The 69,710-nt window shown below is 33.2% G+C and overlaps 8 protein-coding genes, 1 long non-coding RNA gene, 1 other non-coding gene and 1 pseudogene across 16 annotated transcripts; 7 read left to right on the plus strand and 4 right to left on the minus strand.

Moving 5' to 3' along the window:
- Positions 1-2,010: 2,010 nt before the first annotated feature.
- TRNAH-GUG (transfer RNA histidin (anticodon GUG)) lies at positions 2,011-2,082 on the plus strand. The gene has a single exon. It is a non-coding gene; the product is annotated as a tRNA-His (tRNA).
- A 519-nt stretch (positions 2,083-2,601) lies between these two features.
- On the minus strand, positions 2,602-7,806 carry LOC111422818 (dihydrolipoyllysine-residue succinyltransferase component of 2-oxoglutarate dehydrogenase complex, mitochondrial). Its single transcript, XM_023056060.2, has 5 exons — positions 7,431-7,806; positions 7,190-7,254; positions 6,996-7,118; positions 3,876-4,299; positions 2,602-3,784 (listed from the first exon to the last, which is right to left on the minus strand). The coding sequence occupies exons 1-5, from the start codon at positions 7,518-7,520 to the stop codon at positions 3,047-3,049; spliced, it is 1,440 nt and encodes a 479-aa protein (XP_022911828.1). The 5' UTR covers positions 7,521-7,806; the 3' UTR covers positions 2,602-3,046.
- Positions 7,807-8,331: 525 nt separating this feature from the next.
- Positions 8,332-9,932, plus strand: LOC111422847 (putative receptor-type tyrosine-protein phosphatase mosPTP-1). 2 transcript variants are annotated; one of them, XM_023056100.2, is made up of 2 exons: positions 8,332-8,487; positions 8,547-9,932. In XM_023056100.2, the coding sequence occupies exon 2, from the start codon at positions 8,819-8,821 to the stop codon at positions 9,869-9,871; it is 1,053 nt and encodes a 350-aa protein (XP_022911868.2). In that variant the 5' UTR covers positions 8,332-8,487; positions 8,547-8,818; the 3' UTR covers positions 9,872-9,932. The 2 variants fall into 2 exon arrangements, with proteins under 2 accessions (XP_022911868.2, XP_022911869.2); XM_023056101.2 differs by having other exon boundaries at positions 8,384-8,487; positions 8,569-9,932.
- A 3,552-nt stretch (positions 9,933-13,484) lies between these two features.
- LOC111422876 (C-1-tetrahydrofolate synthase, cytoplasmic-like) lies at positions 13,485-16,706 on the minus strand. Of its 2 annotated transcripts, none has more exons than XM_071197286.1 (6): positions 16,527-16,706; positions 16,192-16,447; positions 15,264-15,791; positions 13,896-15,196; positions 13,682-13,834; positions 13,485-13,629 (listed from the first exon to the last, which is right to left on the minus strand). In XM_071197286.1, the coding sequence occupies exons 2-6, from the start codon at positions 16,442-16,444 to the stop codon at positions 13,540-13,542; spliced, it is 2,325 nt and encodes a 774-aa protein (XP_071053387.1). In that variant the 5' UTR covers positions 16,445-16,447; positions 16,527-16,706; the 3' UTR covers positions 13,485-13,539. The 2 variants fall into 2 exon arrangements, with proteins under 2 accessions (XP_071053387.1, XP_071053388.1); XM_071197287.1 differs by lacking the exon at positions 16,527-16,706 and adding an exon at positions 15,870-15,967 and having other exon boundaries at positions 16,192-16,276.
- On the plus strand, positions 16,648-18,698 carry LOC139430383 (uncharacterized). Its single transcript, XR_011640867.1, has 3 exons — positions 16,648-17,164; positions 17,228-17,391; positions 17,451-18,698. It is a non-coding gene; the product is annotated as an uncharacterized lncRNA (long non-coding RNA).
- LOC111422780 (pug C-1-tetrahydrofolate synthase, cytoplasmic) lies at positions 18,638-23,042 on the minus strand. The gene is made up of 9 exons (XM_071197285.1): positions 22,871-23,042; positions 22,619-22,817; positions 22,429-22,565; positions 22,142-22,376; positions 21,837-21,948; positions 20,451-20,990; positions 19,076-20,376; positions 18,862-19,014; positions 18,638-18,810 (listed from the first exon to the last, which is right to left on the minus strand). The coding sequence occupies exons 1-9, from the start codon at positions 22,915-22,917 to the stop codon at positions 18,721-18,723; spliced, it is 2,814 nt and encodes a 937-aa protein (XP_071053386.1). The 5' UTR covers positions 22,918-23,042; the 3' UTR covers positions 18,638-18,720.
- Positions 23,043-24,500: 1,458 nt separating this feature from the next.
- LOC111422805 (reduction of Rh1) lies at positions 24,501-25,259 on the plus strand. Its single transcript, XM_023056044.2, has 3 exons — positions 24,501-24,582; positions 24,856-25,041; positions 25,103-25,259. The coding sequence occupies exons 2-3, from the start codon at positions 24,864-24,866 to the stop codon at positions 25,168-25,170; spliced, it is 246 nt and encodes an 81-aa protein (XP_022911812.1). The 5' UTR covers positions 24,501-24,582; positions 24,856-24,863; the 3' UTR covers positions 25,171-25,259.
- A 1,507-nt stretch (positions 25,260-26,766) lies between these two features.
- Positions 26,767-36,288, plus strand: LOC111422883 (Reduction in Cnn dots 6). The gene is made up of 6 exons (XM_023056143.2): positions 26,767-27,267; positions 34,548-34,691; positions 35,054-35,149; positions 35,206-35,468; positions 35,520-35,674; positions 35,726-36,288. The coding sequence occupies exons 1-6, from the start codon at positions 27,184-27,186 to the stop codon at positions 36,133-36,135; spliced, it is 1,152 nt and encodes a 383-aa protein (XP_022911911.1). The 5' UTR covers positions 26,767-27,183; the 3' UTR covers positions 36,136-36,288.
- Positions 36,233-46,035, minus strand: LOC111422882 (PAT complex subunit Asterix-like). Of its 4 annotated transcripts, none has more exons than XM_023056141.2 (4): positions 45,943-46,035; positions 45,519-45,645; positions 36,471-36,586; positions 36,233-36,411 (listed from the first exon to the last, which is right to left on the minus strand). In XM_023056141.2, exons 2-4 carry the CDS (start codon positions 45,634-45,636, stop codon positions 36,313-36,315), a joined length of 333 nt encoding a protein of 110 aa, XP_022911909.1. In that variant the 5' UTR covers positions 45,637-45,645; positions 45,943-46,035; the 3' UTR covers positions 36,233-36,312. The 4 variants fall into 4 exon arrangements, with proteins under 4 accessions (XP_022911909.1, XP_022911910.1, XP_022911907.2 ...); XM_023056142.2 differs by lacking the exon at positions 45,943-46,035 and adding an exon at positions 45,783-45,930; XM_023056139.2 differs by lacking the exons at positions 36,233-36,411; positions 36,471-36,586 and adding an exon at positions 42,724-44,542.
- A 208-nt stretch (positions 46,036-46,243) lies between these two features.
- Positions 46,244-47,788, plus strand: LOC111422884 (protein C3orf33 homolog). Of its 2 annotated transcripts, none has more exons than XM_023056144.2 (5): positions 46,244-46,334; positions 46,491-46,593; positions 46,674-46,733; positions 46,789-47,097; positions 47,369-47,788. In XM_023056144.2, exons 2-5 carry the CDS (start codon positions 46,516-46,518, stop codon positions 47,666-47,668), a joined length of 747 nt encoding a protein of 248 aa, XP_022911912.1. In that variant the 5' UTR covers positions 46,244-46,334; positions 46,491-46,515; the 3' UTR covers positions 47,669-47,788. The 2 variants fall into 2 exon arrangements, with proteins under 2 accessions (XP_022911912.1, XP_022911913.1); XM_023056145.2 differs by having other exon boundaries at positions 46,327-46,427.
- Positions 47,789-51,112: 3,324 nt separating this feature from the next.
- On the plus strand, positions 51,113-52,669 carry LOC111422845 (adenosine deaminase 2 pseudogene; annotated as a pseudogene).
- Positions 52,670-69,710: the final 17,041 nt, after the last annotated feature.

The following is a 69,710-nucleotide window of genomic DNA, read 5'->3' on the forward strand; positions in this document are numbered from 1 at the left end:
GCCATAGCAACGAAACAAAAAAAAATGTAAACAAACTTGTATTTGAAATATTTTTCTTTAAAACCAAATGATGAAGTTATTGGCTATATTCCAGACTTTTGACACACCTGTGTAATAAGCATAAAAATATAGTTATAGTAAACACCACGAGAGCTGGCAGTAAATCATCATTTTCTGCTCTTACAAATGCCATACGTAGTTCACAAACCGCTAGAGAGTAATGTGTGTTGGAAAGAGATAGCATTAGTTTAATATGTCTGCTGTACAGGATGGTTCAAATTCGATGTCCGAATAGGCTAACTCGGAAACTATAAGAGTTAGAAAAAAAGTAGCTTACATGTCATGATCTCGTTTTTCGAGAAACTGCTAATGCCGAAAACCTCATAGCGCTATTGTCTTTTGTTTTTCCGCTAGAGGCTAAAATTGAAAATATCGTAAAACCAGCAAGCGCAATTATCTTGGTTATTATTATAGCTGGAGTATTATAACTAAGACATTATATGGACACTTTTTTACAGAGAATTTGATGACGTAGTCAAAAAAATTTTTTCGGTTTTAGATTTTGAGATATTATCACAATGTTCGTTTTTTTAAATGGAAACAACCACTGATTATTCGCTTATTAAATTCGTTATTTTTTTCTGATTACAAAAATATAGGGTTTGACAGGTCTATTTCTTATTGTTTTAGAATAAAGCTAAAAATTAACTTTTCTTTTAGTGTCTTCCAAAAAATTAAATTTACAGTTTCCTGTAAATTACGGTATTATAATTAAAAATTAAAAAAACATATCTCTGATATTTGAAACAAATATATTTGTTAAACTATTTAATTTATATATGTAATTATACAAAAGTTGGAATAGATTGCATTATTTCACATTTTTTATTAATATTTAATATTATTCTTAAATGACTTAATAAATTATTGATAGATGGCGCCATATGTTCTTTTTTTAATTCAAATAAACATAGCAACATTTGTTTGTATTCAAAAATTTTCTGAAGTGTCACTTTAAAAATCCTGTTTTTTAAGATGGATTACGAAAAGTTTAACATGTTAGAATGTTACATATTAGAAAATAAAGTAAATTTTATATAAATTTTTACAGGAAACTGTAAATTTAATTTCGTCGACGACACTAGATGGAAATTTTATAAAAAAAAGTTTATTTTTAGTATTATTCCAAAACAATAAGAAATAGACCTTTCGAACCCTATATTTTTGTAATTAGAAAAAAATAAAGAATTTAATAAGCGAATAATCAGTGGTTGTTTCCATTTAAAAAAATGAAAATTGTCATGATATCTCAAAATCTAAAACCGAAAAAATTTTTTTGTCTACATCATCAAATTCTCTGTAAAAAAGTGTCCATATAATGTCTTAGTTATAATACTCCACCTAGAATAATAACGAAGATAATTGCACTTGCTGGTTTTACGATATTTTCAATTTTGGCCTCTAGGGGAAAAACAAAAGACGATAGCGCTATGAGGTTTTCGGCATTAGCAGTTTCTCAAAAAACGAGATCATGACATGGAAGCTACTTTTTTTCTAACTCTTATAGTTTCCGAGTTAGCCTATTCGGACATCGAATTTGAACCACCTGTACAATTCTAATGGCCACGTCGAAAAAGTACGTCTGTTCTTCTAAGGGATGTCACTTTATAATTATAACCTCAAATCAAAACGTCTTGTGAGCGTTGTCATGAATCTGTTAGTGTTTTCACAAGCCGAAAATGTTTTCTTTGAAAGGAAAATCATTAAATAATATCTTTGACATATAACCTCCATTACTAACATAACCTACATTTAAATGTATGTGGTGAAATAATCTAAGTCGTACGTCCATATCTTGATTCATACCATTTTTAAGCGATCTGTCACTGCCAGCTCTCGTGGTTTCTGCTATAAATTATAGATTAGTTCTGTCAGAATACGCTTTGTTAAAGTTAACCTCAAAAATTTCTTAAGAGTATCGTTTTTAAAACAAATAACATCGCCTCAGTAGCCGTGATCGTCTAGTGGTTAGGACCCTACGTTGTGGCCGTAGTAACCCAGGTTCGAATCCTGGTCACGGCAATGTGAAAACATTGTCACGGTGAGGAATTTTTTTTATGGTTAAAATATTGTCACTGAATCTTTTTATCCTTTCTTTATAGATCAATTTTATCTTAAATTTACTACTCGCTATGTTGGCAAAATGGAGAGCATAATAAATACATTCTAAAAGGTGAAGGTTAATAGGACGGAAATCCCCAATAAATGTTACATAAAATCAGCTTTCTCAAAAAACGCATTGTTGACTGGTTAGGAAATTATAATTTTATTTGCAAATTGTATAAATGACTGCTTTTAATATTTTTCACTACATATCTATTCATGTGGATTTTGTAACAAACTAAAGGATTTTTAATAATCAAGGATGTTCTATTATTGTCTTCATTATCAACAAAATTCTTTTGAAACTTGTTTAGAGATTTATTCTATAACGTTTTCGTTAAACAAATAAGCTTCAATAAATGAATGCAGTAAAATCAATAACAGTAGGAATTATATGGTGGAAAACAAAAATCAACATTTTGCAAAATAAAACTCTAATAACATTGTCATTTATGTATTATTATAACCAACAATACAATGAACGCTGACAATTTTGCCAACAAAAATGTACACGGGGGGTTTTCCCTCAAATAAATATTAGATATTACATTACACATAGGGCAAAAAAATTGGTTAAAAATTACAATTAAAATTTTTTGGTGATATAGATGAATTAATTTTGAAAATAAATGTAAATAGAATCTAAATTAAAGAAATAAAACTGGGATTTCACTAAATCGTGCACGGTTTCCTTTATTTTTTATTTATCTTTACGTTTCCTTGCTATTATGTGTTACAAATTATTTAAAAATCAACGAGGACCCTGTAATAAAATAATAAAAATCCTCGTTTATTTCTAAATTAATTATTACGACTCGTCCGAGTACAATAGGTATATTAAAAAAAAACATCCCAAGAATGCTTTTTTTTCTTTTTTAAGGATTTACAAACCGGTTAAGATGACGCGAGGGTCTTCAACTGCCGCTTTAATCTTTCTAAGGAACATAACAGCCTCACGACCATCTATTAACCTATGATCATAACTCAAAGCGATATACATCATTGGTCTAACCACTACTTGACCTTTCACAGCTATTGGACGATCGAATACACCATGCATTCCCAAAATAGCTGATTGAGGCATATTTATAATCGGAGTACTTATTAAAGAACCAAAAACACCGCCGTTACTAATCGTAAAAGTACCACCATCCATATCTTCAATTGCTAAAGTACCCTTTTTAGCTTTTTCACCAAGATTAGCAATTTCTTTTTCAATATCAGCATAGGACATTTTTTCGACATTTCTTAAAACAGGCACGACAAGACCTTTAGGCGTCGCAACAGCAACAGAAATATCAATGTAATCGCGATAAAGAACTTCATTCCCATCAATAACCGCATTTAAAACCGGTTGATCTTGAAGAGCGTAAGCGGCCGCTTTACAAAACACAGACATAAAACCTAATTTAACGCCGTGCCTTTTAACGAAAGCATCTTGATTTGTTTTACGATATTCCATGATGTAACTCATATCGATTTCGTTGAATGTTGTTAACATGGCAGTGGTATTTTGGGCATCTTTTAATCTTTGGGCTATCTTCAATCTCATTCTGTTCATCTTTACTCTTTGCTCACTACGTGTTCCAGAAATTAAAGATGTTGGATCTTGAGGTGGAAGCTAAAAGAATTAATTTTTAGAATTTTCAATAATTGCTTATAATTGTAATTAAATTTAATATAATGATCATCTAATAATAATAATTGTTTACCTTCACTGTGGCAGCTTCCAGTGTTTGTGCATGTCGAATTGCAGCAACAGGAATTGAACTAACTGGAGCTGCAGGTCGTGGTGGAGCTGCAGCTGCTCTTGGAGGAGGAGGTGGTGGTTTACTAGCAGCTGCGGATGGTGGTGGTGGAGGTGGTGGTGGAGGTGCAGTAGGTGGTGGGGCAGCTTTTGGTGATGGAGGTGCTACAGGAGCAGCTTTAGCAGCCGGAGCAGCACCACCAGCGGGAGCTGCACCAACTTTAATCTTAAAAAGTTTATCTCCAGGTTTTACAGTTGTTCCATCAGGGATCATAATCTCTTCAAGAACTCCATGAGAGGGGGCGGGAACCGGGATGGCGGTTTTATCGGTTTCGATTTCGCAAACAACATCATCTTCTCGGATTGGATCACCGACTTTTTTCATATACCTTAGGAAATTAATTTTAAATAAAAATAAGTCATATGATTTAAAGTTATAATTTTATGGAAAAATTCAAGAATCGATGTGAAATGACCAAGAAAACACGTTCAATATAAAAAAATGTGCGGAAAAGTGTAGAACATACCAAAAATAACATTAAAGTTTCGATGTGACGTCATGTTTTGTGACGTCACAAGCAAAATTAACCAAATTGTTTATTTTATAGCCACGCACAAAATCAATCTGATAAACTTAACAGTAAAGTTATTTTCACTAAACTAGGTATATTTTCGGATGAAATACTCTTGTTTTTCTTAAGGTTTTGATGCATAACGACCTGTTCTACAGTGACCCACATAAGTGATCAGACACTTATGTATTATACATGAAATAAATATTTATCTTCACAATTGATTTATTATCGCTTCTTTAGTGTATTTAGTATATTCTTAGAGACATTTCCTTGAATAATTTAGTAAAATTTTCAACAACATGATTGAGAAGTCTATTGATTATTGGAACAAGGTCATTTTTGTAGATGAAAGTAAGCTCAATATATTTGGAAGTGATGAACGGATAATGGTTAGGCGGAAATGTAATGGAGAGATGAAAAAAGAAAATCTAGCGCCAACCGTAAAACATGGTGGTGGTGGAGTCATGGTTTGGGGGTGTATGTCGGCGGCTGGGGTGGGTGATTTGGTTACAATAGAAGTCATAATGGGCCAATATGGCTATTTGAACATTTTAAAGAACCATTTAAAATCGTCCGCAAATAAAATGGGCCTTCTAAACAACTTCCAATTTTATCAAGATAACGATCCGAAACATAAGGTCCATAATGTAAGGCTATGGTTACTTTACAACTGCCCAAAAGTAATCGAAACACCTCCACAATCACCTGATCTAAACCCAATCGAACATCTTTGGGAAGAATTAAATCGCTGAATAAGGACGCGAACCATATCCTCCAAATCAGAGCTCATTAAAACGTTGAAAGAAGAATGGGCAAATATATTCTCCACAATTACCAAAAATTTGGTTAACTCGATTCCAAAAAGGTTGACAGCTGTTTTATCGGCCAAGGGAAATCCCACAAAATGTTAAAATTCGATTAAATAAACTATTATTATAATTATTATTATAAATAAAACCTTTTCGCTGTTTTATTATTAATAAGTATGTTTTCTACATATTTTCTATAATATCTATCATACTCTATTTGTCGTTTTTGTTGATTTATTTAATATCTGTTTATTTTTGTGCTATAGCTTAGTGTCCGATCATTTATGTGAGTCACTGTAGATAGACTGTGTGTCAATAGACTCTGTGTTAATACTAGAACTAACACTAGACCTAAAACTAGAAACATTCGGATTTAGACGCACGTCTCTCAAGACGGCTAAACCCGAATGAGTCTAGTTCTAGGTCTTGTATTAGTTCTAATGTTAGTTCTAGTTTTAAGCAATAAAAATATGCAACAGTGATATCTTATGCTAACTAGCGCTACCTACCACTGTCACTAGAACTAACATTAGACCTAGAACGAAAAACATTCAGGTTTAGCCGTCTTAAGCGACGCACAGCTAAACCCGAATGTTTCTGGTTCTAGATCTAGTGTTAGTTCTACTTTTCGTTCAATAAAAATATACCACAACCTAATGCTAAATAACATTTAAAACTAGAACAAACACCAGACCTAGAACTAGAAACATTCGGCTTTGGCCGCACGTCTCTCAAGACGGCTAAACCCCAATGATTCTAGTTCTAGTGTAATATTAGAACAAGTTATTTTCACTAAACTAGGTGAGATTACAACGTATATTTTCGGATGAAATACCCTTGATTTTCTAAGGATTTCGATGCATAACAACCTGTCATTAGATAGACTATGTGTCAATAGACTCTATTTACCATTTACCTACTCGCGTGGATCTTAATATTAACCTAACAAACCTACCCTCTGCTCCATGCCCAACCCGACATTTGGGAAATTCGCACTAGTTTAAATGTTAATTAACCTAACTCAAGGTCAAATTTCTACACAACATTCTAAAATAGATCATTAAATTAGGTGTATCCAAATATAACGCATTGTTTTAACAAACCCAACCCGGAATTTACAACCCACCCTCTGCTCCATGCCCAACCTGACACTTGGAAAATTCACACTAGTTTAAATATTAATTAAGATAACTCAGAGTCGAATTTCTACACAAAATTCTGAAATAAATCAGTAAATTAGGTGGATTTGAATGTAATGTGTAAAGAGGAGGGCATCAGGTATAGATTTTAGGTTATCTTTAGTTCATAGATGGTAAACGACGACATTTTAGTCGTTGTGCGTCGAAAATCTAGAGAAACAACCGTATTTCACCCGAAAATATGCGTTTTAACCAAATGTGCAGCGAAAATATATGCTTAAATACATGACGTCACAAATAGTGAGGTCACGTCGAAACTTTAAAGTGATTTTTCGGTAAGTTTTACACTTTTCCGCAATTTTTTTTATTTATAATGACTTACTTGAGTGATTTTCAGTCGATTAAAAAAAAATTGTCGATTTTTAAGCCACATGATGATTCTTGAATTATACTTAATTTTATTTATTGAATTAAATTTGATAAAAGTGTTATTAGAAAGTAATGACCTTGATAAAGATAAGTAGGTCAAAATAATTCAAAAGGAATTTGGAATAATACTCACTTAACATCACCTTCAGCTACGGATTCTGGAAAACCAGGGCAAGCAACAATTTTAACTTCATCCCTTAAAATAGAACTAGTTCTAAAGAATTTAACACCTTGGTCATAAATATTCCGATGTTGTCTATAACACCAAAAATAAGAATAATAAAAAATCACCGTATCATAGTAAGCAAATATTTATTTTACACCAACCTCGTAATTAACTTAGAACTATTTTTCGATATTCTTACTGCATGCTGAATAGATCTTGTCCCAATCTAAAAACAAATAATCAATTTAAAAGTGGCTTATTTTAAAATAAGAATTTATTCTTATTTCTTTCATCAAATTGCACGTGTTACATAATACAATAAAATTAATGGTAGATACTGCACATAATCGTGCCTATTTTAAACTCTAAAAAACGCGCGTTACGTTAACTGGTTACATTTACCTGTAAGGTTTTGGTGTTGATAGATTCGTTCAATGCCCTAATTACCGATCGGGACATATTTCTGGAAGCCATGGTTAGCATTCCAGCCATAATTTTACTATTTAGGAACTCGAACGGTCCCCGTACTCTTGTCAAAATGATCGAGACTTACCAACCATACCCTAGTGTCAGAAGCATTTGACACTTTTCCAGTGATTTTTCATAATCAGCGCCACACAGCGATAAGAAATTGTACTCATCACTTATCATTAATAAACTTTTTTTAAATCTGGTTTAATTTTATCGTATTTTAACGTAAACTAATTGCGCAAAACTATTTCGATATCCACACGGAATTTTACGCAATTACTTATCTAGGTTTAAAGTTGAATGTTTCGATTATCCACTTCAACTTATCAATACCACACCCATTTTTTTTAACAATTATATTTATCCATTATTATTTAAAATTAACTTATCAAATATTTATAATAATACAACAATAAATTATTTTAGCGTTAAAGTAATCAAATTTAGCTTAAATTTAATCAAACGAACCTTTACACGGTTCAAAGTTTTTTCTAACGTTTTGTTTAGACAAACTTGATTGGTTTTTTTAACAATTAAAATTATTTATAATTATGTAAAATCGTTAAAATTCATCTATAAACTTAAAATAAATACATGCAAATATTTGGAATGAATCAATCGAACATTTCATTCATTGACTTTTATTACTATTTCTACAAATTACCACCAGCATTCTAATATAAGCGCTGCTGTCCAAATATAAATTTGAATACAGTTTATTTTTCACGTTTTTTAATTTCTTCTTTTTAAATCAATTATTAATATTTTGTAAAAAAACTATAGATTCAACTCTATAAGTTATTAAATGTTTTACAATTTATAAACGAGCTGTATAACACATTTCACGAAATAAGTGAGGTTATGTACATTCTAATTGAACTGTCAGTCTAAAAACTTAATTTTAATGTATAATGGCTGGATCTGGAGCTTATAAAAGAATATTAACCGTTTTGGAACGTTTACCAGTAGATCCAAGCAAAAGTGGAAGGTATTTGCAAATTTTTTAATATTTAAGTACGCATTGTTATATAACATAACCTTACTTAGAGATTTGGGTCCTTATTTAAAGGAATACGTAAAGAAACAATACAAAGAAGGTAAATTTCAAGAGCACGTCCAATATTGGGATAGACAATACATAGCGTTAGAAAAGATAGTTGATAACGAAAATTTAAAAAAATATAAACGAGTTTTGAATTCGTCGGCGACAGGATTAACTGCAGAACAGTGTAATATAGCTTTATCAAATGAGTTTTTGGAGTTGTTGATTGAAGAGGATAAATCGTTTATAAATAAGGTGTTTAGTAAAGATAAGAAGAATGAATAAGATTAGAATTTTAAGAAAATGTAGTAGTTTTGTTTTAAATGTAGAAAATGTTCCACATAAGCCGGTTATGGCAGAAGCTGTGTTAAAATATTTAAAACCAACAGATGATCAAGTTATATTAGATATGACTTTTGGGGCAGGTGGACACAGTAAAAGAATTTTGGAAACTTCAAAAAACATAAAATTATTAACTTTAGATAGAGATCCAGTTGCTTATGATTACATGAAAAAGCTACAAGAAGAATATCCAAATAGAATTGTTCCACTCCTAGGAAAATTTTCTGATCTTCCACACCTTTTAAGTGAGCAAAAAATATTTCAAAACTCAATTGATGGTATTTTATGTGATTTTGGGTGTTCTTCCATGCAATTTGATGAATCAGATAGAGGTTTTTCGTTATCAAAAGATGGCCCATTAGATATGCGGATGGATAAAGATAGGTGTCCAGATACTTTAACAGCCGCCGAAGTCCTTGAAAGAGCTACAGAAGAAGACTTAGCAAAGATAATTAAAGTTTATGGTGAAGAAAAATACGCAAAAAGAATTGCTCGAGCTATTGTGGAGGCTCGATATTTATTTAGAAAATTACAAACCACCGGAGAACTAGCTGATTTAGTTGATTCAGTTTGCGAAGATGACAACAGAGTTGATAAATTACAAAGATATTCTCATTCGGCCACAAAAACTTTTCAAGCACTTCGGATTTTTGTTAATAATGAATTAAATGAAATTAATTACGGTTTAGTTTTAGCGGGGAAGTATTTAAAATTTGGAGGGAGAATTGTTACGATCACTTTTCATTCATTAGAAGATACAATTGTTAAACGACATTTATTAGGAAATGTTCTAAATAACACTGCTAATCCTTTACCTTTAAAATATAGCAGTCACAATATGAGTTTACCTAAAGAAAATATGGATCAACTTATGGAACCAAATTGGATTTGTTTAAATAAACATGTAGTTACACCTACTGAAGAGGAAATTGATGAAAATCCTAGGAGTCGATCCGCTAAATTAAGAGCTGCTGTTAAAGTCAAATAATTTGCTTTTTATATTTTTTTATAAACCTTTTTAACAATGAAAAAGAAAGTGGTTATTTAGATTTAACAAAATGTATTTTTATTATTAACCTAAAACATTGTATGATATCATCAACTTATACTGCTTGTAACTTATACAAGGTGTCTTGTACTTTATGGAACAAACCTAACCTTAACCTGTTCTATATAGTAGACGCCACGAGAGCTGGCAGTAAATCATCATTTTCCGCTCTTACAAATGCCATACGTAGTTCACAAACCGCTAGAGAGTAATGTGTGTTGGAAAGAGATAGCATTAGTTTAATATGTCTGCTGTACAATTCAAATGGCCACGTCGAAAAAGTACGTCTGTTCTTCTAAGGGATGTCACTCTATAATTATAACCTCAAATCGAAACGTCTTGTGAGCGTTGTCATGAATCTGTTAGTGTTTTCACAAGCCGAAAATGTTTTCTTTGAAAGGAAAATCCAAGGACAGTGGAATTTAACAGGACTGCTACATCCATTATATTTCTGTAGTCCACTACGGGTTGGTTGCCCGCACTCTACGTCACACTATTTGCCACGCCTGGTAACTGTCTGTGTTTTAGAGGTTATATGATAGACATTAATACGTCTAAAAACATAAAACTTCAAAAATAATATGAATACGTCTAGGATACAACCTCTAAAAATACACAGCAAAAGTATAGACCATAACAACAGCTGGGCGTGGAAAATGGTGTGACGTAGTTTGCGGGCAGGTTGTCACAACAATGAATGTAGCAGTCCTGTTAGATTCTACTGTCCTTGGGAAAATCATTAAATAATATCTTTGACAATGTTTGACATATAACCTCCATTACTAACATAACCTACATTTAAATGTATGTGGTGAAATAATCTAAGTCGTACGTCCATATCTTGATTCATACCATTTTTAAGCGACCTGTCACTGCCAGCTCTCGTGGTTTCTACTATACGTAACATTAATAGTTTGCGAAATAATTAGGGTTTAACCTAGTGTGTCATGGAAAACCAAGGTCTATAGAACATAAGGTTACCCAATACCGATTCTCCTCCTCTGAGAGGCAAGGTGGGTCAGTGACGTAGCTGGTTCTATGAACAACACAACACGATGCGAGGTTTAAATATTTTATATAGACTGTACCCAAGACTGTACTACAGTATAAGCACGTATAGGCTATCTTTTATTCTGACTGTATCGAACCAGTGACGTCAATTTGCGGGGTAATAATCGATACTACAGAGGCATAGGGAATGAGGTAACCTTATGTTCTATAAACCTTGATGGAAAACAAATGTTTAATGAGATATTGACAAACGTCTAAGATCCATTACTACCATCTTTTAGTTAAATTTCTCTTATAGATAAACCCATCTACTAGCCAATCAGAGCGCGTAAAATAGCCGTAACCGGGGTAATAATCCCTTAGATAGCTTAACCAGAAGATGGTAGTAACAAGCTTAAGGCTCGTTAAGGGATTATTACCCCGGTTACGGCTATTTTACGCGCTCTGATTGGCTACTAGATGGGTTTATCTATAAGAGAAATTTAACTAAAAGATGGTAGTAATGGACCTAAGTCTGATTTACGTTATGTTAATAGACAACCTAAGCCTTGACGTCACAGAGATAAACTAAGTGACATTTTAAATGACATTTTTATGGCGATTTATTTTAGCTACGAAATTGTTTGGAGTCGGTGTAAGCTTCGCCCACCTCTGTGACGTCAGACTTAGGCAGAAGAAATCCTTAATTTATTTTTTATGCACGGACATTCTGCAAGTTCTTAGTAGAACTTAGTAGTTCTTAGTAGAACTTGCAGAATGTTTAATGAAAGCTATCCACATTTACCGCCCATGACAAAAGATAAAGTTAGAAGAATAGAAGCAAATTTTTTGCATTTTGGAGGAATTAATCACGTGTTAAACCGACCAAAAAATGTAGTGTAGTAGATAATGAAGCAAAAGAGGTGAATACCTTGGCATATTTCGAGGTCAATCCCAACGCCTCAATTCGAGCTGCCAAAGAAGATCTGGGAATTATTAGGTGTTCAGTGCAGGGAGTCTTGAAGAAACATCAGTTCCACAACTACAAGTTATCGTTAGTTCAAGACATTCATCCTCAAGATCTCGACGACCGAGTCAACTTGTGTGAGATGCTATACCTTCGCTGTCAAAAGGATGAAAACTTTTTGAAAAAATTATATCGACGAACGAATCTAAGTTTTCGCGCGAAGGTATCTTTAACAATCATATATGGGCTTCCATCAACCCACATGCAATACGAGAAAAAAACTATTAGGTTAGGTTTAGTTTCAACGTTTTTTTTGCCTTATGATGGATGGCAGGTTCGCTTAGGTCATTTATGACGGTATTGTAATGACAAAGCGGTACCTGAATTTATTACGTACTGTGGTAGAAGATTTTCTTGACAACCTGTCTTTGAACTTGAAAAGAAGCTATTATACTGGATGGAGCTCCAGCCCATTGCACCCAGGAACTCTCCTCAATCTTCGAAGACAGGTGGATAAGGCGGTTACTGTGGAACTGGCGGGCAGATTTCCATATTTGACGACTGTGGACTTCTACCTTTGGGGACGTATAAAACATCAGGTCTACCAGACAGCGGTAAACACGACGGAGGAATTGCAAGCACGCGTGCGAGCAGCATTCAACAGTCTCTCTCCTCAAGAAGTACGAAAAGCAATACTTGAGGGTGTTTTTTCACGTATAACGCACTGCCTGAATGCGAACGGCCACCAATTCGAACATTTATTGTAACTTGTTGTTGAAATGTTGATATTTCGCAAGTTCCACTACGAACTTTGTCGCGCTTTCCACATATAAAAAATAAATTAAGAATTTCTTGATTTGTGTAAATATTTTTTTCGTTATTGTTATTGATTTTAACTCTTTTTAGTACTAATATTAAGGCATCTAACAGATAATTATTAGCTCACATGCATCAGGTGACGTAAACAAGTGAGATTTTGACAAGAACTCATTGACCACGCTTATTTTCGATGGCACACTAGGTTAATATTGATAACATGTATGCATTTTTCAAAAAACCCTTATATCTCCCAAACTAGTAATGTTAGCTATAGGACATATGGGGGACATATAAAGATGTAAAATGAAACGACTAAGTAATAAAATATGGGGGTTACCAAACGATCTACACAGCCGTTCTCGGCACCAAAACATACTCCATCATGTTGGTTAAGTATATTCTGAATCCTAAGTTGATATCCCAAAAATCGAGAAATTTTGAGTAAATGTCTGCTATATAGAACAGATTTGCTTAGAAAAAATCGAATAACTCGAGAAAGTTGGAATCAAATTGCAAAAAGTAAAGTTATTCATAAACCATGAAAATAGACAAATCCAAATATATAAAAATATACAGATGTTTCATTAAAAAAAATAAGTAGGTGGCGACTTCCGGTATAACAGGAAGTGCTAGAAATCTGAAAATATTTTAGTCAAACAGAACGTTATTGATTATACTTAAATCTGAATTCTCAAATTTTTATTTTGGCCAGAACCCCATAGACGTCTAATGGACAGTCTCATTGAGATACCTTGTGTAGTGAAAACACAATAAGAATCAAGTTTTATGTTTTTATTTCTTATAAAATTATGTCAACATTTTTCTATAATCTTTAAAAAAGTCCTTCAATTTCTCCAGTTTCTGTATTTAAATCAATATCGAAAATGGAAGGTCTAGTTGGTAATCCTGGCATTCTTGTAATCTAAAAGAAAAGTATTAATTTATTTAAAAAATTAAATTAAATTAAAAAGAACCTCTCCGCAAATTGGAATAATAAATCCAGCACCAACAGAAATTGAAATATCATTAATTTTTAAAGTAAAATCAGTTGGTGCGCCTTTAATTGTTGGATCACCAGTTAATGATAGAGGCGTCTTTGCCATACAAATTGGAAGTTTATCAAAACCCTATAAAAAAATAAACATAGAAAGATGTCTTAATGTATTTACTTTATAAATCAATTTTTACTTGTTCAGTGTATTTCTTAATAGATTGCATAACTTTTTCAGAATACTCGACATTTCCAGCTCCATACATTTCTTTAGCTATAGCGAAAATTTTTTCATCAATTCCCATATTAACATCATACAAAAATTTAAATGAATTTTGAGTTTCACAAGCTTTTATAACGGCATCTGCTAAACCAACAGCTCCAGCTCCTCCTTCAGCCCAATGATTACAAACAACAGCATCAAAAGCTCCATTTTTAACAGCAGCCTCTTTAACTAATTCAAGTTCGCTATTGGTATCAGTAGCATGTTTATTTATCGCTACAATTACAGGAACACCATGTTTATTTCCATTATTAATATGTTTAATTAAATTTTGTAATCCATTCTTTAAGAGAGGAATATTTTCTTGAGTATACTCCGGTTTTAATGGAGCTCCTGGAGTCACTGCAGGTCCACCTCCGTGCATTTTTAAAGCACGAATAGTTGCGACTAAAACAACTGAGTTTGGGATTAAACCAGAAGCTCTGCATTTGATGTTAAAAAACTTTTCCATTCCGATATCGGAACCAAGTCCAGCTTCTGTGACAACGTAACCTTTTTCACCAACTAATTTCAAAGCGATTTGATCCGCGATTATTGAAGAACAACCATGGGCTATATCCGCAAACGGTCCGGCATGAACTAAAACCGGCGTTCCTTCTAAAGTTTGCATTAATGTTGGATCAATAGCATCTTTCATTAAAACACTTAAAGCTCCGGTCATTGCTAAATCATCAGCAGTAACTGGCTTATTATTTTTATCAAAAGCAACAACCATTTTACTAAGACGTGTATAAAAGTCAGTTAAATCTTTTGATAACGCTAAAATGGCCATTATTTCACTAGCTCCTGTAATCATAAAACTAGATTCCCGAGTAAGATTCTTTTCAGTTGGCGATTGTCCAATTGTAATTTTTCTTAAAAAACGATCGTTTATGTCAATAACGCGATTCCAAACGATGTTATTTGTATCGATGTTTAAACGGGCGAATTTCACTTTTTCTTCATCTGTTAAATCATTTGGATCGGTTTTTTTAATACCCAACCTTTCAAGTCTTCTCAATTGAATATTACTAAATTTGCGAACCCCTTTTATTGTCGGAACAAGCCTATTATATAAATCTTGATCTTTTTGTGTTGCTTCATGGAAGATTCTAGCATCCATTTGAGCAGCCAATAAATTATGAGCTGTTGCAACGGCGTGAGTATCTCCTGTTAGATGAAGATTGAAATCTTCCATTGGAATTACTTGGGAATAGCCACCACCAGTAGCACCACCTAAATTTGTTTTCAAATTTAATTATTTCTATATAATTTAATAAGTTAGGCAACCAATCAAACTCACCTTTAATGCCAAATGTAGACCCTTGACACGGTTGTCTTAAACAAACAATAGAATTTTTATTTTTATGCGCCCCTAAAGCTTGAACCAACCCAATAGATGTAGTACTTTTTCCTTCACCAAGTGGTGTTGGAGTAATTCCAGCACAAACAATGTATTTTCCATCTTTTTGCGTTTCCAATCGTTTTAAAACGGATGCAAAAGAAATTTTTGCTTTTTTATTGCCGTAAAGTGAATATTCATTGGGATATAAACCAAGTTCTTCAGCCAACTGATTAATGTTTTTTGGTTCTTGTTTGACAGCTATTTTAATAACTCTTGGAACAGGTCTTTTTAAATGTAACGAACTCTCACGAAACTTGAAAGAAGGTTTTATAAGTCTTGTTGTGGCTTTTGGAGCATTTGAGACTGTGTTTTTCATTAATATTGGTACTACAGCCTCAGGAAGTGGTGTTATCTGTGAAGCTACTTGTTGAGCTTCTGTATATGTTTTGTCGCGAACAAGATGTTGCTCTGATTTCTTAGTTGTATCTAAAAAGTTATTTCAAAAAATAATTTAAAAACAATATTATGAACTAATTGAAAATTATTTAAATATTATTTTATTACCATTTTAACACTAAAGGAACACAAAAATTTCTTCCAGAAAGTCTTTTTTTGTATATTATCAACTCTTTGGAGCAGATAATCATGGAATATAAGGTATTCTAACAAAAATAGATTAATTATTGATTTACAAGTTGTATCAGTGGAGTGGAAACTTAAAAAGTGAGGGACAAAGTGACAGGAAACCAAGAACAAAATAAACAGGTAGAGATATATTGTTCTTTGGTGGAAAATTCCTTTTTATAGTTGTTTTAACAAACAATTCTTATACATAATACATATAATATGCAAAAAATGGATAGAAAAAAATCTATTTTATGCTTACTTGGTAAATTTAATGTAGGTATTACTCCCTTCAATAATTTACTATTGCGTCCAACATGTTCTTTAGCAAAATGTTTTCCACAAATACGAAAATTTCTATAAATTCTCATATCATCATATTCCCACAATTCTTCCCGTCCACTTTGTTCAATCCACCTTTGAAATATTTGTGGATATAGTTTTGGGTTTGGAAATCGGTGAAATGTTCCATACCGTTCTCTGCATTCACCCATAGCACAATTCCTACCAGCCATTTTCTATTGAAAGAGATACACATGTTTAAGTCATTTTTAAGTACATTTATAAAAAAGAAAACTCCTAATTAAATGTACTTACCACAAATAAAACTTCGTAAAATAAAGTCTTTAATAAAACAGATGGCAACAAATTCCTTAAAACACCGAAAACTCATCAAATAAATCGTTCTAAAACATCAAGTTACACCAACAACGTAGAGAAACCAAATCATAACGAAATTCGATTCAAAACATGACAAAACATCGGGCTGTCATTGTCATTAAAACAAAATTTTCTTAAATCACCGCTAAAGTAGGTAACGATTATAACTAACATTCGCGCCATCTAACACCATAGCTTTATACTAATTAAGTGCCAAGGATATGTTGAACTGTCAGTTTGAAAACGAGCATCTTTAACCTATACAAATAGATAACTATCTTCTAAAGGTATTAAAACACATTAACATAAGAATTTAATTAGTAAAATAGGAAAACCATGTCCTAAATAGACTTTAGGTAGCCAAAATTTCAGTGGGAAGTCGAAAATGTGCTTAAATGGAATACAGAATACATCTAAAATTTCACCTTGATTATGTTTGGAGATTGAGGAAAGAGCCATAAAGTTCATACTTTAAATAATTTGTTTATATTTCAAGTAGATAAAGGTTCATCTTTCTGTATGAAAAGAATGATAAGAAAATGATTAATTAAAAATAATATTGGTTCTGAATCACTGTGAGGAATTTATAAAAATGTTAATAGACCATTAAAGGGAATTCAACAATAATTGATTTATAGATTAACTGACGGAAGACTCAGATTCTTTCAGTAACTACGACTTCTAAGGAAAACATTTATTTGAAATCCATTTAGATCATACTTATAAAAAGTCTAAAAATTCAGTTTAAAAGAATATTAAATGTTTTGAAATGTTTGCCAGTAGATCCAAGCAAAAGTGGAAGGTATTTGCAAATTTTATAATATCTAAGTATGCATTGTTATAAAACTTGACTTTACTTAGACATTTGGGATCTTATTTAAAGGAATATGTAAAGAAACAATACAAAGAAGGTAAATTTCAAGAGCAAGTCCAATATTGGGATAGACAATACATAACGTTAGAAAAGATAGTTGATAACAAAAATTTAAAGAAATATAAACTTCTTCTTCTCCTGATCCCTATGCCTGTTGGCGTCAGATAAATCTGTTCCTATTCCTCCTAATTCCTTTATATCTGCTAGAGTCTTCCCTCTCTTCTTCCCAACTTCTGCCATTCTTTCCTCCCACTTCTTCCTATGTGTTCTTTTTCTTATCCTTATTCTTTGCTTCAAATACCTTTTTTACTGTTGTGTTATTTTTCATGCTAATTATGTGGGCGTGCCAGTTTAGTTGCTTTCTCTCTATTTTGCTGATTATCTCGTCTTGATCTACCCCTAGTCATATTTCCTCATTCCTTATTTTCTCCACTATTTTCAGTAAAAATTACATTTCCATTGCTGTAATCTTTCCTGCTTGTTTATCTTGGAGTGTCCATGATTCACTGGCATATGTTAATATTGGGACTGCCACCGAATTGTACACTTTCAATTCTATCTTTGTATCTATCTCCTTCTTATATGTTGTGTGTTTTCTTTATTCTTACATTTATGTCTAAATCTATCCTTCAATCTTGTGATATTATGCTGCCCAAGTACGCATATGATGATACTTCTACCTTTTGTTCAATTTCTTCTGTCCATATTTCAACCAACTTCCTTGCCTTTTTATGGTTCGTTTTTATAGTAAATTATCTATTTTTACTGGTTCCACACTTTTATAACCTATTACTTACTGTTTGATATTTATTTGTTCTAGTTCTAGTCTAACTAGGCTATAGGCTTGTTTTATTCCCTTGCTCATTTCAAAAGTGTTTGATGTCTCTTCATTTGTACTATGCTCTTGATTTCCTGTACCGATTTTCAATTATTTTTGTTAGTCTTTGTGGTACCATTAGTTCTTCTAGACATTTCCATATAATACTACGGTTAACCATGTCAAAAGCTGCTTTTAGGTCAAAAATATTAGATATAGTTCATTGCCCGTCTCTATTTACAAAAAAATAATATAAACTAGTTTTGAATTCGTCCGCAATAGGATTAACTACGGAATTTTGGAAACTTCAAAAAACATTGAAATTATTGAAGATGTGTTAAAACAATAAGAATCAAGTAAAATTTAAAAATAGTTTATTTTTATACTTTTATTTCTTATAAAATACATTATAAAATTATGTCAACATTATTATATAATATTTAAAAAAGTCCTTCAATTTCTCCAGTTTCTGTATTTAAATCAATATCGAAAATGGAAGGTCTGGTTGGTAATCCTGGCATTCTTGTAATCTAAAAGCAAAATATTAATTTATTTAAAAAATTAAATTAAATTTAAAAAACCTCTCCGCAAATTGGAATAATAAATCCAGCACCAACAGAAATTGAAATATCATTAATTTTTAAAGTAAAATCAGTTGGTGCGCCTTTAATTGTTGGATCACCAGTTAATGATAGAGGCGTTTTTGCCATACAAATTGGAAGTTTATCAAAACCCTATAAAAAAATAAACATAAAAAGATGTCTTAATGTATTTACTTTATAAATCAATTTTTACTTGTTCAGTGTATTTCTTAATAGACTGCATAACTTTTTCAGAATACTCGACATTTCCAGCTCCATACATTTCTTTAGCTATAGCGAAAATTTTTTCATCAATTCCCATATTAACATCATACAAAAATTTAAATGAATTTTGAGTTTCACAAGCTTTTATAACCGCATCGGCTAAACCAACAGCTCCAGCTCCTCCTTCAGCCCAATGATTACAAACAACAGCATCAAAAGCTCCATTTTTAACAGCAGCCTCTTTAACTAATTCAAGTTCGCCATCGGTATCAGTAGCATGTTTATTTATCGCTACAATTACAGGAACACCATGTTTATTTCCATTATTAATATGTTTAATTAAATTTTGTAATCCATTCTTTAAGAGAGGAATGTTTTCTTGAGTATACTCCGGTTTTAATGGAGCTCCTGGAGTCACTGCAGGTCCACCTCCGTGCATTTTTAAAGCACGAATAGTTGCGACTAAAACAACTGCGTTTGGGATTAAACCAGAAGCTCTGCATTTGATGTTAAAGAACTTTTCCATTCCGATATCGGAACCAAATCCAGCTTCTGTGACAACGTAACCTTTTTCACCAACTAATTTTAAAGCGACTTGATCAGCGATTATTGAAGAACAACCATGGGCTATATTCGCAAACGGTCCGGCATGAACTAAAACTGGCGTTCCTTCTAAAGTCTGCATTAATGTTGGATCAATAGCATCTTTCATTAAAACACTTAAAGCTCCGGTCATTCCTAAATCATCAGCAGTAACCGGTTTATTATTTTTATCAAAAGCAACAACCATTTTGCTAAGACGTGTTTTAAAATCAGTTAAATCTTTTGATATCGCTAAAATGGCCATTATTTCACTAGCTACTGTAATCATAAAACTAGATTCCCGAGTAAGATTTTTTTCAGTTGGCGATTGTCCGATTGTAATTTTTCTTAAATAACGATCGTTTATGTCAACAACGCGATTCCAAACGATGTTATTTGTATCGATGTTTAAACGTGCGAATTTCACTTTTTCTTCATCTGTTAAATCATTTGGATCGGTTTTTTTAATACCCAACCTTTCAAGTCTTCTCAATTGAATATTACTAAATTTGCGAACCCCTTTTATTGTCGGAACTAATCTATTATATAAATCTTGATCTTTTTGTGTCGCTTCATGGAAGATTCTTGCATCCATTTGGGCAGCTAATAAATTATGAGCTGCTGCAACGGCGTGAATATCTCCTGTTAGATGAAGATTGAAATCTTCCATTGGGATTACTTGAGAATAACCACCACCAGCAGCACCACCTAAAAAATAAATTTGTATTCAAATTTAATTATTTCTCTGCAATTTAATGAGTTAGGCAACCAATCAAACTTACCTTTAATTCCAAACGTGGGACCTTGAGATGGTTGTCTTAAACAGACAAAAGCATTTTTATTTTTATGCGCCCCTAAAGCTTGAACCAACCCTATAGATGTTGTACTTTTTCCTTCACCGAGTGGTGTAGGAGTAATTCCAGCAACAACAATGTATTTTCCATCTTTTTGCGATTCCAATCGTTTTAAAACGGATGCAAATGAAATTTTTGCTTTTTTATTGCCGTAAAGTGAATATTCATTGGGATATAAACCAATTTCTTCGGCTAATTGATTAACATTTTTCGGTTCTTGTTCGTGAGCTATTTTAATATCAGTAGGGACGGGTCTTTTTAAATGTAAAGAAAGCGGACGGAAATTCCAAGAAGGTTCTAAAAGTTTTGTTGCGGCTCTTTGAGCACTTAAGACTGTGTTTTTCATTAACATTGCTACAGTCATTGGTCCTACGCCCCCGGGAACTGGTGTTATGTGTGAAGCTACTTGTTGAGCTTCTGCATAAGCTACGTCTCCAACAAGACGTTGCCCTGATTTCTTAGTTGAATCTAAAAAGTTATTTAAAAAAATAATTAAAAAAAATGTAAAACTAATTGAAAATTATTTAAATTTTATTTTATTACCATTTTCGGTATTTTCAGACATTTTAATACACTTTTTTTACAATTTTTTTTGGTTTAGAACAAACACAATAAAAGGACAACCTTTTCAACACTAAACGAACACAAATATTGGTCTAATCTGTGGTGTTTATCTACAAATCCCCCCCACAAAGTCTTTTTTTGTATATTATCACCTCTTTGGGGCCGATAACCATGGAATATTAGGTATTCCAACAAAAATAGATAAATTATCGATTTACAAGTCATATCAGTTAAGTGGAAAGTTAAAAAGTGAGATTGTTAATGAGATTTTATTGGTTTTTGGTGGGGATTGGAATTGTGCGGTGACTTAAATTGGAATTTAAAACTAGAACCAACCTAATTTTATAAAAATGTTCACTAATTTCGAATCAGAATTGATTTTATTGTAGTTTTATGTTTAGATTTTAACTTGAGATAAGTTTTTTGTAACTTTTTTAAGCGACCTTTTTTTGTGGAGGTCATTTCAATTAAGATAAGTTTAGTCTTTGAATTTAACATCGAGATAAACACTTTCGATGGTTTAAATTGTTGATGTATTTCTTTATTAAGGTATTTATGAATTCTAACTTAATGTTTTCACGAAGAGTGCATTCTTATGCATCATTTCGATGGAGGAAAGCTCTCAAATACTTTGATCATCCAAACGAGATTAATAATATCGAAAAGATTCTGAATAAAGTTATTGACCCACTTAAGACGAACATCAGCAAGAAATACCAATAAAAGTACAGATCAAATTTTTATATTTACCTGGAATTGCGTTTATACCACAATCAATAACAACAGCACCTGGTTTAATCCAATCTCCTCTGACCAATTCAGCTTTTCCAATTCCAACAACCAAAATATCAGCTTTTTTGCACTAAAATCAAAGCAATAATGATAGTGTTAAATCAGTAAAGAATGTTAGAATTAAAAACGAGTAAGTAATAAAAAATGTTGGCGGAGGAAATGAATGTTAATAATCTTGATAAAAGAAACAATAGGAAATGTTTTAGTCATGATTTAATGTTGTTAAAGGAAATGAATTAAAAAAATTGATTATTTTATCTTACTTGTTCTTTTAAATCGGACGTTTTTGAATGACACACGGTGACGGTGGCATGATGCCATTTTAATAATTCGGCAGCAGGGGTTCCTACAATTTTACTTCTGCCTAAAACAACAGCGTTGGAACCGGCGATTTTAACTCCAGATCTTTTAATAAGTTCAATGCATCCATTTGGGGTGCATGGTAAAAATCCGGTTAAATCTCCAATAGCTACTTTTCCTTCGTTGATGGTATTTAATCTAAATAAATATTAAAATAAATAATTTAAAAAATCATAAAGTTAAATTTTACCCATCAACATCCTTATCTGGTGAAACTGAATCTGTTATTAAATGAGAATTAATGTTGGTATCACAATCTAAAGGCATTTGAACAATAATTCCATGAACTTTTGGATCCCCATTTAATTTTTCTAATTTATTCAACAGCTAAAATTAAATTGAATTAATATTTTATTTGGAAAAAAATTAGAAAAACTAACTTCAATTTCAGTTATTGTTCTAGGTAATTTTATATGTTCAGCTTTTATTCCAATTTCAGTCGCAGCTTTAATTTTCATTCGAATATAAACATTCGAGTCTTCACGACCACCAACTTGAACAATCGCCAATCCAGGTTGAAATCCGGGAATAGTTTCTCTTAATTTTTGAACATCTTTGGTCATTTCTTCTCGCATTTCCCTAAAATCAATAAACATTATTACACCGTTGGTGCTTTATGGATCTTTTTTTACCTAGAAACGTCAGTTCCGGAAAGAACTTTTCCTTGAACGGAAGACATTTTTCGGCACAGAAAAAGCGATTTTCTTAAAAGACGATCCAAAACGAAGTGATTTTAAAATAAATGTATCGGAGCTGTTTTTCGATTTTAGCTTCAATGCCATAGGTCAACATTTATCTAGTTATTATCGGTTGCATAATAATGACCAAATGGAAATAACGTAATTTATACGGCACATCCGAGGATTGGTTTGGCACGAAATCGCATGGTTATGCGAAATAAATTAGTTTAATCGTGCACAAAAAAAAAGTAAATAGTTTGTTTTCTATTCTATTTTATTTGATAAATCTAAATTTATTTATAATAAAAAATAAGGAAATTGGAATAGGTCGAAAAGGGTTATCTGTTGCACAAATATATTTGTTGTTGAGGACGTTGACGTGCAAGTTGAAATATTGAGAAATAAAATAATTATGAGAAAACAAAAAATAAATTTTGAAATCATTTAATGGGAATGTGGAAAACTTCTGTTTTCACGGCTAAAAGAAACTGCAACTGAAACTAACACTAGACTTAGAACTAGAAAGTTCCGAATGTGTTAGAAATAGGTAACCCATCTACTAAGTCTACTGATAGGGTTATTGAAAATTACTTCAAAAAGAAGTTGAAGAGAAAGATTTACCCTCGAAGCATGAATTTGGTCCTGGGAAGGTAGAAGAGAAGTACAGCAAGCTGTGAATATCGCTAATACATTGGAACTTGTCCATAAGAAGAGACAACATTACAGTGGTACTAAATGTCAAAAAAGCTTGCGATTCCGTTTGGCAAGATGGGTTGGAGGCAAAGATGATCGACGCCTACTTCCAGGGAAATATAATAAGTACAAACCAAACGATGGATTAACACAAAAAAGTATAATCAACACGTACAAAAACATCAAAGTCCTTAATCAAGACCTATTTACAAAGAAGCTAAGAAGAATACTAGAACCTAAGTCAATTTGCAAATCCAGTTGAACAATAAAAGAGCTGTTTTTTAATCAACGCAGTACTTAATCACACCCTAGCATCAAATCGAGAAGGATTCAAAAGAAGATTGGATTGGACAGACTAAATCCACAAAAGCATCATAAATAAACGGCGTATCAAGCAAAGCACAGGAGATGCTTGATGAAATTACAAGATTGTAAGTTAAGAAGTTATTAAAATAATAAAATAGAAAGCCAAATAAGTTACAAACTAAAATAGGGATTAAAAAGCTCGATTACTCAATAATATTTTGGAAGAATTTTAAAATTACCGCCCTTTTTTTATAATTAAAGTTCAGCCATCAAACGATAGATGTTGCTCAAATACAAAAAAATCGAGTAAATCACTCCTTTTAATGGATATGAAGCTAGGATACGATTAATTAACAAAATTAATTTAATTCTATATTCTTTTCTAACACATATTCAATTTATTAATTTTTCTGCACACTATTTTTGCTGTAAATGTTGTTTGTTAGCTAAATTTTAGAAAGGGTATAAAATTTAAAGGGAAATTACCTTTAATAGTAATAATTATTAACAATTACATGCAATATTTTTAGTATAAAAATAATTTTAATCAATTAAGTTTTAATTTTCCCGCCAAAGTTATACCGTATCGTAAATCACCAGGAATTTTAATTTTTAGCAGTTGGCATTATACTAGGTGTTCTTGATCGATCGGATTATATAAAAATGTAAGTTTTTAGCAAAATTGCGTTTTATTTAATAATTTTAATTAAAAAAATCAACTTTACAAGTTTATTTTTCTTACATAAAACTTGTTTAAACTTTCTTCTACTGAAATTTCTTATGTAATCTTAAAACAAGTTATTCCTAAAAATGTATAGGTTAGGTGATTACATAAACCATTGACAACCCACTAGATTAAATAAATTCATGTAATTTTACGGTTATAAATTTAATTCATTAATATTTTCAATTAACATATCTTATTATTAATTTTTAAGCAATTAAAATGGGAGACGCCGCTTCTTCGAAACCACTAGGAAGACCCATGAAGTATCCATACACATTTTCAGCAAAAATCGCCCAATTCCCATGGAAATTTTACTTTACAAAGCAATGGATTTGGAAATATTATGCCGTCGCCTTTGTAGTTTGCATACCAGTCTTTAAAAAGATCTCCAACTTAGGTATTTTATTCAAAAGAATATGATTTGTTATGGTGAAAAATAATTTGTATTTATTTTGCAGCTAATTCTCCTGAAAACGTTGCTAAATGGGCTGAAATTCGTAAAAGGGAAGCTGCGGAACATCATTAAGAAAATATTTAAAAAAATGGGAAATATTTAGTAATGTGAAAAGCATTTTTTTGTTAAAAACTATGAAATAAATTAGATCCAAATTTAAATTGTTTTATTATAACTTTAGTTAAGCTATCAAACTGACAGTGGGTCTTTTTGCTTACAATGATAATTCTATAATTTTTAATATATCTAATTAAATTAGAACCATCTTTATACACAAATGTCTGACATGGTTTGAGTAGGGCGTTTTTTTTTTTTAAATTTTACTTTTAAACGTTTGTGTTCACAAATTGGTTCAATTTTGGTTTTGGTAAGACCTCATTAAAAATATTGTGGAAGGGATTGTTTGGGTCTCTAATTTTGGCCAAATTCTTAGACATTTTCTTTCAGTTTTCTTAATTATTGTCTTGGTTGAGTTTGAGGGCATATTTGAGACATATACTTTTGTAAATTTGTGTTGCAGATTCTTTAGAAATGCTTTTATCTTTATAAGTATGTAATTTAGTTTTGCCCATTTTGACAGTTTTACAATCGATGTACAGACGTGATATGTGAAAAAGTTTCGCTGTGCATCTTCATACGTTTTTATATTTTTATTAAACTAGAACTGACACTAGACCTAGAACCAGAAACATTAGGGTTTAGCCATACGTTTCTTAAGACGGCTAAAACCCGAATGTTTCTGGGTCTAGTGTTAGTTCTTGTTTAGTTGTGATTTAGCCTTAGATTGTTGTATATTGTTATTAAACTAGAACTAATCCCAGAACTAGATTAGCCGTCTTAAGAGACGTACAGCTAAACCCGAATGTTTCTAGGTCTAATATTAGTTCTACCGACAGTGCTAGTGTAAAACTAGAACTAACACTATACCTAGAACTAGAATCATTCGGGTTTAGCCGTCTTTAGAGACGTGCAGCTAAACCCAAATGATTCTAGTTCTAGGTATAGTGTTAGTTCTACATAATAACAGTGCTAGTGGAAAACTAGAACTTAGACTAGACCTAGAACGAGAAAGTTTCGGGTTTAGCCGTGCGCCTTCAGGCCCGAAACTTTCTAGGTCTAGTGTTAGTTCTAGTTTTAATTGTTATCCACCGCTAGACCCAGAACTAAAATCATTCGGGTTTAGCCGTCTTTAAAGACGTGCGGCTAAACCCAAATGATTCTAGTTCTAGGTATAGTGTTAGTTTTATTTTAGTTTTAGTTATTCAGTGCTAGATTGTTGAACATTTTGATTGAACTTAAAATAAAATTAATGTTAAACCTAGAAGTTCTAGTTCTAGTAGTAGCTCCAGTATTAATTGTTATTCAGCGTTAGATTGTTACAAAAATTTGTATAGTTTGTATAGATAAAGCAAGGCTGGCTTAAAATGTTTTAAAAATAGTATTTTAATCTCATCAAATGTTAATCAAAAACTACTAAATTCTAAATCTTCCTTTCGATTCGATTGTATTGTATTTTTTTTAAAACAGGTTGAAAAGTTTTTTTATTCTTATTAGTTCATTGTACGATTACATTAAAAGGTGGAGGCACAAGAGAAAGTACTTTACCGGTTTCACACGTGACGAAAATCTTTAACAAAACGCGAAGAAAAAACTTATTAACAACTTGCCAGTCGAGTCGAAGCTTACGTTCGATTCGGATCGTTATTAATAATTGATTTAAAATTTTTTAATAAATTCAAAAAAATAAAATGATAAAGTCGGTTAAAAAAATTCGATTAAAAAAATCGTTTCGATTTTTTCAGTTTTGAAAACGTTAAAAAAGAGTTAATAAAAAAAATTTAACGGTTGCGGCGCAAGACGCGGTTCTACTACCACATTTCGAGCTCCTTTACCTTGAGTTTGAGACTCACTCACAGTTTTGCAACAACACCTCGAGCGTTCAACATACCTTTACAACCGAACGAATTGAAGTTGATTTGAACGCGATTTTTTTAATTTGTGCAGAAAGATTTGAACAAGAAATATTTAAGAAAAAATAACTTCAATAAATCAATATGTAGTGTGGTGAAAAAGTTAAAGATGTAAATGTCGTTTAAAATGGCTTTGTTAGATAGGTGTTTTTGTTGTAATTTGGCTATTGGTTGCGGATTTTTAGGAATTTATTTATTGGTAAGTTAAAATTAATTTATTGCAAAAAAAAAACGATTTACAAAACATTGAAATGTATGAAAAAATGAGAGATTAAAAAATTCATTGGCAATGAGTCATTACAAGCATGTTCATTGAAATATTTCTTTTTATAGCGTAACGATAGTGAATAAAAAAATAAAAAATTCTTATCCTTATATTTTCATTTAACCTTCAACTAAGAATCCTTTTTAAGAAACCCTCCGCAGGAAATTCACAAATCGTATTCTCTACCTGTGGTGATGTCACACGAAGTTATTGTGTTGCATTCATTCATGGTCACCTTCCTTCCTTCGATTCTTCGAAGAAAACGAAAAAAAAATCAAAAAGGAAACCGAATTTCATAGGTCGGTTCAATATCAAATACTTGATCTAGCTACTTTTTATTTAATTTTCAAATGTAAAAAGGAAGTAGAAAATTGATTAGCAAAAACAAAAATAATTTTCCTTGAAGTCAGAGCAAAAATATCTAACAACAGCATTGCTAAATTTATCATTGTCCTTCACCTTCTCTCGATGGACACTTAGTATGCATAGTCCACCCAGCCCGTGTTACCATTCAATGGTCAGACCTGAGCCACGTCATCACTCTCCTCAATGTGATGATAATTCAAATTATCATGAAGTGTTAAATTTGTTATGCAATTAATATCATGTCAAAACTAATCAACACATTGCAGCAAGCACAAAGGACCTTGAGGAGGATTTGTCTAATTAAGCCAAGATCGCCAAAATCACCATGTGTTGATCAACCAAAAGTAATCAACACATTGTAGCGCCTCAGCTAAACTCAACGCAGAGAATCTATGACTTCGTTTAATTAAACCAAGGTTGCTAGCAGCCAAGGCTCTGCAATTAATATCATGTCAAGCGAAATTGATGCACCTCATCCGTAAGCAACTTCTGCTTAATTAGGCGAAGTCATAGATTCTCCGCCCAAAGTTTAATCGAGGTTGCAATATGTTGATCAATTTTGGTTAACATGATATTAATTATAGAATCTCGGCCGAAAGCACATTCAGCTAATCTTAAAGCAGCAATATCATTTGAGTCTGTAGTTTGGTGGCAGAGAGAATTAAATATGTTGGGTTAAAAACTTCGGGTGCAGTAAGCCAAAGTATATGCTGGTATATTATTTTCTTCAAACCGGCTTGATATTGAAGAAAAATATAATATATGTGAAAAATTCGACGAAAATATTCCTCCAAAGAGTTGGTAATTGTATTTAGATTTGACCTTTTTGTTGCTATACAATGCGCAGTATTTCAATTACCACCTCAATTTAATTGGGCATTAACTTGCAAAATAAATTTCCTTTTGGCTTCTGTTTTTTTAAGAATAGCTTCAATCCTATGTTTCTTAACGTCAAGAAAATGTACCGTAAGATGGAGTTACTTGGACACGTTTTTTGCGCATTTTTCAAGATTAAAAGTGAAGAAATAAAGTTAGGGCAACAGAAACTTGTTCATCATACCAACCTAACCTTCAGGATTATATAGCTATCATAAAACATTGAAAATATCTTATACAAACAACAACAAATATATAAAAAAGTGATGTCCGAATAGCCCCGTTGTTGGGGCTTCTTGGAAACATCATAATTATATAGGTTTACACTTTTCACTGAAGAAAGGGTAAAGTTAGGGTTGTTAAAAATGTTGTAATGTGTCGTCGCTATTCTGATAAACAGGTTGTTTCTAGCGATATAAGAATCGATGGAATCTGGACCTAGACTGTTGTTCTTGAAGACCTTGACATGCCTCCCTTGTTTATCTAGGTATTTTTTCACCACATTTCAAATGTCGGAAATCAAAAGTTTCAGAAATCAACAGCTCCTCAGACTTGCTTAAAACGATCGGATGTCCAACGGGTCTTGAATTCCTTTCAAGCATCTTCCGTACTAATGCTGTCCGAGGCACTTTGAACTTTTCTGCGGCCTTTTTCATTGACATCCCCTTCCGAACTGCATCCATAGCCTTTTCCAAGTCTTTCACTTTGTAATTCATGTATGATTTTGACCCTGGAGTTTTTTGATACATGCGCACCATCTTTAATCAGCCATAATCAGATTATGTCACAAAAACATAATCTAACCTCGCTTTCGTGACACAGATCTGAACACGGATGCGTTGTGTCTATGTAGCCCCGGGGTAGCCAAGTAGCTCCATCTTACGGTATGCTAACACTTAGAAGAGCGTGACTATGTTTTGTGCTATAACAATGATGATCAAGGCAATAAGGAAGTTGATTGCAAGGTTGTTAAATATAGCTGACGTCTTTTAGGGTTTGTAGCTGCTATTTCTGTTTGAAAATATACTTAATTATATCTTGTGTTTTTCTTAAACTCGTGTAATTGAAAGTGAAAAGAATACACGTAAATAAAAGAACAAATAATTAAACATAAAAGTAAAACTCTTTGGTCACGCATAAAGCTCAAGATTACACTAACGATTATGTAAGTGTACAGGGTGTCCCAATTTCGATGTCCGCAGATCGAGATCGAGATTTTAGACCTAACTTTATTTTTTTAAATGGAAACCATAGTTGACTATGACCTAAAATAATTTGTTATTTTCTTCTGATAACAAATATATATAGTTTGTGGGGTATATTTCTTATAGTTATTGAATAATTAACAAAAATTCATTTTATTCTATCTAAAACTATTGTATGCATTAAAAGTTAATGCTGTTATGGTGATAACCATACCATGATGGAAAACATTGTTTCCAATTATTGCCAAAATTTGTAGTAGTATTTAAAAATTCACTAACAACTCTGGCATTATGTGCTGGTGCTCCGTCATATTGAAAATATATCATTTGAGACATATTTAATGGCAAATTGTCGACCAAAAGCTCAATGTGCTGCCTTAATATATTGAGGTATTTACGTGAGTTTAAGTTTTTATGGTAGATACTATATGCCAAATATCTATTGTCTAAAAACGCACACCATACATTGAACCTTAATCTTCTTTGAACACTCAGAGACTTCATCGGTCCAGATGACATTTTGCACAAACAGCAGATTATTTAATATTTCTAAATATCATCTACAAAATTCTAATCTTAGATTAGACACGTAAATAATGAGTAAGCCCCGCTTTGTATGGTTTATACTTATTTTTCTTTCATATTCGGGAGCAGCGGCTGTTGGGTCAGACGTCTTCTTTAGTTTCTCTGCAAGATGTTGAAGGATTTATCGCAATTGAAGCCAACACATTGACTTCATCCTCTTGCAGGTCATTTTGGTATGTTTTTGCACGTGGTTTGGGGAAGGACCAAAAATCTATTAAATTTTCTGCTAATCGGCTGAAGGTCCTTACGTGCGGTTGTCTTTTTTCCGGACACCTTGTGAAATATAATTCCGCGGCTAACGTGGCATTCTTATCTGATAACATATAGCGTTCCATCATGTTACATTTTTCATAATTTTCGAAATTCATTGTAAAGTTTTATTCAGTTTTGTTATACTTTCACACTTAACATGCTAGTGCTTCGTACCAGCACATAATGTCAGAGTTGTTATCAAATTTTTAAATACAAACTTTGGCAATTATTTGATACATTATGTTCCATCATAGTATGTATGGTTTTCACCATAGCAACATTAACTTTTAAATACATACATTAGTTTTAGATCAAACAAAATGAATTTTTGTTAATTACTCAATAACTATAAGAAATATACCCCACAAACTATAGATATTTGTTATCAGAAGAAAATAACAAATTATTTTAGGTCATAGCCAACTATGGTTTCCATTTAAAAAAATAAAGTTACGTCTAAAATCTCGAAAATAAAAGATAGGAAAAAAATTCTACCTACGCCACTGAATTCTTCGTAAAAAGTTGCCCATATAATGTTTTATTTATAATACTCCATCTTTGATAATAAGTGAGATATTCGCGATTGTCGTTTTCGCAAAATTTTCAGTTTTTGCCGATAGGGCGAAAACAAAAGATGATAGCTGTTCGGAGTTTTCGGCATTAGCATTTTCTCGAAAAACGAGATCATGACATGTAAGCTACTTTTTTTCTATCTCTTTTAGTTTCGGAGATAGTCTATGCGGACATCGAAATTGGGACACCCTGTACAAGAAAAACTTGAAATCTTATTCATTTATGGCAAATGTAGAAAGAATATCAACGATGCTGCCGGTATTTATCACAGGTGTTTATCTCATGGAAAATCTGATCTCGTTCTCGTTTTGATAAAGTTGTTAAGCAGTTCACTATGGAGCGATGCAGAAGTCTGGAAAGTAAAAACTTTTTCAGTTCCACTTAAATTATCACCAATATGAACACATCTCAGGTCATCCATCTTTTTACCAAGTAGATATGTTTTAATTACCATCAGCTGCTTTACTACAAACTTTGCCAGCATATTATATCTAGCGTTTATTCTTTTCTATCATTCATCACACTAAAAATCGTATGTATAAAGAAACTTTCCAAAATCTTCAACTTTCTGCAGTTATATGTTCATCGAAATCGCATCACTTTGATGATATTTTAAAATTTTTACAACTAATGCTGTGTAGTCAAAACCTGATTAATCTTAACTTGAAAAAATCAGAACGATTCAATCGAAAAATATACTATAAGCAAATAAATTTTGTGTGCATTACAACGATTAAACTTTATAACCCATCATAGGTAATAAACGCACCTCACAGAATTATTTTTTTATTACTGGCACTAATAATTTTTCTTATACACTCTCTTAATTAAACCGCGCATTATCATGTCTATTGTTTCGTTAATTGCATGTTCCACGAGTTTAACAGTTTTAACACTAACGATGGAAAAAAGAAGATTTAACCGTGTGTAAAGATTGTTCATTCGGCGTTAATAATTATTTAAAGAATCGACCGAGAAAAATTTATAACAATGATAACGTTAGTTAGAAAGTTTTTTTTTGTATTCTTTCTAACTAAATTATTTTTAATTTAATTTAGTTTTAATTTTCCCTTAATGACACTTTTATGTTTTTATAACCCATTTACACATCTATTTCCTGTCCTCATCAACCTTGACCACTACTTCTTGTTTTTCTTGGATTAAATTGCATCCATTAGGTGGATTGCATTGCATCTTTTAGATTCCGATTTAAAACGAAACGGGATCTTACCCGCATTATTTATTTTTTTCATTCCGTTATTTGAATGAACTAGAAAAAAAAGAAATCGAAGAAAAATAATTAATTTCACCACGTGATTGTATAATTTAATAGGGACAACTCTATTTTTCTATTTCCATATTTGTCTTAATCTAATTTTGAAAGAAAAACAAGTTGTTTATCTTTCACAAGAACCTATATTTATAATAGATTTCGAAAACAAACTTTAAGACCACCTAAGACTAAAATAAACCGTTCATGTAACGCCTATTGATTAAGAAACAACCTGTGTGAGTGTGTGGTTCTTATGAAATCACTTGTTGCGTACCAAATCCTTTGATAATTCGTACGGGAAAATACGGCTTTTTTTTCTGATCTTAAAGAAATTTATTTGATGATTTTTGCGAATAATATTTTCAATGTTTTTTATTTATTTTCTTTGTTTTCGTCGAAAGTAGGTAACTTAAACTTTTAATTTTGAAGCGTTGTGAACTTTTATTGTCTTCTGGTAGTTAAACGGGCAGGAAATTGCTTTATTTACCCACACCAACAATGAGTTGAAGTCCTAGAAGTTCTTTTAACTTTTTTAACCTTTGCATTTCCTTTCTTACTTATTCCTTTTTTTTATGAACCATAGTTTGTCGTTGAGTTGAAAACACCATTTCCTTTTAGAAAAGATAAAAGAACACCTTGCGAAATTTCTTATTTTCTTTTAACAAGATTTTCTTAACTACACAGTTTGCTTAATACCATTCAAATTGTTTAACAACCGGTAAATTCTATTTCTTTTTGTTCTCTTTGTTTATGGCCAAGAAAAAAATCAAGAAACAATAACAATTTCTTAGCCAATTCTTTAAACCAACAAAATTCTTGCTTATTTTTATAAAACAATTCTTATTTCATTCTTGTTTACATTACAAAAGAAATTTCTTTGAAAATTATTATTTCTTAGTAACTCGTAATTTATGCTGTTAGTGTCATAATTTCTTTGGAATTAATTCTTAAAGGTACTTGACACATTTTTCTTTAAATGGAAATAGTACACCTACGCGATACCGTTGCAATTTCATGCTGCCGAGGCGTTTAAATAGACAGGAAAAGGTCCTTTTAAAGTTTGTACGCTTTTATTCGTTATATTTCGTTTTAAACCGTTTTAAAAAAAAGCTAACCTGAGTCGAATACACATTGTGTTAATCACTTAGTGTTCGCATTCCTTTTGTTCATTGTCATGAATTTTAAATAAAAAAAATAACACAAAAAGTTTCATGATTTCTATCTTATTAAAAATTATTAAGCCATATCCATGGTATCTCTATCTTGTCGAAGGCATCTTTTTCCGGATGAGGAGGGTTGCGAGATTCGATGATTTAAAGGGTGTGTCCAAACATTGCCGTTGTGTGTTTCCGTTCCTTTGGTTCCGTTATCTTGTGATGACGACGTTTAACTCTCATGTCGGCATTTATGTGGCCTTCCTAGGAGTCGCCTGGTGTCTGATTTTTACGTTTGGATTTTCTTTACCAATCTTTCCTCATCCATCATGTTCTCCATCCATCTTCTCTATCTGACCACATCTTGTATCTCGCACAATTCGGTTATCCTCACACGCAGGCTTAAGCCCGTAATAATTCTTAGGGTTCTCATCTCTGTGGCTTTCATGACTTTTTCGAATGTTTCATTCTTAATTTCTTAACTATATTTTCAAAATCTTTTCTCTCTAAGTGACCAAAGGTTGTTAATTGGATATTAGCAGTAGTTAATTTGTTCACATAATTCAAAAGATAACAGATAATGATGAAAGATATTGAGAGAAACCAACTTGTATGGTATGGCCAACGAATGGCGGAGGACAGATTACCAAAAAAAGAAACGGAGAGTGTACCACCGCAAAAAGAGCGAGAGGAAGACAAAAGAAGGAGGAGAGGGAGTTAGAAGAGCGACAAATACAAAGTTTATGAGGTTGTCCCACTTTTAAATGGATCACACTGTATATATATATAAATTATTAAGTGGGATTAACGATTAAAAAACTTGGAAATAAAAATTAAAACAAGAATTAATTAACCTTTTCATTTTCTTTACCTTTAATACTAATTATTTTCTAATATTATTTTAATAATAATTTTTTATTTCATTTTCAGATAGCTTATTTAATAGCTTTCGCATTCGAATTAATATGGATTTTGGAATCACACAATCAACCACCAACGGTAGCGATATTACTATGCGCGGGATATTTTACTTTGGCTCTATTCGCAGCACTTTTAGTTCACGGTTTGGCGACGGTAAATTTCCTTTATTTTATCATTATCTTATAAATTTTCTCCACGTTTCCACTTTCACCGCGGTCTTGACGACAATCAACGCAGAAACGCAACGTTACTAATAGTAAATATCAATAAACGTAACGATTTCCTTTCGATATTTAACTCGTTTTGGTTGTATAATCGACTTAAAAAGGAGGAAATCGAAAATGTATTTATCATTTCTTAGAACAGACAAAACCGAACCTTAGTTGGGAAAGTTTTCAATGCGTTTTTAAATTATTGTTACTATTTCGTTATGTTTTCGCTTTCTAAATGTTCCACTTTTTAATTAAATGGGAAAAAATGTTTTTAATTAATAATCTAAATTTCCTTTTTTTTAGAAAAATACGTTTTGTCTCGTTGCTTGGATGATATCAGTAACAATTTTAACATTTCCCGAAGCCGGATTAGTCATTTATTTAAGCATCCAATATTGGGTAAAAATTATTTAAAAAAATTTAATTATTTTATTAAATTTAATTTTTTTATTTAGAGAATAGAAACAATATATGGAATGACAGAATTAGCATGTTGGTTAGCTAGAATTGTAGCCAACGTAATTGGATTCGTTGCAATCCAATCGTTGTACACGATTTGGAAGGAAGAGGAATTAGTCGATAAAAGGCTACGAGATTTGAATATGACCGCAGTTACCCTTCCAAGAGATCCTGCTAGTCTTGGTGCTTTAAGTGCAGTTCACGGGTACCAAAATAACGCATACGATTCTTCGTATGACCATGTAAATAATTTAAAAAGGTACAGGATAAAAAAATCGTAATAAAAGTTATAATTAAAACATTCTTTTAGAGCAACTTCTATGCCATTACTTTGGAACACCGCTGTACCAAATAATCTTGGACCATTTCTATTTGATGGTTATCAATTTTGTACGACAAGTGAATTTAACGCTAGCGTTTTTGTCCCAAAATCATCCCTTACTGATGGAAGCAATGAAGCAGCGGGTAAGAATATTAATAATTCATTTTATTCCATATTAATTAAATTAATTTTAGTTAAAAAATCTCAATCGTTAATGGATCTAAGAATCTTAGAAGACCATCCAATAATTGAAGAAAAATTAGCTCCGATTTATCCTCAATGGACACCGGGTCAATTTTTAGAAAATGATAGAACATATCCCGGATACACTTTAAGTTTAAATCGAAGAACTTCATCTAAAATGACCAAATTTGCTTCGTTGGATAATTTAAACGAAGATAATAAAGGAAGTCATATAATTCAACATAGAACCGGATTTTACGCCCAACCCATCGAAAATTATGGTGTTCCAATTTATTACGGACCTTTAGACGGCCCTGATTTTTTAATTTATAAGAAACAAATCGATAAATTTAATAGTAAAAACTCGTTAAGTAATACTTCGACTGATGATGTACAGAAATATAGAGATGTTGCTTTATAAATGAAATGATTCTTTTTAATCACAATAATTTGTTGTATAATGAAGGAAAAAAGATTTAATAGGAAGGAAACTGTGATAGATAAACGTATTACCATGATTTGTTATGTGTTTATAAATGTATTTTTTTATAATAAAAACCCAACTACAACATTATTTATCTAATTTTTCAATTAATTTTTAATTTCCCGATGAAGCCCATGGCGGTGTCATAGGTTGTGGGTTTTGTAAATAAGACATTACTATAGCTGAGATTGATAACATAAATGAACTTAAAATCTAAAAATAAGAAAAATAGTTTCCTAGAATTGTTTTTGAACGTAAAAAATTATTATTACCTGTTTGGTGTCGTCGGAAAGTCTTGAATTTGCAAAACTAATGCAGGAACAATACAAAGCAACCCATGCGCACCATTTTAAACGCATCATCAATCCGCACATACTGAATATCATTCCTAAAACAAAATAATTTTAAATGAGTTTAATTTACTTTTTCGACATGTATAAACAAAAAAGTTCTAAAATATTGCTCGAGGAGAGCTAGAACATTAACTAAATTGATTATGTGTCAAAGTCAGAAGAAAAGGGTGATGATTTTATGCACAATCCTGATTCTTAAAATAATTGTTAAGAAATTAAGAATTGAGTTCATTTTTGTTTTTTGAATTCGAAATGTTAGAATACCACCAGTCGAACTTTTGAACGCAAATTCAAAAGATGATAACAAAGTAAGATAAATTCAACAAGATTTCAAAATGTAATTGATGTCTAGGGCAGAGCAAAACTAACATGACCTAGGGATCTCAGACCATAGAAATAACTCCTCTAAGGACTCAAAATCATACACTTAAAGGCGATAACCACATAAGATTTACCCGGGTATAACACTAAGCCACAGAAATGAGAGGGACCCTAGTGTACCTAACACGAGGAAACTCTACATGGACTCTAGCTTGAAGGCAAAAAATAAAACGCCATGCAAGCCGACTGGCACTCGATAATCAAGCACTAGGACTAAGAGTATGAAGTTGGCTACTGGCTATGGAAGAGTAGGTGATCAAGCATCCCATAGGAAATATGAGACTGGAAAACAGAAATCAAAACCGACAATGCATAAGATAAGCACCTGGAATATGCAATTCAGCTTTTCAATGTGCAGTTAGAGATAGTCTTGACAAAATATTACAAGAAAGAACCAAATGAACTCTGATGAACTTTGGACAGAAATGAAACACGCTATTGAGCTCACTGCTACATCTGTAAATCCTAAGAAAAACCAACAAAACAAACCATGGATAAGGCAAGATACTTAGGAAACGATCTCTGAGCGAAACAAGTTAAAAATTAAAGGATTACAAGAGAACGAAGACCAATCATATAGAACACCGAGAAAAAACATTAACAGAAGGCTTAGGATTAACAGAACGAACATGCACACCAAAACCAACCACGGGATCTATTTAAAAAAGTCAAGATGCTCTCAAAAACCCTTCTAATTAAAGATTCCACCGATGTCAGACTGACAACGACGCCTGACATCGTAGAAAAATGGTGTTGGTATTGCAAAACTGTTATGGCCGCGCAAGAAGCTGACACACAGAAGAATCTAACGTTTGAAGTATGAGAATGTGAGTGGAAACATCACTTAGCTCAGATCATCTATGGACAGGAAAATAACAAATAGGGGCAGCTCAGAACAAGAGATGAAGAGAAGAATTGGAATAGTAAACGAAGTTTTTTGATGGCTTGTTAAAATCTACAAAAACCCTGAAATGAAGACTTCTGAAATCTTTAGCGTTTCCTATTGCAACACATACCTCAGAATCTATATAAATGCTATATGTTGAAGCAGGATTGAACCTTTTGAAATAGTATGTTACCGAAAAATGTGGAGAATATCTTGGACTACATATCGCATTAATGCATATATTCTAGAAGAACTAAAAATATGCGATGACAGATTACTACCAACAACGTCGCATACTTAAATTCTTCGGTTATGTAATACAGAAGGAGGCATGGAAAAACTCACGATACAGGGAAAGGTTAATGCCAAAAAGTCAAGAGTCAGATCACCGATGAAATATATAGATCAAGTAAAGAATCTGGCAGATGTCAGGTTCTTAAGTGATTCGTAAAAGACATAAACGAGTCAGCACGTCCGAAATCGGACAACGAGTGAAGAGAAAGAGATAAAACTATGAAATGAAGGCATAATTCTACTTGATATTATCATTAATATGACTAAAAAATCATACTTTTCATATCCTTTTTATTTTGAGAAAGGAATTAGGTTCTTTTATTACAAAAAAAAAATAAATAACACCAAAAAAAGCGATTAAATACAGTTTTTATTGTAAATATCTGCCTATAGTGTAGTAAAATATAGTCGAATTCAATAAGTGAAGTAACTAAATAAGAAATATATATGATAACATGTGGTGGACGAAAAAAAAAATTAGAAATGGGAGAAATAAATAAAAATGTAGCGAGTAGACAAATAAAATATAATAAAAACGGTAATGCGTACAATATGTTATGTTTCAATTCAATTTCATTCTTTTTTTTATAGAGGAAAGAATAGGTAAAAGTTGAAAATAGGAGAGAAAAAAAAACGATACAATAACACTTCATAACAACACAGCCATTAAAGTCTACACTCTCAACTAGCTCATTCTAATAAGTTTTAAAACTTAAAAAAAGTTCTTTCCTATAAACGCCGTGTGATAAATGGGCGATAATCCCTATTTGATTCGTATAAAACGTTTTACTTTTTTATTTATTTATGACAGATTAACTTAAAGAAAACCAGTCTATTTTATTTTTATTGATAGTATTTTTTTAAAAGTAATGCATCTTCGTACTGTTTTTTGTTTTCTATTTGAAAAGGTCACAATAAAATTAAATCAGATCGTAATTATTATTATTACAAGTAACATTTTTTTTAAATTCATTTTTGTTATTTCTGTGTCGTCAGATTCCATATTTATTTCTTAAAAAGAGCGAGGCATAGAAATAGGAATAGAAGCTCCAAATATATTTTTTTGTATGCATATTTTTATGATAACTCTAAAAACTTAGAGAGAAATAAAAACTTCCATTTCGGTTTGATTCTAATTATTCCAGAATTACAATCTAATTTTATGAGTAAATTTTTTTCCTATTAAATATTTTTTTAATGTGCTGTTTTTTTTTTTTTTTCATCGCTACCCTTAAAATCTAGTTCAACGCAAAATATAAATTTCTCTTAAAAATGATATACAATTCACTCTTTATGTTTTTTTTTATACACAATTTTAAAAATATAAAAATAGTGATGACAGAGCAGAATTTATTTTCTTTTTTATTCATTACTTTTTTTCTTTATTTTTTTTTTGGAGTTTTCGAGCACAAAAATGAAACCGCGCACAAAATCACAGATTCAAATAGCACCAAATTGAAAATTTGGCTTCCATTTCACTTCTTCTTGTTATTCTTTTAATTTCCATTTTTTTTAAACGTATATATTTATCTATCTATACATAATTACATAATTTACATTTTTCTTACAGATTTAAACTCCGTGGGCCAACCAATTCAAAACGAACGAAAAAAGCTTTAAAATTTAAGATGAAAACAGAAAACACATTAATTGTTGATTAAAAAAAGATCTATATGATTTTTCATGTTCTTGTCTTTTTTTTGAGAGTGATACTTATTCGGTATTTTGTTCTACTGTATAACTTTTATACGAATAATTCTTTTCATATTTTTAAACGACACATTTAAGAAAATAATTAAACGATACTGTTTTTACTAACTAGGAATACAGAAATGCATGAAAATCTTGAATCTTCTACTAAATGAACAATAAATATAGCGTGCACACTTTACTGCATCTAGGTTTTTTTTACCAATTTTTTTTTAAACGGCTATTAACATTACTATTTGCAGCAAGTTTACTAATCGCTTATAGTCGTTATTCTATAGGAGTATAAGTCTCTACATTTAATTAAAATTAAATTAAATTAATTGTAGAGTGGTCGAATTATATAATTTAACACGACACTCGGTATAATATTAATACATATACAGGATATCTCAGATAATTTGATAATAGAGAACTTGGAAATGGCAAGAGATATAAAGTTGGATAAATTATGCAAAATTTCATTGCAAAAGAACATTTTTTTTAAATATTGTAATCATTTTAAATCTTTTTGATTTTTTAAACAATGTTCTAACTTTTTTATTTCATGATATCGATTTTCTTCAAATTAAAACAGTTTTTAGAAAAATATATTTGGCATGAATGGGATTTCTCTCTTATTCAATAAATTTAAATCCGCAAATTCATTAATTCCTACAGTCAACACATTCAATAATAAATTTGAAAAGAAATTACATCTGAATTAAGTTGTTGCAATGTAACAATAACATAAACAAATTCGCCTTAAAGGGTTTTGATTACAACTCCTTATGTTAGCGCTGGAAAAATATGTTTCCACACATATTCTGAATCTAGAAAATCGTTGCTGAACGAGTTTTTCAAAGTTAATGATAAGTTGTTCCTGGAATAAAAACGTTAATAACTGTTCATCCCATTATTAAGTAATTATTAAATAAAACTTTTAAGAACGTTGAAACGGTTTTTTATTATTGGAATCAGTATTGGTGCAGGCAAAACAGTGAACAAAAGGTGACCAGACAAAACATTTGTGTAATAGAGGATCATTATAACTTAAAGTTGGATATATTAATCATTCCAACGCCTTGCCTTTGAAAATCAATGCAAATAATGATTAATTACAATAATAAAAAAGAAACCCTTTTCATTGATTATATGAGTTTTATTTAATAATGGCAAGTTAAAACCATTCGAACCGTCTTTGAAATAGCATCGTTCTACAAAGTATTATTTTTATTCAGAACACGTCATGCTAGATACATTCATAATTATTTACTGATATATAGAAATGTTTTATGATACCAACAAAGTGCAGATTTGATTTCTTGCAAGATTACTGTGATAGTCATCCATAAAGTGAGTAATCATTTGCACTTGAGAGTCTATGTAAACTTATAAAAAACTACATTGACAATATTTTTGATGTCGTGTGAGTGAGAAAGAATGGGCAAACATTAGAATTGGAATCAACAACCCCAAAATATTATTTATTTTTGTTGTAATTCAAAGGTACAATCATATTTAGGGTATTTCAGCAACCAAAGTAATATATCTAGGAAGAAAAGTATAACAAGTTGTGAAATATAAAACAAAAAAAGCAGCCAAGGTGAAGAAAACGGCTTCTACTGAAAAAGATCCATCCGAGGAATTAATAATATTGGAAGACAGCTTCTTCTTCTCTTTACAGCAAGTTTACTTCGATGATTTACTATATAATTAATAATTGCGTAAGATAGCAATATATAAAAGGATTGTTGATGCCAAACAATAATAATTATCACTAAGCAAAAATTAGAGTTTGAGACAAGATAAAGAAGCTTTAAAAACGAAAGTAGGGGGCAGTGGAATGTTAACTGGCAGATTAATTTATCAATTAAATGTTCAAATCATAACATTTCAACGATTGCAAATCTTCAGCACAATATATACCCTACCACAGAAGATTCTTGGTACTTTAGGCAAAAAGTGAAAACCTCAAGTCTTTAAATTATATACACATAAACCAGCTGTGTTAAAAAAAGTTTAGCACCAAAAATTTCAAAAAAGCAGCTTTAAAATAAACTTAGTTGTTATCACTTTGCTTAGCGCTAGTTAATACATTCCATCATAATACTTTGGTGCGTATGTTATCACGAAATTAAAGATATTCATTATTTTCGCCTCACATTGCATATATTAAAGAATACTACTTCCAATTCGTCTTCATCTCAAGAAACCTTATTTTATAATTCAGTGCTAATGACGATTTATTAACAGTCAAAAGCAGTATATTTTCAATCTTGCCATATTGATGTGTTAAATATAAAATCAGTAGTAGACTTCAGAAAAGATAAAGTTCCAAGAGATTCAATGTTAAAATAGTAAAAACTAAACCAATTCTTTCATAATTAAAAATTGATTCAAAAATATTTAACATTCTGTACCTTAATACATTGTTATTATATTAAAAATCTTAAATAAAAATAATTTTAATTCAAATTTGTTATTATTTAACATTTTATATCTTAGAAACTCAACTTTTAGGGTTTCACCCTGTATATCATGATATGTATAAAGTATTACCACCAAAGATGATTACAATGTTAAAAAAATTGTTTTTATACAAAGAAATTGAATCAATCTCTTGCCATTTCAAAATTCGTCATAGTTTTCTGATTATCTATGGTCTAAAACACCCTGTACTGTCCAGAAGAAGCATCACTTTCGTTCGGTATGATCTCGCAAAATACACTTTGAGTAGGGGGAAAGAAAAAAGATTTTAAATTCAATTATTGGACGATTTAAAACTTTTCTTAGTCACCAATAATTGATTTAAACTTACAAAAAAGGGAAAAGAACTTAATTACATAAATGTATAGGTAATGAGTAAATGTAGTTTCCCACAATTTACCCATATTTATCATTTCCGTTATATGTAAATTAAGCGAATATACGAGAGTATACAAAATATTAGGGGGAGGACTAACGTTAGCCATAAATATTTTATTCGTCAGTTTTTTTATTCTAACTGGCTTTTATTGTGGTGGATCTGGAGTACCACTAGGATTTTTAGGTAATTGTGATCTAAGAAAATTATTCTCAGTCTCCAATTGTTGAATTTTTTCCATTAATTCAGTAATTTTTTCTTTTAACACTTCAACTTCTTCTCTAACTGTATACATAAGATGGCTTTTAACCAGGTCCATAGCCTGTTCTATCTTATTATCTATCGCGTTCACTTGCGGGACGACTGGATTTGGTTTAATCGCATCGTCACTATTCACTTTTTCAGCATCCGATGCGCCCTCTCCATCTTGATTATTCTCAACTCCTCCTCCATCTCTAGGTTCTGATGAGACAACACTAGTCACAAATTGAGGGTTTGTATAGACATTCGTTGGGATATTCGCTGTTTGTATGATTGGTATCATTTGGGGTACGATTGGTTGCACGACACTTTGTTGTGGATTAGCAGAAGCGGTACTTGTTGAATTCTGATTGACACTTGGCGGTAATTGATTGGTAGTACTTGCATTGGAAGTTGGTATTTGATTCATTGTGGTAACGCTCGCGGGTACTGAAGTCATATTTTGTGGCGGCATCTGTTGATTAATTTGTTGTTGAGGAATTTGTTGGAAATTCGCGTTGGTTAATTGTTGGTTATTATATTGGGGTGTTGGGACAACTGCTTGTACGGGAACTGCTTGTATTTGAGACGGGGCTTGATTATTTTGAATTGAGATGTTCGGTGCCACTTGATTTTGTGGTTGCGATGTTAAAATAGCGATTTTTGCAACTTGCGTGGGAAGGGAATTTGGGGGTACTGGTTCGTTTTGTGGGGGATAAACGTGTCCATTTACGACCGGTTGGGTTGGTTGCGAAACTGAAGGTTGGCCGGCGTATGTTTGACTCTGTTGAAAATTTGGCGGGAGTTGGGAATTAACATTTTGAGAGGTGGGGATGAAAGCGCTGTTTTGGTTTTGCGAAACATTTGCTGGGACATATTGGACGTTGGGGTAAGTTTGAACTGTGAAACCACCAACGCTATTCGGCACAACAGTCTGTTGGATGTAGGGCTGGGTTGTTGAGATGTAAACGGGTTGGACATTGTTTGGGGCAACTCCAATTTGTTGTGGTAACGTTTGGGACTGGACGTTTGGGACTCCGGGAGCTTGATAGAAATACTGACTTTGCGGTATCATTTGGGACGGAACGTTTTGAAAGTACTGATTCCCGTAAGACCCTTGCACGAGCAGTTGCTGGAAATGGTGTTGGGGTAAACTTTGTGTATGCAAGTATGTGAGGGGTACGGTACCGGCCGATGGAGCCGACGTTTTCGCAGCATTTCCCGTCGTTGGTGCTGCCGTCTGATCAACGTAATCCATGCATTTCCAGCGGCCGCGCCGAAACGGCTCTAGGCTCGCGATTTTCACCACCTTAAAGCGATCGTTTCTGCTTGGCGTCGAATGCAAGTCTTTGTTATCTCCGCTTTCCGACGTTTTCGCGGTCGTTTCTGTTATTGTATCCGTTGCGGGAGTCGTCGTTTCAGATGGTATATCGTTCGTAGACGCTGACGATGCCGTTGTCGTCGTCATCGTCGTCGGCGGCAACGTCGCTATACCATATTGAGAGCTCACGGGTAACACCGTCACGGGCGTCGCAGATATCGCAGCCGCCCCATCCAACTCTTGCACTGGCGGCGGACACTGCTGGTCTTCTGCCACATCTGTTGGTGCGTCTGCATTTGCCGTGGTCGGTTCCGAACCTACGGAATGCAATCACACATTAAACACAAACACTTAATTTTTTTTTAGTGTTTACCCGGATCACTCAATATGGTTAGCTTCATTTAATTTTAATTTTTTTAAATAAAAAAAAAAGGAATTGTGACACATAGTTTAAAACGTTTCAATGTCCCAATCATGCATAAAAAATTTTATTAATCACCTCAATGGAAAATAATTTAAATTGTTATCGCTGTGTTAGTCATAATCAACTTTTAATTTAAAAACTGACCTAGATTTAATCTGTATCCCAAACTTTATGTTATTATTTACATTTTCCGACTCTAAACTTTAGACATTAAACAGAAGGTAATCAAACAATTTGTAATTATTCACCTTAATCAATAAAAAATGCCTCAGCATTGTTTTATATATCTAAAAGTAGATTGTGATATCTAGTAACTTGAAACATTAATGAGAGAAATTTCTTAGAAGATAAAACAAACAGGAAAGAGAATATATTTTATTTAAATTTTTCAATTTTCCTAAAATAACGAGATTTGTTGTTTAAGAAAATTATTACTATCAAAAACAGTGAATTGAAGCCAAATTTGTATAACTTATAACAGCTTATACAGGTGTGTAGCAGCAAAGTACATAAATGGCATTAAGGGGGCTGAAATACAAAGTTCTTCCTTAGAGAAAAGTACATATTAAAATAACCCAAAAACTAACAGCTCCAGGTTTCAACATGTCTTATCAAATTCAACATATTTTTGTGTGTACAAACTGAACTTGCAATAAAAACTATATCATTCCATTTAAATAACATATATTTATGTCAGTACTTTGTTAAATGTATAAAAATATTTTCCTTAGTTATTTAAAAAGTTTTCTTTAAAGAAGAACTGTATATCTTAGCTCCTTAATATCATTTAAGTACTTTGCCACTTACATGAGACACCCTGTACAATTACAAATTGAAAAATGTATATTAGCCATTACAAATAAACTTACCTAATATATTCATATAATCCGGAGTTAAATCATCACCAGGGGCATTTCCGTTAGGTTGAGTAGGTTTATATCTCTGCACTTTATCGGGTCTACGTGAATCAACATTGCTTGGAATCATATTGGCCTTCTAAACGTAAACATAAATATATTTCAAATCAATTTCTTAAATAATCCATCTAAATCTAATTTAAGCATTAAATTAAATATTTTTTAAGCTTATTATTATTATTATTACTGGTTGCCCTGAACTGTCACTTTACTCACTTTACATTACAGTTATTTCAATACGTTTTTAACCACTTAACGGCTATCGTATCGAAAAAGAAACACATTTTTAGTGAAACTTCGATTCGGTACACGAAAAATAAATCGTAAAACGTTAAAGATCGATTCGATACGCAGTAAATAACCGAAAAATACTCACTTTTGACTCCTTATTTCACAATGGCGACAGCGACACTGTGACGACACAGTCGAAATGTCAAATCGATTCAGTGGCGTGCGTATTTCGTTCGACTCACCGCTACAACTTAAATTAATTTATAGTTTTCCCCACCACGGTTTTAAATTTTAACTTATCATTTGATTTATCTATCCAAATAACCAATAATTATAAAGGACTAGAAATCTATAATGATTGTTTTATTAAACTATTGGTTTAGGTACGGCTTTGTAACGTTGGATACGAATTTAGCCGTTATACAGCCGTACATAAGAATTACGTCGATACGTTATCTTAAGATTTATTTTATTTTTATATTTTTGAAGAGACACACACACCCATTTATGTGAAATAAAATTTGCAATTAAACTTGGGTAAGACTTCGAAAGTATTCTTTGAGTTAGATGATAAAGTAATCAAACATTTGTGACATAAATGACATAAATTCTAACCTCGAAAATACTTCTGTAACGTTTATTCTTAGACGCAAAGATTTATTTATAAAACCAATTGACGTTAGTTTTTTTTAGTGTTTTTCGTCAATACTTTTTAAAAATGTCGGAGAATCAAGGTGAAGAAACGTTATTTAATAAATACAGTAACTTAATGAATAGGAAGATTAAAGGGGTTGAGGTAGGTAAAAAAAATCTAACCTAAAAATGTTTTTAAACCCTCAAAACATTATTTTTTTTAAATAAACAATTTTTTTTTAGATTGGCTGTTATTCAATCGCTCTTCTAAGTTTAACTTATGCATTAAGAAGAGTTCGACCGGTAATTTAAAAAGAAATCCTTAAATAATCCATTTATTTTATTGATTGGTTTTTAGTTTAGTAGATTTAAGAAGCCAAATGATATTCCAAAGCGTTTTATAAAAGAACGGCGAGAATTAACTGGAATTGTGGAACGCATAGAACCTAATGGAGCTCTCTTAATGATAAATCATCAGCCTTTAATACCTTTATTAGGCTCAAAAACAACGGAATTACCTAGTAAAATAGCTGGGGTTGAATTATCAGGTCATGCAATAAGTTGGCTTCAAACTTTAGTTGCTGGAAATCGGGTTACTTTTGTACCTGTGAAAAAAGAAAATCAATTCGTTGAGTGCCAAGTAAAATTAGAGCAAATATCACCCAAAGTAAGCCTAAATTCAATTTTTGAACTTTTCTCAATAGATGTATTTTATTTTAAGTTCTAGAGATATTTTTAATAGATTCAAAACATTTAATTCAATACTGATGAAGTTCCTGAAGATGATTTGTAAAAATCGAAACCAGTAGAACTTAAAATAAAATACATCCATTAAGAAAAGTGCAAAAATTGAGTTTTATTAAATCTACAAGATGGAAAAAGATAACGATAATAATATCTAATTTTTTTACTAAATTAATTAATTGAAATCATTTTAGAATGAAGTGAAAATGCTTGATCTTGGATCTAGTTTGGTACAAATTGGTTTTGCAAAAGTAGTAGAAAAACCACTTTCAAAGAAAGATCCAGATTATGGGTATTACATGAAACTGAAAAATGCAGAAGAAATTGCTTTGAAAAAACAAATGGGAATGAAGTATTATATTAAACCTACCAAGTTAATTTTGCTGACAATCTGGACTCAATTAGAGAAAATTATAAGGAAAATGCTTCAAAGTTCTTCTCGCAATCAAAAAGCTTTATCAAATAAAAAAGTTCCTAAAACTATGACAGCTTAAATGGGATATTTTTTTAATTTTTAATGTATTATTTTTTTTCTTATTTCTTAAACTTTGATATGTTATTAACATGTGTCGCAACGTGTAACCTTTTATATTAGTATACGCTTTGGTATTAAATATTATTATTAATTTTATGGTCATGAAAACTTCTGTGAAGGGCTTTTTTTTCTGTTTCTAACGACATAAAGTACTTATGGACTAAGTGTTCACTGTTAATGTTCAAAAACGACTAATATTGTTGAGTAATAAAAGTACTTTATTTTCTTATTACTTTTTTTGTAATGATACCTATAATTTATCCTTAAAAATCTCATTTAGTTTTTATTTTACATTTTTCAGTGATTTGACAAAAAATTAAACTAATGTTCATGGAAGATTTCTTGGAACCTAACCGAACTTATAATTAGACTTTATAATACTATAGCTGTTGAATCAACAGGTTATAAATCTGACCAGTGCATTTCTTCTGGGTAGGTTCCTATAATAAATAATTAATCCCTTCATTTTATTTATTGTTTATTTTAGTACATTTAAGAAGCCAAATAATATTTCAAAACATTTTATAGAACAAGACGATTATTAACTGGAATTATGGAACACATAGAATTCAATGAAGCTCTTTTAATCATAAATCATCAGCTTTTAATACCATTATTAGCCTCAAAAACAACGGAATTACAAAGAAAAATAGCTGGAGTTGAATGATCAAATCATCCAATAAGTTGACATCAATCTTTAGTTACTGCAAATCGGGTCACTGTAAAATGAGATAATTCTTTTCAAACACTTTTTCAAAAAACGCAGGCTTAATAACTGAATTAACAGCTTCTGAACCTGATCAGTGAATTTATTCTGGCTAGGTTCTTGTTTTAAATATTTTATGCAATGTGTTGTTTAATTAGTTTTTAGGTGAGTTATATTAACGCTTATTAAATTAAATATAATTTATTAAAAAATTGTATTTTCAGTAGGTAAAGGAATTATCAGGAATTTTGTTCATATTTTCCGAAACCGGAAATGTGGAAAATGAAAATAAAAGAAAATGTTATTTTTAACATTAAAAAAAACAAAATAATTGGATACAAACCAAAATATACTCATATCCTTAAAATAGATGATGAGGCAAAACGTTTGGACTTTTGTTCGTATACAACATTATAAAAAATAGAAAATGCAAAACATAATATCGTTAGATGATGCATCATTTACCATGATTGAGGTCCTATCAACTCAGAATTGTCAATTTTAATCGATTTGTGCTATTTGTTACGATAGTTTTATTGGCGATTACTTTTTAGATGGTAATTTAGGCTATTATTAAGATTTTTCAATCCACTATCGATTGTGAATTTGGAGAAAAGGGCTGACTTGTATTTTCAACAAGAGGGATTGCAGTCTACATTCGACGACTTAATGAGTCATTTCTTTAATGAATTGTTTTGAAAGAGGAAAAGAGATAGTTTACAGATAGTGAATCACTACTATGGCAAACTCTTATTCATACAATTCAAGCAATTATTGTGTTTGTTAATGTGTGATAATGTTTTGCCTGGATTATACTCGCAGTTTACGACTACAGTATATAGGAAGTTACAAGGAACCCATTTCTTTTGAATAAATCGGTACCGACAAATGCGAGTGTTTTAATAAAGGCTCGACTTGAGAGTGTGAGAGAGTGAAAAAAGAGTATGTTTGACTCTTTAAACGAGCTTGTTGGTTGAATCTTCACGGCAAAGAATAGATAGAAAACGAAAGATAAAAAAGCAAAGTGTTTTAATTCAAGTTTATTTTAAATTGGTGTCGGAAGATGGAAACGGAGTGGAACGTTGTAGTTAATGAAGAAATTATCCTTACACAGTATTCGTATAACTGCGTTTTACATTTAAACATTTTCAAAATCTACTACTTAAATCCTGGTGAATTCATTATTACATTTGAACTGAAGTACAATTTAATTAATATTTAATCTGTATAACCAAAATTATCAAATGGAAGAATCATAGAACATTTTTAGAGATAGCGTAATCTCGAGTATAAATAAAAAATAGAAACGCATAGATAACGAAAAATTGAAGATAACAATTTTTGTTACATGTGTAACTTTCTGTAATCTTTACTTCCTGTAATTTCAGCTTCCAAACATCGAAGAATTTCCGTTGATATTTTTTTTTATACAAAGTTTAATCTTGTTTGATTTTTAACTTTCCGATTTTCTTTTTAAATCGAACACCCTTAACGATACTTTTTACATACTAAATGGGTCGGGTTCTTCGCAACCAGGGACCCGTTAACGAACCGAATTCCGCGCAAATGACAATGCCCCCGGCTGCATTTCGATCCGGTCCGCCCCATTTTCTTATTATCATTACTAAAAGTGCCCCCGATCCGACCAATTCTACACGTTCCAAAAACGACACGGCAAAAGGAGACGAAAAACGAAAACGATATCGTTTTCTTCTAGTCATTTTCTCTCGTTTTCCTTTAGTCGTCGTCGTCGTGTATATAGATGGGGAGGACAGTAAAAACGAATAGCATCGAGGTTTACTACTGCATGATATTCGATATTGCCAGCCTTACGTGTTTTCTGTTATGGTTTCATGGCGGTATTTTTTTATTGTATTTTATTATGTTTAATGTTTTTAGATTATATATAAATCGATTTATGATTTTTTTTGAAAACGGTTTGTTGTAATAAAAGGTATAGGGTAGGGTTGGGTAAGGTTTGTGTTTGCATTAAAATGGCGCCGTTTTCATTGTCCTCGGACGACGGACGGATGCTTTGGCGGTGGTCGCAAGAACGGGAGCGGAGTATTTAAGATCCATTGTATCGGTAAGTGATATGAATGGTTTTGTGATGACCCAACAATGGCTTCGTCACTCCCCCGTCCGTCTTCTCACCCTTTACGAAGCCGGAGAAGCTCCCTATTGTTTGCCGATCTTTACCGTCACCCGTCTTTTCATTCCTTCACTCAATCGATTTTTGTTATCAATATTTATTAAGCAAATAGTTCCCTTTTCTTTTTTTTAACACCATTATACACAACATCCACACCCATTTCAACTTATGCCATTAAATTACCACCCCTCATCTAAAAATAACATCGATATTATTCCCGGTGGCATTTGTTAATTGCCTTTTATGATGGATCGGTTCAGGGTAACTCTTTTTTTTTTAATTTGAAAAACCACCCTCGTTCGTCATAAATTAATTGTCATCCTATTTTCATGGGTTGAATTGTTGAATTAAAATCATTTCTTATTTTTGTTTTAGATTTAATTTGAAACATTAAAATATTGATGAACAACAAACAAGAGATAAAAGTAAAAAAGAGTGATAAATCCTGTATTAAATTTCAAGTTATAATATTTGTAACATAATCAATTCATTACGATAACATTATAATCTGTTTTAATTTATTTCGACTTTTGTGCTCTGACGTTTTGTAACTAAGCAAAATTCTTATTTCGGTGAATCCCCGAGACAACCACAACCGAGTGAACGACCTTGTTACGATGCGCACGGAGATTTTAGTCGTTTTGTCCATCGCTTCTCTACAACGCACATTTTCAATGGATAGTTATTGGGAAAAACGTAATGATTTGATTGAAAAAGAACGTTTTTTATCATTGGGTGGTGATATAAAGTTAAGTGAACGTGAATTGATGTTAAACGAACGTTTGTTAAGGTTAAAAGAAAAGGAGTTAAATGAAATAAACTGTCCGGCATTTTCTCAATTCGTTGCCGTTCACCGCGAAATAGAAAATAATAGTGACGTGTTTAAGTGTTTGAAAAGGTTACCGAAAGGCGGTTGTTTACATGTTCATTTATTCGCTTCAGTTTCATACGATTACGTTAAAGAATTGTTAAAAAGAGAGAATTTATTTTTATTTTGCGACGAAAACGAACGGTTAAAGTTTAAGTTTTTGGACGAGGAATATAAAAAAGACTGTGATCGCGTGTCAAAGAAATTGAAAGAAAAAGATTTTGATGAGTGGCTAGAAAATAATTTGGTATTAAATCGTGATGATATAACCAAAAATTTGAATGAAACTTGGAATAAATTTAAGAAAATCTTTACCTTAACATATGATTTATTTACTTACGTTGGAGTTTTTGAAGATTACGTTTATGAAATTTTAAAGGAACATTATGAGGACAATGTTTTATATTTAGAAATTAAAGCACCTTTCGTTTATTTATACGAATTAAACGGAACTACCCACGACGAAGAATTTTTCATAGACTCATTGTATAAAGTAAATAACAAATTTAAGAAGGATCACCCAGATTTTATTGGATTTAAATACATCTGTGCTTTTTATCGCAACTTAACTCAAGAAACTTTGACACAAAATTTATCTACATTAAAAAAATTAAAACTGAAATATCCCGATTTTGTAATCGGTTTTGATCTCGTTGGATTCGAGGGAGACGCTCCGCTAACAACAAACATAGAAACCATCAAAAATATCGGAATCGATTTTTATTTCCACGCCGGTGAAACGAACAATTTTGGAGATAACATCGACGAAAATCTTTTAGACGCGATTTTATTAGGAAGTAAACGCATCGGACACGCTTTTTCACTACCAAAGCATCCGCAATTACAAAAAATCGTTAAAGAAACTAACACGGCTATAGAAGTTTGCCCCATTTCAAACCAAGTTTTAAAACTAATCAGCGATTTACGAAACCATCCGGCAGCAAATTTTATCGCTTCCGGTTTGCCTGTTGTAATTTGTAACGACGACCCAGGTAATTGGTTCGCTAAAGGATTATCCTACGATTTTTATATGGTATTTATGGCGATGACTCATCGTAAAAGTGGATTGGAATTTTTGAAAAAGGTTTCTTGGAATTCTATTCAATATAGCGGGATGAATGATGATGAAAAGAGAGGTGCTTTTGTTATATTTGAGGAAAAATGGGAAAAATTTATAAATGAATCGATAAATCTTTGAATTTTTGTAAATTGGCAATAAATATGTAATCTTTGAGATTTGTTTTCTTTTAAGTACCAATTTTTGTTATATTTTCTTTATTTTTTGTATTTTCAAATTGTTTTTTAGCCCCATCTGTGAATATCTAGCACAATTATTCGAAAATGTTATAGCTCACTTCCAATAATGATTTAAAACTGTTATGAAAATCTCTAATAGGTTTTAGAACCTTTTCAAATTAAATCGATTTAATTAAACTTTAATAATCGTACCGATTACAAATCATACTGTTATAATGATGTGAGTGCTAAGTTGTACAACTGATTTTATGCTGAGTAACGAGACTGCTATATTTATGTGTGTGTTGTAGGCAACACAACTTGCATCTACCTCTTTTTCCTATCATCATTAGGTTTATTCCAACTATACAGTTTTTACCTATTCGTCCCGGTAAATGTCGATATGTTGAATATCTTTCTGTGTCCCTTCCGTTATAGATTTAAAACTTGCTGCCATAGCACTCGATTCTTTGTGGCACTCAGAGTAACATGTTTTTTTGGGTAAAACAACGACGGCGCTCATAATTTCCTTTTTCAAGAAAAGCTTCAATAATACAAGTTTTGCACTACGTTCTGTAGTATCCATTAGCATTAACAACTTTTGTTTACCACTACAAACTTTTGACGCTTTAGCTTTCTTCCGCGCATGTTCATCCATGTACAAAAAAATATATTCAAATTGGTAGTTGTATACAACTAGGTACAAGTTATTGAAAATTTGAAATACATGCTGTTATACTTACGATTTAAATCTTAATAGAGGATGAAATTAAAATAACAGTATTAATTATCTATGGTTGATTTAAGTACTTTAAGCTTTGAACTAAGCTATAATGCTGTACCTTCAAATCACTGAGTCGAAAGCATGTAAGTGGATATAACTGAATTGGAATTTGCGGATCGAGCTCTTAATCAAGGGTTCACTAATTTATCCTTAACGTATAATTAATGGGACGGAGTTGATTACGGCGTCTTTAAACGCGATTCCGGTTAATTATAGTTGCGGACGTATTACCTTAGACGAGACCTTAGAACTGAAGCGACGGCCACTTCCTCCTCGGTTACGAATAATCGATACGGAGACGTTGTAATAATTCTTGTTTCTATACCTACCACCTACAAACAGGACGCTGGCAGTCGACGTTGTCATATATAATCCGACATAATTGGCTGTCAAGTTGGTTGAGCGCAACGTAGATATGAGACCTGGAGGCTGAAGGTTCCAGATTCTCCGGGGTCTTCGCTCGACCCGTCCCCCGGATTTTAGTATTTCGCTCCAACAACTTTATCATGCACGATGTAAACCACTATCATTTTGTATTCCTCTCTCTGTGTCTGATAGAGCCCTAAGGGATTATGTACCTATCACGATCGTAGTCTTCATGTAATATTACTTGTTAATTTTAATTAAATAGTAGCAAATATTTGATGTAGCAATAAACAAAAAGTAGGGGAAGGGATAGCAGTTGTGTTAGGTACATCAAGGAAGAGCTAATTGGGTTGAAGTCTGACGTGAACGTTGACGATGGGGACATGATATGGCCGTCAATTATCCTTCAATTAGTGTAACTTAACCGCAATTGTGTTGACATAATGAAGCCGTAATGGAGCTCTGGACCGTGGGTTGGAGTTTTGCACAATAATTTCTTCCTGCTATGATCACGGTAAAATACCTAAGTGACTTTCGATAAAAACATTCTATTTAGAAATTAAAATTATGTAATGATGTTGTATATTGAGGTACGAGATTAAAAGAAAAAAAGTTGGGTTCGTACAATTTTCGTAACTACACCGGATAGGTTTATAGTGTACTTAACCATAAGTTACGTCAATTTTGGTCCATTATCATTATTAATATCGTACATTAGATAATTGCAGTAAAATTTATTGGGGTGGATTATGCAACCTGGGTTGGGTTGTTGTTCGGGTTCTGTACATCACGGCATATGCCGGGGATATAAAGCGTCGCGACGCGCGTCGATCTATAAATTCAGCCGCCGCCAATATAGTTTTATTGCAGCCGAGGCTAAAGTATACAATTTAGGAAATTAATTGGGACATAAACAGTTTTATTAACACTGCCGCTTTGCCGCGATCGGACGTATAGCAATAACTCACATATTTAATGCATTTTGATACTGGCCGCCATAAATTGGCTTATCGTGTACGAAATAAACTTATGCATTCAGTTCGGTCGTTAACAATTTTATTTAATATAGATCGAACCCCACGCGATATAAAGCGGTACCCGTTTTATTTTAACGTTCGACGAAATTTATTTATTTATACGTTTTTATTACAGGAACAAGTTTGTTAAAGCGCCAATTTTAACGAGAAATTAGTTTTCGGATAAACTAAATAATATTTTTCTATTTATTTTAACAACTCTTGTTGAGTAAATACATAAAATTTATTCTACATTTATAAATTTGTAAACAACACCAGCTCTATTATATTCCCCGATATCCTTTGTTATAACAATGGGGGTTAGTTTTTACAATAAAGTGATTAATAACGCTGAAAGTTATCTCTCTTCTCGCTACTCGCGAAGGGATGTGGTCGTTTTCATTAAATTCTATCTGCAATCTCTTGCCGCCGCAACTACACCTACTTACTTCCAGTCAGTAGTAAATCTCTTCAGACTGTTATAAATTGCCACTGATCCATTTGCGGCCATTACTACGACTTTATCGTAAATTTTTAATCTTTTAGCTTCTGCTACGCCGACTCGCTCAGTTAGTTTTCTTATCATCATAAACATTGCTTTCATATAAAATACTTCCAGCATCACATACACGAGAAATCTCCTTCGCGTACAAAACGTATTTCAAATTCCATGCCATGGTTAGAATTATAATCTATGATACCTTTCATAAATTACTTTTATTAGTACAAGTTGCTCAACACTAACTTTTCATGATGTCTTATTTCTATATAATATCGCATTTTGTGTCTTATAAATCTTTTTCTCCTATTTTGATTCTTCTTCTTTTTTTCCACCAGTATTGTAATTTGTTGTTGAGATTCCTCACACATTCTATGTATAATATTATAATTCCCATTCAAATTCTGAGGATTTGACTGCTTTTTATAGGTATTGAGTAGCTGACTTAATACCCCAACTTTCTTTCGGAGGCCCAAGATTTTCTGTAGGAGTTTCTTCCCAAGCCTACAGATTTCGGTTATGAGTGCCTGAAAATCATCTCTTACCTTCTCTTATCACTTCCATAACGAATGTCCTTTGTATGCCAAGTGTCCAGGGGTTGCCAGACATTGTTTTCGAGTACGTGATAGTGAGATTTGTTGGCAGAGATGATTCTATTCCGAGATCTGATTCATACCAGTGACAGAAGGATTTATTTTATAGGATGTGGTTGCTGCCTAGGTATTGGATCCTTCTAGAATCTCTGGGACCTGTTACGAAACTTTGGCCCCATTGATTCCTAAAACTCTAAAATAAGCTAACTTCAATCAAAATAATCACAATTCAATCTACGTCCAAAATTAACATTTCCAACCCAACGCAGTCATTCCCACACAATTATAAATGATCTAACTCAATTTCTACCTAACCTAATAACTTGATATTTTAAAAAATCTTTTTCTCAACTCAACCCAAAACAATTAAAAAGTTACAAAATCTCAAGTTAAGCCATCCCATTCAAGTCAACTCCGTCCATAACTTCACCTAAGCAGAAATCCAAATGTCCAACTCAACCCAACCTAACCCGTAATCGTAATACTTCCACATCCAAATATTATGCTCAAACGTTACTTAAACCACTCAACCCAATAGCTTTCTCCTTTGTCAAATCAAAAACACGACTTTGATACAAAAATACCTTGTGTAGAGACCGTAAATCCGCAATTCATTATTTCATTTCTACTAGATGTAATGAATGAGATAGGCTACAATTGAATAAGTAATATTCAACATGGTAGTACTTTAATATCTTTTATATAAAGTCTCACATGATATAAACTCTGATATATTTTAAAACTTATTGAAACTTCCAGTTCCTCAATGACGGTGGAACTCTATTTAACGTAAGTAGAGAGAGCGGCGGTGGCAAAGCAAACTCAATAAAGGAACCGCCGCCCAGTCCACCGTCGACATTTACATATTAATAATTAAGCACGCGGGAAGTTTCCGAGGCTGCAAATGAATGCCTCCAAGTCGGCACGGATAGTAATTTCCCGAAGTGCCTCTTCTATTCAGGGAACTTTGGAGGAGCGATATTCGAACAACCTTCGAAGCGTCCTCTCTGTGAAACGATCGAATCCCATCGCATTCTATTAGGTACACCGCCGCTCTCCTTGGAAAATAGTTCGATATTCCGCGGGGATTTCGAATACGTGATTAGTTTCATAAATTCACCCCAGGGTCGTACTTAATTTTTATCTCTCGACGATCCCTAATGCTATAAATTTTCTGGTCATCATCCGAAGCACGTACTACATTATGAGAATATCAGACGATACTAATCAATCTTAATTCAATACAGCTCTATGTATTGTGTTCGTTTCATTTCATTCGGCCTTTCGGGTTATTTATACCAACGGTTTTATAGGTTGGCTCATAAACACAATGTATTAAGGTTTGCGTAAAGACTTGAACGTGATGAATAGTGAAAGACATAAAAGACCAAAACGTTTACAAACCGCAAACGTTAATAATTTTGCAAGTAATAATATTTCGACTGTGGTTTTTGTTCAACAATAACAGTATTTCGAACGAATAAATAACATTGTATTGATGCGGTTAAAACGTTTTTTAAAAAGTTTCAAACCGTGTGGCATAGCTTTACCGTGAAAGCAATTTTCCGTTTTACGATCGCGCGAGGATTTCCGTTTAGACATTTCGGAGACACCACGGACCTAAACTGCCATCAATTTCTAGTTGTAAGTCGGGAATAGATGGGGGTCGAAGGCTTGTGTATCGGCAAATCGACGTAAATTACAAGTAAATGGCCCGGAGCCATAATAGACCCCCGGTATCATAGCGAGGCGAAATCCAGTTGAATGATTTATTGCTTGGCGAGGATTCCTCGATCCGTTTGTAATGAGTTTTAAACGACCTCCGGTATACTCTCTGGATCACCAATCCTTCGGCTCTCTCTAAAGATATACGTTTCGATGACCTTCAAACCTACACATCGTTTTACTGTAACTCGAACAAATCGATTACGTCATAGAACAAACATTTTTTCAGTCTCGTTAAAAAAACATTACCATTCCATCGAAATGTCCAATAATAAGACGTTATGCTTCTAAAATTTGTATTTGGAGGCCTGAGTTTTTTAACAGTTACTGGTTGCGAGTTTCAGGTTTCAGCAACGAGCGCGAACTACACCCGATATAAGGCCATTAAGTTTATAACTGCGCCAGGCGCCGGGAACGACATATTTTTACGTCACGGAACCGAACCGGGCGTTAAAAAGCTCCGTGTGCATATCGGTTTTAATATTTGATACCGGCAACGTGACACCATACCAAGAGGGGGTGGAACCCTACAACCGCCTACCGTCGACAACGACGACGGCGACCGTATTTGGCGGCCTGAAATTTTTTTAACATGCTCAAATTGCACGTCTCACATGTTGATTTATGATCAAAAAATGAAGTTAAACGAGCGATGTGAGAATGTGTGATAGTGATGAATAATATACGGTGATGAATTTCAAGAATGGATGTTTTTTTAATTCCTTTAAGGTTTAGATACTTTATTAGAATTTTTTTTATCAAAATTGTTTTTATTATGGAAGATAACCATCAATTTGGTTTTAGATACATTCCATTTTTGAGATAGGTTCGATGAAAAGCATAAATAATTTACATAACAATTCTACCTTAGAACGAACCAATTTCTCGAACCATATTTAGGCCATTAACTTAACTGCATGATTATAGAGCATTAAATAATTCCAACAACTTTGTGAGGACGGGATATCGTAGAACGGTAGTAATACTTCGATTATGTTGGTAGCGTTGGGGATAATTGTATGGGTGTGATGATAAAAAATAAAAATAACCCACGTCATTTTCAAATCTATTCATATCACGCATCTCCTTCAATTTTTTCTCATACTACTTATTTTTGAATAAAAACATCAGGGCAAAAAATGCCGAAAGAGTAGGATAAATGCTTATTCCAGGTAAAATCTAAATTTATTTTTTTTTATTATAAATTAACATTTCCTCAGACACATATGTTGTTAATCCTATAACTCCAACATTATGCAAAATCTGCAAAGCATAAGTCTGATTCTAGAACCCAAATATGCGCTGCAAAGTGAAACCACACTTCATCGGTCAATAAAACACTTTTTTGTCAATGAATGTCCGAAACCATCTCCGATAGGCAACCTTTTCCTTATCCAACTCTTTCAAATTTTGAAAACTACAAACCTGACATGCACGAAACTTTAACATTGTGGGAATGGGCTTAGAATGAATAAAAAATTTTAGAGAAAGATAAAAACTAAAGATATGTCTGTATAGAAAGATAAGGTCAAATAGTCAGCAATCCCTAAGAAATAAAATCTATTTGGGAAGATTATTTCCAAACAACACTGAAATACTACATGTTGAAGGCAGGCAAGAAATTTGAGAAGCAATAAGTGCTCAAAAGAAAAACAAAGCGTCAGGCATTGATGAAATTCCTTTACAAATATATAAATTGGCTGACAATCACCTATCAGACAAAAACTTTTTCATAACAAAGATATGGCAGGAAAAAACAATCTCTAGTGCCTGAAAAAGAAGCATCATCTGCCCGGTGTACAAATAAAGGGACTAAGTTAGGTATTCAAATTATCATAGAATATCCCTTCTCTGAAGAAGGGTTAAATCAACGCAGCAGGTGTAGTAAGAAACGAAAAGACATGCTGTAGGAGTCGTATTGGAAATTAATACACAAAAAGCAAAGATATTAACACAGTGAAGAAAAAACCTATACATATTATAGCATTGAGCAGTATATTTTATTAAGTAACACGGAAAACAAAGAAGTTTCTAGAAGAATCACTCTTACAAAGAGAGCTTACTTTACACTGTCTCACATACTAAGATTAAAAAATGTTCATTGCAACAATAATCTTAGAGTATTAAGGAGAATACTGGGATTCATCAAAGACTCCTCGGAGAAGCCTTCCTCGTACAGTTCATCAGACTTAAAAAACTGCAATGAACAGGACATGATAATAGGATGAAAGAAGGAAAACTGACAAAGAGAATTCTCAAAGCTAGAATGCATGGAAAAAAAAACAGTGGATAGACACTGATAATGCTGGGAAGATGCAGTATCAAACGATAAAGCAAGCTAAATCTCAATTCAACCTGTATTGCCATAGGAAGAAGAAGAGGAAGTGTGCGTATGAACGTTTTGAAGAATATTGTTCTAATTACCTAGTAATTAGTAGACTTGTTTCGTCTACTAATTATAGAAACATATTTTGATGTGTACAACTTTTGGATCACACTGTATTCGCCTATACAAGATGAGTCAGAAAGAATGAGAAGTTGTAGAACTGGTGGTATTAGGTACCAAAATATGACGATTCAACCCAACATGTTCTATACCACTGTTTAAGTTATAAAGGATATTCAACATAACTTTTAATATTCTAACAGTATCGATAATTCGACAACCTAAATCTCAAATTATCGAATAAACCGTAAATTTACGCGAGGTTATTATTAATAAGTACAATAGTTTAGAATTAAGTAGTTGTAGGAGTTCAACATTAATTAGCGAAAATTGTAACAACCCTTGATTATGTAGACGTATACCCAACATTAATTTCATAATCTCTGACGAAGATAATTTAATAGAAGCATGTTTGCTATTATGGTAATTTGACATTGTAATTTTGTAATTATTGAAGTAGAATTTTATAGCAATTAATTTTGCTTGGGATATTATTTTTATGTTCTTATTTCAATCTACTAAAGAAAGAGATCAAAATGGGATAAAATAAAAACGTAGAAAAGCAATAATTCATAGTTGTATGGAAGGGCGTTATCGTCAGTAGACGGACAATGAATTAAAATTAAAGGCTTGCACAATAGCGATATATCTCGGGGTCACATAAAGGGCTGGCGGTTGCAGAATTCTAAACTGAGGCGGTTGCGTTCAATGATTTATAAAAGAAATAATTACCTCCCGGTGGATCGGGTGTATCCTTTGAAAGCGCGAGCGCATACAATAGATTGTTTCGTACAATTTATTTAGATTATTTCTTGAACTTCGTATACGTTCACCGAATTAGAATACAATGTATGCAAATAAAGGTGCTCTACCGTACAACATGGAACAATCAAGAACAATAGAAAATTCGCGAAAAAAACGAACATTTTTTTCTTAGAAAAATAATAAGAAAAAAATAATGAATAAAGAGACTGAAAAGAATAGAACGAGGGAATGTCAATATGGATTTGTAAAATTTTCTTCATTGTCATCGTCTCCCAATTACCAAGAACCTATTATCCATTGTTTACTTTAGTAGTTGGTTCATCCTGTTTGCACACGTAAAAGTCTCGCAATTATTCTCTTACGTGTTGGTGAAGAGAGGACAAGACGCCACGTCACAGATAAACAGAAGTGGCACTGTTGGAAGAATGAGGAAAAATAGCTTGGGCGGGCGTAAAGCAGAAAGCCCTTCGCATATTTCTTATCTCCTAAATACACACAGACACGGGGGCCTCGGCAACGGTCCCCGATAAATATTTATGTAGTCTATCGAGAAGATGTCGGAAGAGAAATTGCTTATATTATAAAAATAAACACTGACAGACGTACGTGCGCCTCTCTAGATTTCGTGCCGCGTTCGCAGAACGAGTATTTGCTCTCGCTCTGGCCGGGACGCTTTCCATAAAAATTCGTGGCGAGATGGGTTTTAAAAAGTCAGGACTTGGTTATTTATTTTACATTTACCCCTAACGTCCAGATGAAAGGTTTATGGTACCAAGGTACCTGTTCCCCGTCGAGATGGTCCTCTGCAAACACGACTGGTAGCAACTCATTAACATTATTTTCAATCGTTCCGTGTGCGTCAACACGACTTTTCCAAACTTGTAAATTTTAAAGTACATGATAAATTCAAAATTCAAACTACATTTTCCAATTAAAACACATCCACATTAAATCTACCACCATCGTATAGAAGTACTTCGTACACCCAACAACGACGTCTATTCAAACGTTCCAGCAGTGAACGTTAGCACAGTTCCTGACCTCCTTCCCGATTATTACGGCATAAAGCGAGGCATTTTCCGTCTCCGTTAAGGGGAGCCAAGCACATACGGACCGGGGCGTTTAAGTATCGTTATAAGCCCCGAGGCCATCTAAACGCGCCCCCGGACGTCCCATCCAGCCGGCTTTGCTCGGCCGTTACGTGGAAAATTAATGCCCCGCGTTTTGTTTTATGGCCGCCCATTCCGTTCAATTAGTTTAATTCGGGCGAGGCTTGGAAACACCGTCGTTTTCCACGATAAAGTAATACGCCTACTTTGTCTATTTACGACCCTTCCCTCCTCCATTTCCAAACTCTCCAACACAAATTTTCCTGCAAAATGATAAGAAGCAAAAAACTAATTTAATAATAATCTTTATTTCCCCAACAGATATAAGTCCCATAACAAAGGTAATATTATAATGATTACAAAAATTATTTGAAGAAGGTTAACAACAAAATTAACACAATCTATTATCTACAAAATCGGCAAATCGGCAGCGCGCATGATTCTATTGATAGACTAATGTAGGCCCCAACTGGTGTTACCCCTATGAGGTGAGAAAGTCTTAGTGCTCCTGGACTCCAATCTTAGTACTCGGAAATTTAATCAATATAGGACTTCAGGTGCTGTCGCACGGCCAAGCAGTAAGTTGTTTACTAACGTAGCGCACAGTTGCTCGTCTTGATTCGAGTGAACTGAGATCATATCGCTGAAGTAACGCATGACAGTAATCACTTCCTCTAGGAGGATAATGCCCGAATTCTAGGAAATGTATATATTTAACATATTTCCTCTGCACCCTTTCTATTGCTGAGATGTTATTCTGAGTTGTTGGGGACCAGACAATTGCACAATACTCCAATTTACTTCTCACGAACTGTGAGAAGACACTGAGTGGACACTGAGCTGAACCTGGCAAACTCGCAGCTGGTTCGAGTGATAAACCCGAGGACTTTCAGGGCATCAGAAGCTTACTTAGTGGCCACTGAACAGCAGTTTACTGTCGAACCAAACCCCCAGATTCTTAACTTCAGACTCACGTTCAAGACTTATAATATCTTCCAGCCAATAATCATAATGAATAACTTCTCTTTTATTTGTATAAGTCATGATTTGAAATTTTGCAACGTTCAACAACAACCCATTTGATTTTCGCCATGAACACAACTTGGTCAAGTCCTTCTGCAAGCTGGTACAATCATTGTCCGATTCAATTGTTCTAAAAAGCTTCAGATTGTCGGCATACATTAATGTTGAACTTTTGAACAAATTTGGCAATTCATTCACAAACATCGTAAACAGTAAAGGTCCTAAACATGAACCCTGTGGCACACCACTCGTGACCATTATTTGCTTCGACCTAATTCGGGACATCTCGACATATTGCGTTCGTTTAATAGGTACGATTTCAGAAGCAACGAAAGATTTAAATCGCAACCAAACTCCTTAATGTTTCGAAACAGAATATCATGGTCGAATGCGCGTGAAAAATCAGTTTTGAGTGAAAACTGTTAAATTGGTGGTAGTGGAACGGCCTTTGCAGAATCCGTGCTGTGCTGTTGATATTTGTGAATTTAGCTAAACTCCATTTTCCTCACAATGATTTGTTCAAACAGCTTAGCGAAATTATTTATAATAGCAATGGGTCGGTCATTAGCGGCACAATGTCTATCACCTTTTTTAAAAATTGGACAAATTCTGCTCTGTTTCCAGACCGGCAAAGTATGATATCAATCTCTAAAGTAAGGGACCTTGACTTTTTGCACGGATAGTAGATTCCCTGGCGGGTAAACCCAAACATGCATTGGTAAAGCAACTATCGCAGACAAAACATTTTACATAATTTACATAAAAATGCTTTAATGATAAAAAGAAAGGCCTTTAAGAATACATTTTAAGTAAAACAGAGTGTTTAGATTGATATAAAGGAAATGATAGGAAAGGATAATTTTATGGTACATTTCCATAACAATTTAGTATCAGTGTCGTTTTGAAGAGGGAAATAGAAGACGTTAGCGTTATTTGTGCTCAGCGCAACTGACGTTAAAAGTTTTTATTATGGATTTCCGCCTCGGCCGTCTTTACGACAACGGCAGCAACGAGCCGGTTTTTACGGAGGAAAAGTTTCGCCGGCCGTAACGGTCTCGAAATGAAATTATTGGATGACGGGCACAGTAAAGTTTAATGCGAAATAAAAACTGGATCAAGTATACCGGAGCTTATTTTGTAATTTCATTTTTCAGTCACCCTTAAAGTTTTCTGTCTTTATATTTTATCTGAGAATCCGATTAATTTGCATCTATTTAAAAATCGAGCTGAAACCATACAAACTGAGATTGTTGTCGCTGGTTTTATATGAAAACAAGTCGATGTGCGCAAACTGTGTGTTACAATTTTATCGCGACGTCAAAATTAAGAGGTGTAAAATTTATAATACGTGTATTACGGCGCGCGGAGTTCGAGCTCATAAATTATTCATACCACTTAACCAGCGCCGCTCATTACAACAACGTAGCCCCTCTACGTTCCGATTAAATTTCATAAATTTAATTTTTCCAGCATCGGACCTTGCCTTGTCTCGTCTATATCTCTCCATTCTTCTCTGGCTTTAATCGTTAAACACTCGCATTAAGCCCGGTTTTTTATTCAATGCCCGGAGGAGAGGTTTAGTTTCAAATGGCTTTTTAATCTTCTCCGCTTGTTAATTGGAATTTAAGCCACCGCTGTAGCCATCTGTTATCTGATGCCGGGGTATTTCTTCTTTGCCTTTCGAACGGCACAAGCAACGAGAAATTGCTGCTACTCGAACGAACAGAAGTAAAAGAAAGACGAGAAGCATGTGCTTTCATTTACTACACTCTTTGTTTACGTCTTTCGATTTTATGGTACCCATTGGGATTGTGCTTCTCGAACTGTATACCAGTATTGGAGAAAAGTCCATTGGGAAATTCGTTTCGCTTCCGGTTATTAAAAGATCGAACGGCGAAATCACTTGGGGTTAAAGGAACTATGCTACCACAAGAGTCCAATAGATTGTGTTCTGATTTAATAGTTATACATAGATAGAACAATAAAAAGTTAACAATAGAATCGACGAATATTTAGGGAAAATGTAAATTTGTAAATACAATTTGAAAAGAATTATTGTTGAAAACAACAACGGAGTCCGTTGTGCGGCAAGCCAAATGTTTGGGTGCAATAGTTCGAAACGCTAAACACGAAACCGAAACGTATTTATGCATGGCGTAGTTTTCGACGAGCGAATGGTCGCGTTGGTTGTGCGTTGTGGAGCCCGTTTTATTATTGTAAACACGTTGTATTTACTCTCCTGTAATGAAAATATACTCGATGGGGGTTGTGCGAGACCTCATCTGGGACCACCAACGACTTAATCGAGCCATTATCTGGACAAGGGTGGGCCTGTTTACACTCGGGTAAAAAAACAGAGTAAAAATAGCCCACCCAACCCGACATTACTACCAAAAAAAAAACACCCACCGCAAAACTTATTTGTAACCGAATTAGCGTTAACTTTGTTTCATAATTTTGATCGGTTCGTAAAATTTTATACGTAGTTCGAGCCAGCTGGCGTTGATCTAGTTATTGGGAAAAGAGCCTTCGAGAGTTTCCTGTTATTCCAGATTGCAGCTCACGCCTTCGTAACTCATGGGAACAGACATCGACGTTGCAGAGTGGAACACGTCAAGTCAGCATAAGCCAAATGTGAAATATTGCACGCGGTGGAAATTATGGATCAACCCGAGTGATGGCGATGACTACAACGACGGCCCCTCGGGATTATGATTTTTATTCTATACCCTGTGTTTTGGATCTAGTTTTATATGTATTTGCGCTGTATCTATGTGCAGCAAAAAATAATTGTTCTTTGTTCTGTTAATTCATTTATATGTTAAAATATAATCGAAATTCTTCTCGATCACTTTTACTTTTTAACAACATGAGTTTATTACAGTGAAAAGTGTTTTGACAATTATTCGTCATAATCTACGAAAAAAATTTCTGATTTTTCTTCTTTTTATTTAGGTTTATGATTGATGCAAGCCAAGATCCTTTTTGGGTTTGAGTCCAGATAATGGAGATAGCGAAGCACAGTACCATTTTGGTTTTGCTCTCTGCAGGTATGACAGAAAATATCAAGATTTTGAACTTTGAACTGTAGAAGTTACAATTTAGTATCGTGTCAATTGTCCAAGTTTTATTGTTGACAAATAGAGAGGGAAGAGATGTGAGGTGAATGAGGTGGCTCCACAGCCCGTTTCGAGCCTCGGTCTCCATTCATCCCTGTCCCTGGCCACTCTCCTCTAATTCCTACTTCCGACCATCTCCCTAGCGTCAGGGTCGACTGCTTCCTCCCATCTAAATCTCCGCCGCCCTCTCGGTCTCACTCCCTGTATTCATCTACCGATCAGTCGTCTCGGCACTCTCTCTTCTCCCATTCTGATCACGTGGCCAGCCCATCTTAGGCGTTGGAATCTGACGAACTGTGCCAGTGGCGAGTCTTTATAAATCTCATACAACTGGCGGTTGTATCTTAATCTCTACCTTCCTCCTCCCGAACTGGCACAAATATTCTCCACAAAATCCTTCTCTCGAAGACATTCGCGCTTTCCACCGACTTTTGCGTCAGCGTCCATGCCTCAATCCCATAGAATACGCTCTATCGACCAGGACTAATCTCCTTCTGACTTCCCCTTTCCTCTGTACCCAGCCCAGATAATTCTACACCAAGGTATGTGAGGTGAATATAGATCATTTAAATATTAGAGAAGATTAGAAATTTTGCGGCAAAATAAAAGAAAGTATCCTAAATATCTGTTGGTCAAATGGTTGTTGAGGAAAAATTTTTAGTGTTGTAAGATTCAGAAACTGGATAAGTGTCAGAATCATCTCAAAGTAGTGTTTATGGGAAGGTAAATCGGCTGGTTAAATTGCAGCTGGTTGTGCAATATACTTTTATGACTGTCTCCACTTCAGCTCCTGGTTATGAATTACCTGAAAGAAATAAAAATAATGAAATAATTATTAAACCAACAATTAACGAAGTAAGTACTTATGTAAATATTATTCTTGTGTTATATTTGTTATAAAGTGTTGTGGAAAAAAAATCCGTATCTTTTAATAAGTCATAATGCGATAGATGAAAATGTAAAATGGGTTGCCAACATCTCAACTGAATAAGAAGTATTAATGTGAAGATCGAAATAAGTACGAAAGATGTAACGGAGACAACTTAATATTGCATACATAATTTAAAGTTAAATTGTTCGAGGAAAATACGGCCAGTAAAGTTTTACGGTCGGACATTAAGATAAAATGTGGACGAAAACTTGTGTGAAACAACGTCCGCACGTCCCGTTTGGAGCCGAGTTTTGGGGTCGTAACGATTCTCCCCTTGGCGCCAATCTTCGGGAAAGTGTTGAAAACTTTTCCGTCCGAAAGAACTGTGCCTGAAAAAGGTGACGGATTAAGGTCATCTCGCTACCTGAAACGGATCAATAAACACATAGTTTGTATTATGAAAATGATCATTTTAATAAATACAAATGTTGTTGAGACTTTATATTATAAAATTTTTTTTACGGTTGTAATCCAGGGTTATCCCATTTCATAGCTATAGCTGTAAATGTTGACGAGATTGCCGTTCGGAGTCGTTTCCGTAACTCCGGTCTCTGCCTAGTTTCCGTGTTTCGAGCGGATCTCTCCGAGGAAATATGATGGAAATAGCGTGTTTCAGAGCGACGCACGATTCCCCAGCCTCTGCGCCACCTCCGCTGTCTGAGTCCGTGCGAGTATTGAATTTCTATAAAGCGAAATCACTGGCGGGCATCGCAGAATTTTATTTAGCTTTTATTACAGCCTGACATTTCGGCCGTCGTCATCTTCGTACGATTCGAAAATTCACGCGGTACAACCATGGGACGTGGGTCTGTTATTGGATTTGCGTGACGTAGTGAATGTCACGAAACGTCGTATATACGTTGTCGTTTTTATCTGGTTGGCAAGGGTCTCTTTAAGTTGTCCTCCACTGAATCACCCCCCGAGACGGTAGAGTTGAAGAAAAGAAACTAATTTTACGGATGACTAAAACAGATTTGATGGACAAGTTAATGAATGTGTTGAAGATTAAAGTTGTTGGGTGGTGATTTGCAAATTTACAATACACTTTAATCGTTGACATCAAATTAACTTTACGGTTTGTGTCGATTTGATCGATTAATTTCAAAGTATTTGATGTCATATCAAGGGGTTTCTGTTGTAGTAGTGTTATTATACCGTCACATTCAAAGATAGCCTTACGCTGGAAAGAACTTCCAGGTCACAGACAAGCGAAGAGTATGATAACTCCGTCGCAAAACAAAACCAAAGAGGTTTTGTGCCTCAGCAAAGGGGATCTAAGAACGCTCTCAGGCTACCTAACCGGCCATGTGCCCCTAAAATACCACCTCTTCCACATTGGACAAGCTGAGGATCAAACTTGTCGACTATGCAACGACGAGTCAGAAACTGCTGAACATATACTGTGCAATTGCGTCGCCAGAGGACGTCTAAGGCACAACGTCTTCGGTAAAACTACCCTGTTACCTACCGACATAAAGGTTCAAGACCTTAGGACAATACTAAGGTTCATTAAGGACCTACATTTGCCCTAAACCATTGGAGGGCTAAAGTTACAATAGATCTTATAGGTCGCGGTAACGAGAGGGGCCGCCCTCCTCAGCCCGGCAGCAATAATAATAATAATAATAATACCGTCACATAGTTTCAAGTCATTTATTACAAGTGTTCTTCTGAAGTTGACCGTGCGTCAGTAAGCGTTCGTTTTATCGGTACTTCACAGACGTTGGCGTCTCGACGAGATGGAACAAAGGAAGCGTACACGATAATCATTGTCCGTTTCGTCTTTTCTCTCTCACTCTCCGCCATTTGAATTAATTTTACTTCTTCCTAAATACATTATAAGACTACGTCTGCATTGTCGAGTCGTCTCGCCATTGTGTCCGTTTATCACAATGGAAGCGATGCGGTCTCGCAGCCGGCGTCCTCTTGCTGCCGCTTCCTCTTCGTCCTCTCTCTTCCTCCGACACGGAGTTTCTTCTCATCGTACCGTTTCAACCGCGCGCCGTTCTCTTGCTTGGATACAGAACAAACTCGAGTACAAAGTTCGTATCAGATTTGTGTTTATTGTTCGCGGTTCCAAAGTCGTGAGCGTATATTAAAACCGCTCGCGGTACGGTTACACACGTAACTTTATGCTGTTGCGCTATCGTAAGTTATATTAAGTTATACCGGGGACGTTATTAATGCGACAATAGCCCTTTATGTGAGAGAGCGTTCGTCTCGGAATCCGACCCGATCCAGTTGTTGTTGTTGGCGTGGCTCCCTTTTGCAAAAATAACACGCGCATACACGTCTGCCTCGCTGATTCGATTATGTAAATGGTTGGAACGCGCGTCTAGTTTGGTAGTATGGTCGTTCAAGTGGATTGTGTATGGGCGAAACCGTTCTTTCTCTCTCTCTGAATATACCGAGAAGGGTTGGGCATTTTATGTTGCGAACTAAGATTGATGGGGCTCATTTGATTTACACCGGCCGTTACCTCTTTCCTTCTATTCTTCATCTAAGTTTATTTTACCTTCGGGTTATGAACTATACAAACATCTTTGAATAAAACGAATCGAAACTATTATTAGAATATATGTATAAACATTAAAAACAATTGGCCCCATCGTGGTTATCTGGAGATACGTCCGATGCTAACAACGTTTTTTTTTGCTAACATG

Source organism: Onthophagus taurus, chromosome 7 (assembly GCF_036711975.1).
Source record: "Onthophagus taurus isolate NC chromosome 7, IU_Otau_3.0, whole genome shotgun sequence".
Taxonomy (NCBI): domain Eukaryota; kingdom Metazoa; phylum Arthropoda; class Insecta; order Coleoptera; family Scarabaeidae; genus Onthophagus; species Onthophagus taurus.

What these genes read in the sequence shown, in the direction of transcription:
- LOC111422818 (XM_023056060.2), bottom strand. Translation starts at nt 7,520, where the DNA reads ATGGCTGGAATGCTAACCATGGCTTCCAGAAATATGTCCCGATCGGTA. An exon ending in AGTTCTAAGTTAATTACGAG is followed by an intron (nt 7,119 to 7,189) that starts GTTGGTGTAAAA and finishes TTGGTGTTATAG; the next exon opens with ACAACATCGGAATATTTATG. An exon ending in TGGAAGCTGCCACAGTGAAG is followed by an intron (nt 3,785 to 3,875) that starts GTAAACAATTAT and finishes TAATTCTTTTAG; the next exon opens with CTTCCACCTCAAGATCCAAC.
- LOC111422847 (XM_023056100.2), top strand. Translation starts at nt 8,819, where the DNA reads ATGAATAAGATTAGAATTTTAAGAAAATGTAGTAGTTTTGTTTTAAAT.
- LOC111422876 (XM_071197286.1), bottom strand. Translation starts at nt 16,444, where the DNA reads ATGGCTGGTAGGAATTGTGCTATGGGTGAATGCAGAGAACGGTATGGA. An exon ending in TTAAGAAATACACTGAACAA is followed by an intron (nt 13,835 to 13,895) that starts GTAAAAATTGAT and finishes ATTTTTTTATAG; the next exon opens with GGTTTTGATAAACTTCCAAT. An exon ending in TTATTCCAATTTGCGGAGAG is followed by an intron (nt 13,630 to 13,681) that starts GTTCTTTTTAAT and finishes CTTTTCTTTTAG; the next exon opens with ATTACAAGAATGCCAGGATT.
- LOC111422780 (XM_071197285.1), bottom strand. Translation starts at nt 22,917, where the DNA reads ATGTCTTCCGTTCAAGGAAAAGTTCTTTCCGGAACTGACGTTTCTAG. An exon ending in CCAGATAAGGATGTTGATGG is followed by an intron (nt 22,377 to 22,428) that starts GTAAAATTTAAC and finishes ATATTTATTTAG; the next exon opens with ATTAAATACCATCAACGAAG. An exon ending in TGGTATAAACGCAATTCCAG is followed by an intron (nt 20,991 to 21,836) that starts GTAAATATAAAA and finishes ATAACTTTTTAG; the next exon opens with ATTCAACTAAGAAATCAGGG.
- LOC111422805 (XM_023056044.2), top strand. Translation starts at nt 24,864, where the DNA reads ATGGGAGACGCCGCTTCTTCGAAACCACTAGGAAGACCCATGAAGTAT. An exon ending in TAAAAAGATCTCCAACTTAG is followed by an intron (nt 25,042 to 25,102) that starts GTATTTTATTCA and finishes TTTATTTTGCAG; the next exon opens with CTAATTCTCCTGAAAACGTT.
- LOC111422883 (XM_023056143.2), top strand. Translation starts at nt 27,184, where the DNA reads ATGTCGTTTAAAATGGCTTTGTTAGATAGGTGTTTTTGTTGTAATTTG. An exon ending in ATTTAAGCATCCAATATTGG is followed by an intron (nt 35,150 to 35,205) that starts GTAAAAATTATT and finishes TTTTTTATTTAG; the next exon opens with AGAATAGAAACAATATATGG. An exon ending in TGGAAGCAATGAAGCAGCGG is followed by an intron (nt 35,675 to 35,725) that starts GTAAGAATATTA and finishes AATTAATTTTAG; the next exon opens with TTAAAAAATCTCAATCGTTA.
- LOC111422882 (XM_023056139.2), bottom strand. Translation starts at nt 45,636, where the DNA reads ATGATTCCAAGCAATGTTGATTCACGTAGACCCGATAAAGTGCAGAGA. An exon ending in GGATTATATGAATATATTAG is followed by an intron (nt 44,543 to 45,518) that starts GTAAGTTTATTT and finishes TGCATTCCGTAG; the next exon opens with GTTCGGAACCGACCACGGCA.
- LOC111422884 (XM_023056144.2), top strand. Translation starts at nt 46,516, where the DNA reads ATGTCGGAGAATCAAGGTGAAGAAACGTTATTTAATAAATACAGTAAC. An exon ending in GGAAGATTAAAGGGGTTGAG is followed by an intron (nt 46,594 to 46,673) that starts GTAGGTAAAAAA and finishes ATTTTTTTTTAG; the next exon opens with ATTGGCTGTTATTCAATCGC. An exon ending in TAGAGCAAATATCACCCAAA is followed by an intron (nt 47,098 to 47,368) that starts GTAAGCCTAAAT and finishes AAATCATTTTAG; the next exon opens with AATGAAGTGAAAATGCTTGA.